Source organism: Leiobunum rupestre, chromosome 10, assembly GCF_980474605.1.
Source record: "Leiobunum rupestre chromosome 10, qqLeiRupe1.1.hap1, whole genome shotgun sequence".
NCBI classification, from domain to species: Eukaryota; Metazoa; Arthropoda; class Arachnida; order Opiliones; family Sclerosomatidae; genus Leiobunum; species Leiobunum rupestre.
The window spans coordinates 43,243,202-43,315,290 of NC_143393.1; the positions used below are offsets into that span (position 1 = coordinate 43,243,202).

At 37.5% G+C, this 72,089-nt stretch overlaps 3 protein-coding genes across 5 annotated transcripts; 2 read left to right on the forward strand and 1 right to left on the reverse strand.

Annotated features, from left to right (window-relative positions):
* Window positions 1-233: 233 nt before the first annotated feature.
* Window positions 234-20,274, reverse strand: LOC149925976 (uncharacterized). Of its 3 annotated transcripts, none has more exons than XM_090161003.1 (20): window positions 20,153-20,274; window positions 19,968-20,059; window positions 19,874-19,898; window positions 19,726-19,808; window positions 19,544-19,638; window positions 19,454-19,488; window positions 19,236-19,390; window positions 19,103-19,158; window positions 18,836-19,038; window positions 18,470-18,660; window positions 15,443-18,412; window positions 13,406-13,461; window positions 12,026-12,127; window positions 11,907-11,958; window positions 9,839-10,304; window positions 6,196-6,293; window positions 6,057-6,133; window positions 2,952-3,068; window positions 1,572-1,644; window positions 234-416 (listed from the first exon to the last, which is right to left on the reverse strand). In XM_090161003.1, the coding sequence occupies exons 1-20, from the start codon at window positions 20,223-20,225 to the stop codon at window positions 348-350; spliced, it is 5,088 nt and encodes a 1,695-aa protein (XP_090017129.1). In that variant the 5' UTR covers window positions 20,226-20,274; the 3' UTR covers window positions 234-347. The 3 variants fall into 3 exon arrangements, with proteins under 3 accessions (XP_090017129.1, XP_090017128.1, XP_090017127.1); XM_090161002.1 differs by having other exon boundaries at window positions 9,842-10,304; window positions 19,865-19,898; XM_090161001.1 differs by having other exon boundaries at window positions 19,865-19,898.
* Window positions 20,275-20,412: 138 nt separating this feature from the next.
* heix (UbiA prenyltransferase domain-containing heix) lies at window positions 20,413-22,942 on the forward strand. Its single transcript, XM_090161030.1, has 2 exons — window positions 20,413-20,643; window positions 20,718-22,942. Exon 2 carries the CDS (start codon window positions 20,766-20,768, stop codon window positions 21,789-21,791), a length of 1,026 nt encoding a protein of 341 aa, XP_090017156.1. The 5' UTR covers window positions 20,413-20,643; window positions 20,718-20,765; the 3' UTR covers window positions 21,792-22,942.
* A 1,114-nt stretch (window positions 22,943-24,056) lies between these two features.
* Window positions 24,057-25,452, forward strand: Tpi (triose phosphate isomerase). Its single transcript, XM_090160151.1, has 5 exons — window positions 24,057-24,361; window positions 24,430-24,638; window positions 24,693-24,825; window positions 24,888-25,061; window positions 25,129-25,452. The coding sequence occupies exons 1-5, from the start codon at window positions 24,250-24,252 to the stop codon at window positions 25,245-25,247; spliced, it is 747 nt and encodes a 248-aa protein (XP_090016277.1). The 5' UTR covers window positions 24,057-24,249; the 3' UTR covers window positions 25,248-25,452.
* The last annotated feature ends 46,637 nt before the right edge of the window (window positions 25,453-72,089 follow it).

Below are 72,089 nucleotides of genomic sequence, written 5' to 3' on the forward strand. Positions count from 1 at the left end.
CTCATGATATTCAGCCTTATGGATAATGCGGCACTGTCAATGATACTTCTATACACCTCGAAACCGGATGGAAAATTGGAATTTTCTACGACTTTCTAGACTATCGCGCCCCGAGTGGGTATTGACGGAATCTTAACCTTATCCCAGCTACGGTTATTATCCCTTTACCGAATAATGATGTTACAATATAGTTTAATAATATTTTATTTCGAAATGAAAATTCACACACACTCGTTGAATACATATTTTTATATAACTATTACTTTATAGTGTTGGAACTGTCGGAAATAAATTAAGGTAGTAAGAAATCACAACCAAAAGATCTCCGAGATACAAATGAACATCAGCTATGGTAGAATCTGGGAGAACAAATCTTTCTTGAACTCTTCAAAATCATGTTCCTGGTCGAATGCAATCTGTCAAATTATTAATTAAACTTAAAATGAATCAAATTTCTAAAATAAAAATTAATAAACATCGTCGGCTGAAAGCAAAAGTCCAAGTAATTCTTGCCACACTATTTACCGATTTCACTTCCCTGACCATTTTCCAATTTTAACCTAACCTTTTTAAGGCCTAAATTAGACCATTTGCAACTTCGTTTTACTTTTATCAGAAGTTAACAACTTTAATCAAATTTATTATAAAGGTCGGTCATGTTTTAAAATAAAATTTTCTTGCAACAAACACACACGTTAGTTAATTCAACTTTATGAAATATTTAATGTTATAGTCCTATTTTAAAATTTTCTGACTTTTTGATAACGTTTTAGGCCTATTTTTATATCCCCCGACCGTTTGATAACATTTACGGCATATTTTAAAATCCCCCGACCGTTTGATAACGTTTTAGGCATATTTTAAAATCCCCCGACCTTTTGATAACGTTTTGGGCATATTTTTATATCCCCGACCATTTGATAACGTTTTAGGCATATTTTTATATCCCCCGACCGTTTGATAACGTTTAAGGCATACAGTGGCGGCGGAATAGGGCGGTACAGGGGTACATTATAACCCCCAGATTTCACTAGGGGGGTACAATGTATGTATTTGTACCCCCCCAAATTGCAGAACAGTAATACTACCAATAGTTGATTTTATGAAATGTCTTTACGCTTGCCCAACTTGTTGAAATGTTGCCCTGGAATAGTTCAGCCAATGCCTAAGAATGAGTTCATAAACTCTTTAGTGGGAGAGAAAACGGATCCACAGCTGAAGCGGGGAGGCAACATTTCAACAAGATGGCCCATCTACATAACTTTCTTTTGTCCTCCCCCCCCCGCGTTACCAAGTTAGACGCGTTTGCTTGTTTGTACCCCCCCTAAAAATTAGCTTCCGCCGCCACTGAAGGCATATTTTAAAATCCCCCGACCATTTGATAACGTTTTAGGCAAATTTTTATATCCCCCGACCTTTTGATAACGTTTTGGGCATAGTTTTATATACCCCGACTTTTTGATAATTTTGAGGCCTATTTTTCAATTCCCTGAATTTGTAAGTCTATTTTTATGATAACCCTGTGTTACGCGATTGTTACTTTCAGACGACGAAATAAATTCGGTGTTCACCAGGGATTCGTTCAGGGCGGAGCTGTATTTCTCATATGACACTTTGGAAAAGGCTCTTTCAATGCGATCGACTCTGAAAAACACAATATCATATTTTGATGAAGTCATTACGCCTGTTTTACCACGAATAGCCTCATAAGTAACATAATAACATTAAGTATGACACTTCCTATGGTTTTAATGCTAATTTCTTGACGGAACCTTTTTCTGACATTAACATTCTCGCCAAGCTCCAACTGAGTAGCGTGTTATCGTCGTTGGTAGTAGTATATTTCGATAAAAAAAAAACACAAAGGTGTCGCGTGTTTAGTCAACTTGTCAGGTTGACTAAAATTGCTAAGTTAAAAGGAGTCACGGCTATGGATTGTATTGCAAAGGATGATAAAATACGCGAATAAGTAGATTAGTCCATAATTAAAAGAATAAGCAAAGGTCTAGACCAAATGTTTTACGATCACATCCTAGTGGCTACGTCCTCAATTATGCATTTTTTAAATAAATTTCGCGAAATGCATGATGAATGCGCGCAAGCCGTGCGCGAACGTTTTTAAAATAAAATTTATTTTTCAAATTTGAAATTTAGACGCGTTTTGCATGGCTGCTCTACCAATTAAGATAATATTTTAGATGTCGCTACTGGCTTATCGTCGTACGTTAATTTCCTTATAGCATGGACAACGCCGTATACATGGGGCTCTGTGCTAGACCTTTACTTATGGGGACTCTATGATAGGCTTATGTTAAAAGGGATAAAAAAGCTAAATCCTAAACAAATTTGAAGAAATTTAAAAACTTACAAATAGCTCGTACCGATGGGTCTTCGAGCAAACATAAAGACGCGAATCTCGGACCAAATAGATCTTCGAGTGAAAAACTAAATTTAATCAAATAAATTAAAATAGCAAGTTGACTAAACATGCGACCCCTGTGTGTTTTTTTTATCTCTCGGCGTTTTTTCGGACGCAGCCTATTTTAAAAGTTTGGGCTCATCAAATTGTTTTTGTCCCAGCACTCGTTAAAACGTTGGAACGCCCGTCTAAATTTCTGCTCGAAGACCTATTGGTACGAGCTATTTGTAAGTTTTAAATTTCTTCAAATTTGTTTAGGGTTTAGCTTTTTATCCCTTTTAATTATGGACTAATCTACTTATTCGCGTATTTAATCATCCTGACTAAAATTACGACAGTGGCAAATAAGTAAAACGAGTGAAATACAACTCTGCGGCAAGTATGCCCTGAGAAAAAGTAGAAGGGGCAGCGCCCCCGCGGTTAAATGAGATTTAAACCTAGATTGCGCAGTAGTTCTGAAAATGAGTTCCGTGATAATGTTTCTTATTCGACATACTTATTGTGATTATGTTACTTATGATAGTCTCTATACCCGTTCTTAAGCATCAGCAGGGATTGACTTGGCTTTTCTCGAGTATCGTCGATACACTTGTACGCGATGACTCGCGATTCCTCTACGGATTCGTTTATGCTCTTAAGTATCTGTTCGCTTAAAACGAAAAACATTTTGATTTTTAATAATACGAACCCACTTTGTCGGCCACAAGCGTGGCACCATCTCTAAATTAATTGCTGAACTATAAATAGGTCGGTGCAGAAAGTCACAGTGTGAAAATTTCGGGCTACCTAGGTGGGATTTCCGAGGGGTCGGACATTTGTACAAAATCCCGTACACTTCTCAAGAAATCTCCGACGAAATCGCCAAATCTCTGACCAAATTTCAAAATCTCTGACGAAATCGCCAAATCTCTGACCAAATTTCAAAATCTCTGACGAAATCGCGAAATCTCCGACGAAATCGCCAAATCTCTGACCAAATTTCAAAATCTCTGACGAAATCGCGAAATCTCCGACGAAACCGCGAAATCTCCGACGAAATCGCGAAATCTCCGACGAAACCGCCAAATCTCCGACGAAACCGCGAAATCTCCGACGAAACCGCGAAATCTCCGACGAAACCGCGAAATCTCCGACGAAACCGCGAAATCTCCGACGAAATCGCGAAATCTCCGACGAAACCGCGAAATCTCCGACGAAACCGCGAAATCTCCGACGAAACCGCGAAATCTCCGACGAAACCGCGAAATCTCCGACGAAACCGCGAAATCTCCGACGAAACCGCGAAATCTCCGACGAAACCGCGAAATCTCCGACGAAATCGCGAAATCTCCGACGAAATCGCGAAATCTCCGACGAAATCGCGAAATCTCCGACGAAATCGCCAAATCTTTGACGAAATCGCGAAATCACAGAGATTTCGAAATCCCGTACGCTTTTTTTGGGAATGTCCGACCGCTCGGGGATTTCGGAGTAGGGTAACCTTATACTCCGATTCTAATAATAATAATAATAATAATCAGCTAGGCTAATACCATATGTAACATAATTACTCATAAGTGTGCCAGAAATAACTTTTCTCAATGAGACCTTGTTGAAAGGATATGACGTAATTGACGTCACTTCCCAGTCGATGAAGGTTTTATCGTCATCAAAACTAGTTCTAGCGTTGAGGGAAGGAATTTAAAACCAGTTTTACGCGACGTTAGTGCTGTATTTTCTTTGGTGGCTGTGAAACAAGGTCTCATTTAAATTTTTAATACAGAGATGTTAAACAGATGCACACTTATGAGTAATTATGTTACATATGCTAATACCCAAGGCACCACCATAGGCCCAAGTCATCTAGCGACTTTTGAGGCCATTTATTCAGGTGGACGGGTTACAATGCGTAGGAGGGTGGTGGCAAGCCCTGCATGCCACGCGAGAAAACAGCTCCCTACACTAACTATTACCGTTAACCTCGACAAGTTCTTATGGAAGGGGAAGAGCTCGGGGGAAAACCCCTTCTGTGTTGGCGAATAGTTCGACTCTGGGTAAACTTGTTTTTCTAAAATGGTCATTTTAACAGATACATTCCGGATAAGTAGACGATTTTACTCTCTTTGCGCCTCCTTTTGAGGAGGACTAAAAAGTGTAGCCCCAAAAACCCGGAACAGACCAATAGTTTATAGTGTAGAGTAATTCTCAAGCCCCGAACTGGAAAATAACTCGTTACACGATTAAAAAAGGACACTCTTAGTCCGAGAACAGAAGAATTGTTTACGGTGTAGAGTAATTATCTTCACCAGAACAAGCGAAAGGTTCCATTTAGCCTAAAGAGGAATCCATACCTCTACTTGGAATGCCTATCGCGGCAGATTTTCGTCTCGATGTGGCTGAGGGTGTTTTAGACGTCACTATGTTCACTTAACAAACAACAACGTGAAAGGGGAGCGCGCGCAGAGGGGATTTTTTATCTCGTAGGCGGGGCCAAAGCCGTCAGAGTGATCTTACCATACGCGATACGCCAGGATAAGCATTCCAAGTAGAGGTATGGATTCCTGGACTAAAAGATGTACTCTTTTGGTTCCAGAACAAGCGAAAAATATCCGATGTCATAACGTCGTCTTTTCGTCGTCATCGTCTCCGGCATTCACCCAAGCTTAAGGGGGAAGACTACTGTGGCCATTGTCTACTTTCGCGCTATTTCAAGCTGACTCTTTTAATTTTGTATTTTAACTTATAAAATTAATATTTAAGTGTAGAACAGCCTCTTAGTAATTAAGTTATTACGTTTTAATTCGAACCCCCGGAGCTAAATAAGTTGGGCAAGCACCCAAACTACCCTTTAGTTAGGACCTTATATCTCGTTAACTACTAATATTAGAAATATCAAAATTATTATTTTAAGCACTAGAGTAAGGTTCAGCCTAATAACAAAAATATAATTCAATGATGTAATTGTTAAAACAGAAACGTTCAGCTTGAACGAAAAAGAGGCTTTTACTGTATTCTTCCCCCTTAAGGAAAGAAGGCGGAGCAGACGACGCTATGACTTAGGAGAATGGTCCAGACTTGGAATTAGCGGGAGTCTTGGGGCCAATGGCTCTTAATAAAAATCAGTGGGCTCTTAAAATAAATCATTCGAACGGGGGTTGCGGGCCACCGGGGCTCTCAATTAAATTAAAAAATATTTATTAAACATTTTACGGAAATTTCTGGAACATGATTTGTACGCCGTTTTTGAATCGGGATCTAGCATTACAAATGATTATGTGTGATATTATAATATACTTGCTTGTTTTAAAGTTAATAAATGTTATGTAAGTAACGTAACCAATTTTTATTTTCCTATTTTCCCTACCTAATTTTAATTCCCCCCCCCCAATCCCCCCCGCTTGGGCCAATGGCTCTCAATAAAAATAAACTTAAGGGGGGTCGGGGGCCCCCTTAAAAAATATCACTATTTCCAAGTCTGGAATGGTCTTCGTGAGATAGGGGGAACGGAATTTTCAACCTATTACTAGCGGAATCGAACTATTAGCAAAGGTCACGGGATTCTAGAAACTGTCTTCTGCTAAAATGGGGTTCAGCAACGAATTTAGAGCGGACATACTTTCGTCTATTATGATAACAATTTTTACAAAATGTAATTTACCAGAGTTGATTCTGAACAGTTTCCAAGCGTTTACGCGCTAGTCCCTCCATTTTATGCAGGAATTCTTCGAGACGTTTCTGTGTTGGAATATTCAATTTTATTCCGTCGTTCGTTGTGTAATTTATTTTACTTGAGTTACCTTTAGGGGCCCTTCGTGCGTAACGTTTCTCACAGCTTTGTTGTCGTCGAAGGATTTAGTATCACTCACTCGCTTTTTACCAAAGTCGGCGTGCAAAGCTACAAATTAATTAATTATAGTACCTTAAAGGCAGCATAACTAACACCAGGGCACCTAGGCTTGAGCTTTATTAGAACCCTCCTTGACCTTGTTCCAACCTCGTCTTGGACCCACCAAAGATATTATAGACCTCGTACCCTAGATTCTAAATCACTTCAGAGGTGACGGGCCGGAAGGGGGTAATGGCGCTCGGGTAATGGCTTCGTCAAACGAGATGTTACGGACATTTAAGTACACACAATCCCCCCTATATTTTAAATATTAAATTTAAACAAATTTACAATCCTCTTGTACATTAACTTAACAAACCCAAGAGGAATTTTATCGAAAAAGAATTTTTTGAACACTTTAATTTAAATTGATTTCCAAACAAACTGAGTTTTTCGAGTTACCTGGTTTTGGAAATAAGGTAGCGAAACGCGAAAAGAATTTTCGGAGATACCTGGTTTTGAAAATGAGGTAGCGACACGCGAACGAATTGTTTTTGGAGTTAGATGGCGCCTGTATCAATAGGCGAAACTATAAAGTCCAGGGGGGGGGGGGGGCTGAAAAGATGGTAGTCAGTCACGTGACTTTGTGGAGAACTGCAGCGCCACCTATCCTAAGAAATACGAATTATTATTCATTTACTTTTGCTAATTTCGGTTTAAATTTTGATCGATTCATCTAAATTATCTAATTATTATTATTATTTAAAACATCTGATAATAGAAAGGTAGAAGTTAGTTAGCTTTCTGCAGTATCTGGAAGGAATAATTTTTTTCTTTACCGTCGCACGGCCAACTATGAACAGGAGTAACCGATTCGAAGTTGGCTGTGATATGGTAGTCACGTGATTTTGTTTTCCCATTTTAACTAGTTGGTTAAGACCAAATTTACTTTATAGTTTTGCCTAATATGCGAAAATATAAAGTCCAGGGGGGCTGAAAAGATGGTAGTCACGTGACTTTATGGAGAACTGAAGCGCCATCTATCCTAAGAAATACGAACCATTATTCATTTTATTTTGCTAATGGTGGTTTAAATTTTGATTAATTTAAAACATCTGATAATAGAAAGGTGGAAGTTAGTTAGCTGTCTGCAGTATCTGGAAGGAATATTTTTTTTCCGTCGCACGGCCAACTACGAACAGGAGTTACCGAATCGAAGTTGGCTGTGATATGAAAGTCACGTGATTTTGTTTTCCCATTTTAACAAGTTGTGTATGACTAAATTTACTTTATAGTTTCGCCTATTACTAAAATGGGCCAATGTTAATAATGCCGGCGAGGGTATGATATTTGCAATTGATTGACGCATCATGTTTGTACCTCTAACGTACCGCGGGAAATCGTACGACCACCGGCGGCGGCGGCGGCGGACACCATACGTGAAACTAATACACACAAATCCCCTAGGGATATAAAATTTAAAATTAATGGAATATCATTAATTGATGGCGCTTGTACATTTCTAATATAAAATTTAAAATTAAAGAGACCACTGTCATCAGGGATTATGTATAAAAACCGTCAATCGGAAAGCTATCTGAATTAGAATATTTGGTGCGGTGTTCTATATTATCTTTGGACCCACCCTACCTTCTGTCACGTTCCTGGCCCCTAAGCTTAAATCTACTCAGCCAGTTGGTTAATAAGAGAAGAGTTTTCGGAGTGTGAAATGGGGATTTGAAGTGAAGTCAATGCCCACGAAATTACTACCCCCATTTTTCAAACACATAAATACCGTTTGTTAAGGATCGAATCGAATGTCAAATATTTGGGTTCTACAAAATCGAATATTTAAAGTCAGTGGCGACTCCAGCGAAAACCCTTTTCGAATTACAGGAAAAAGACCCCATAAATTATCGCTCCTATCGTTACCGCTAGGAGCAACAAACACAAGGAGAACGCAGCTAGCCTTTAAACGCGCTAACGCAGTGTTGTGTACAAATTTCATTGGACGAACCTTTACACTGCACGTTTTACGGAAAGGGGGAAGACAATTTTTGATTTTCCCATTCCGACGGCAGCAGGCGCTAAAGCGTCTAACCAATGAAAAATGTACGCAAGAAAATGCACTACTTTTGACGGGTTGCGTTCTGTTGCTCCTAGGTTGCAGCGATTCGAAATATTTTAATTACGTATTTCTTTTAAAAATAAGTTAATCATATACAATTTAAGTTGATAACGATAAAAAAGGAGTGTACATTTTCGTATTTCACCTTTATTTATTATCGATAAAATTATTATTATAATTGGATTAACCTGCCTACAACGACATCTATTGAGCCATCTAGATACTACACAAGAGCCGCTACTTTCTTTAAAACGTCGAATAGTGGTATTTGGGTTTTAGAGATTTAGTTAGCTTTTTTAAGAAATGCCAAGCGTAATCTTATCTAGTCCATAAAGGACCTAAGTGCTGACTGAACCAGTTTTCAAACAAACTTAAAATTTTTAAATATCTGATATTCGACTCTTTAAGCAGGAAACCAAAAATTCAAAAACGACAATTTTCAGGTCTTATTCGATCGAATTGTTCGGTAAAACCAAATAATACGCACACATTTAATTTTCTTTAAAGGGAGTATGAACGAAATAAAAAATTCATCTGCTAACCCACGCTACAGCTTATTTTTAAGTTAAACGTAACTAGCTTCTGTTTAAGCAGACGACTGAAATTCGTTGATCCATCATAAATATGGAAGTCCATTATCCCTTTAAGACTATTGAAGTTCATTATCCCTTTAAGACTATCGAAGTTCATTATCCCTTTAAGACTATCGAAGTTCATTATCCCTTTAAGACTATCGAAGTTCATTATCCCTTTAAGACTATTGAAGATCATTATCCCTTTAAGACTATCGAAGTTCATTATTCCTTGAAGACTATCGAAGTTCATTATTCCTTGAAGACTATCGAAGTTCATTATCCCTTTAAGACTATCGAAGTTCATTATCCCTTTAAGACTATCGAAGTTCATTATCCCTTTAAGACTATCGAAGTTCATTATTCCTTTTAGACTATCGAAGTTCATTATCATTTTAGACTATTGAAGTTCATTATCCCTTTAAAAATTATTGAAGTTCATTATCCCTTTAAAAATTAATGAAGTTCATTATTCCTTTTAGACTATTGAAGATCATTATCCCTTGAAAAGTTATTGAAGTGCATTATCCCTGGAAAAATTATTGAAGTTCATTATTCCTTTTAGACTATTGAAGATCATTATCCCTTTAAGACTATCGAAGTTCATTATTCCTTGAAGACTATTGAAGTTCATTATCCCTTTAAGACTATTGAAGTTCATTATCCCTTTAAGACTATTGAAGATCATTATCCCTTTAAGACTATCGAAGTTCATTATTCCTTGAAGACTATCGAAGTTCATTATTCCTTGAAGACTATCGAAGTTCATTATTCCTTGAAGACTATCGAAGTTCATTATCCCTTTAAGACTATTGAAGTTCATTATCCCTTTAAGACTATTGAAGTTCATTATCCCTTTAAGACTATTGAAGTTCATTATCCCTTTAAGACTATTGAAGTTAAAAAAATGTCACCTTCTTTCTTGATTCCAATCGTGCTTGAACTTTCGTTAAGGACGTTTGTTAAATTTTGACCGGGTAAAGGATTTCGGGGAATATCCGGAAGTGGAGATTCGTCGTCAGACAAATCTACAAATGCCACATCGTCACCGTCTTCGACAATGACGATTTGCTCCAGAGGGTCGTCTTCCACTCGGTACCAGGGAGGCGTACGAATTTCGTGTTCGAAGTTTTCGACTTCCGGTTTTTTAGATGACGCCTTCGATCTTTTCGGTTTTTTTGGCATCGGTATCTTGAACGTCGAATCTTCGTCGTCCGAGTTGAAGGTTAGTTTTCTTCCTTCGCAGCGCCTCGCAGCGGCGTTCTTAGTAGGTGTGGCTTCGCTCGATATGCATACGACCTGCGGTTTGTAAGCCGCCGCTTTTACGAGCTTGTGATAAATATTCTCTGTCCGGACGGAGCGTTTTTCGGTTACTAAAAGCTAAAATATTGAAAATGAATATTTTACGTTTCTTAAAAACATTACAATTCAGGGTTCGCACAAAATTTCCGGAATTAATTTCCCTGATCAATTTGCAAAATATTCCCGGAAAAATTTATATCCCTGATTTTTTTAACCATTTTCAAATTCACTGATTTTTTGGGGCCATTTTAAAATTAACTGACTTTTCCAGGTTGTGTACGAATCCTGCAATTGATCGATCGCGAGAAGATCCTTATTTTTTTTTTTTGCTCGTTATGAGCCATTGTGACGGGTGGGACAATACAGTCCGCTCGTCCACTTGATTAATCAGGTGCGAGATATGTGTTACGGCCACGCCAACGGGGGGATAATTGGGGATAGGGTTGGGACACCCGTGGCGGAAGTATGACAACCACCTGTTGGGGGATTAGTGGTCGTCCTCACACGGCCTTCCACAAACTCTGCCTCCCGGACGCCTGGGATTACAGGAGTGAGCCACTACTCCCGGCGAGAAGATCCTTTCACGGGTGTCACGCCATTAGAGGACGATTTTTAAACACTCGAAGACTTAACAGATGGCGCCAGCAGTGTGAAACGTAGACGTTTTCAATTTAAAAACCGCGAAAATATTTAATTTATTAGTGTTTTCCGTTACGTGACCTTTTACTTTAAATCTTTTAAAAATTTGATTTTTAATAAATAAATATTTATTCCGTTCTGGTCGAAAAAATTTAAATTTCCGCCATCTATTATAAATAAAAAGTCGAGGGGCAGGTCACTTCCTTGATTAACGACGCACCCCTCGAAAGATTAAATCCGATTTAATCGTGATTATTTTGATTAAATTCGATTTAATCACGATTATGTTGATAAAATCACGCTTAATCAATAATTATAATGTTTGAATCTGATTTAATCATGATTAAACGTTTAAATCTGATTACAATGATTAAATCCTTATTGAAACGTTTAAATCGTGATTAGTATGATTAAATTGCGATAAGAAATTAGAACGAGAATCAGAGTTATTACATTGGTGATTTAAATGATTATAATTGTGTGTGATTAGAATAATTTAATATGTGATTCAAATTAATATTTCGTATTTACTGCGCTCTGATAAAATCTCGATTTGACCGATTATATTGATTAAATCTTGATTAAAATGATTAAATCTTGATTAAAATGATTAAATCTTGATTAAAATGATTAAATCTTGATTAAAATGATTAAATCGTGATTAAAATGATTAAATCGTGATTAAAATGATTAAACATATTTAAAATGTTTAAATCTGATTAAAATGATTAAATCCTGATTAAAAAGATTAAATACTGATTAAAAAGATTAGATCATGATTAGAATAATTAAATCTCGTTTAAATCGTGATTAGAGTGATTAAATCTTGATTAGATTTTTTTAATCTTGATTATCGTGATTTAATCACGATTACCCTGATTTAATCATTTTACTATGATTATGACGCACCCAAAATGGAAGTGACCTGCCCCTCGGAAAAAGTATTAAAAATCGAACCTCTAAGGGCTTCGCTGTCAGCAATTTCTGAATCGGTCCATTCGAACCAAAAGTTTGAATCTCATTCGAGTAAATTGAACTCACCGCTTTATTAATCCCGCTTTTGTCGGTGGTCTTTGGCGCACCTTTCTTCCAACTATTCCGCCGTAGAAATATTCATTTTATTTTTAAAGTATCTCGTGGAAAGGTTAAAGATAATTTACCTTCTGAAACTGAGAGGCACGTTATTCTCGTCATTTTCATCGGGTGAGAAGTTGTACGGATCTCCGGGAATCTTCTTCTCGGGTCTTGCTCTATTCTCTTTGCTGACATAACAAATCACACTTTTTTAAATATATTTCAAATTAGGTGGACTATATCAACAATGTATTTATTTATACTTATACCAGTGGCGTAGCTAGCATGGGTGGAAACCGATGCGCCCCCCCCCCTTAGCTACGCTACTGACTTATACTCGAAATCAATGTTAGCTGAGACCACGTCATTTAACATTAATAAAATAATAACCATCCGAGTAACTTCATTATCTGACCAATAGATGGCCTTAGTCCTATTCCGGGCTTTGAAGGCGCCATTTTCAAATAAAAGCACCCACAGACAAAAATGTATCTCGCAACTGACGGACTTTTTACTCAAGCTCACGTGGAAAAATCATCGTGTCAATTTACGTAGAAAAATTACAGGTTTTCTGTCCAATCGTTAGTCCTTGGTTGTAAAATCTTTTAAAACAGGGTTGCCACGATCTTTTTACTGTAGAAGCGGATGTTATTACGAAAAGCGGTGGTTGAGGTACTTACCATGTTTCTTTAAATTCAATTTTGAAGTGGGAAATTATTTTTATGAAAATACTAATTTTTTACAAGCCCCTTACTTCGTATTAGTGGCAGACAATAAATATCACCTAACTCAAATCTAATAATATTTCACATAAATCACTTTATATTAGGGGACTATATTTCCGGCGGAGGCCGAAAAATCCCCGGCTTTGGTAGTGGTCGAAAGTAACAGTGACTTCGAGTATAGGGAAAATGACCAGTTAATACATGGAATGACTATGTCATCTAGGAGTAACAAACACAGCACCCCACACAAAGAGAACGCAGCTAGCCTTTAAACACGCGAACGCAGTGTTGTGTACAAATTTCATTGGACGAGCCTTTACGCTAAACGTTTTACGGGCGGGGGGGAGACAATTTCCGAATTTTCCCCTTCCGACGGCAGCAGGTGCTAAAGCGTCTAGCCAATAAAAAATGTACGCGAGAAAATGCACGACTTTTGACGGGTTGCATTCTCTTTGTGTGGGGTGCTATGTTTGTTGCTCCTAGATGTCATCATGGTCGAATTTTTCCCCAGTTCGAGAAGGGGGAAGGAACAACGTCAAGCGCGTGTGTTTCAAGGGCGTCGGTAGACGTCAGTTTTAGGGAACCAATGAGATAACGCGCTAATTGGTTTTGTTTATAGTGGGAGGAGCTTACTGCTAGAGCGTGAAGGGGATTGGGAAAAACGATAAAAATCGAATCAACAGAGTCCTTCCCCCAAAGAGTAAATAAATACATTCTTGAAGAACTCTTTAAGAAGCGTACATTTCCTTGTTTCGTTTCTTCTGCGCGGTCTTGTAATCAATGACCTCAACTCCAAACTATTGGGGAAACGCTATTATTAGAAGTAAACAGTATATTCTTTTACAAGAGAAGTTACCATTTATTAGAGCCCGACGCCGCCGCCGAAATATGTATTTTCGGCATGCCGCTTTCTAGAAAGCTGTTCCGTTTTCCCAATGAGTTCATAGTTTTAAAAATTTAAGTCTCAAACTTTATTTATAAGGTATGGAAACTGTAGCACTGATAACTTCTTTTAGAATAAGGAATGCACGCGTAAGTTACTAGTCCTTTTGTAATTCTTAACGTCACCACCGCTGATTAAATTACCCTAAAGCCGCCGCCGAAACAAAATTGTCGGTGCGCTGCCGCTAAGCGCTCTAAAAATAGGTAATTTTTCAACGGCGTCGGATTCTACCACCTATTCCATGAAAATGAGACATATACCTTGCGGGAGCGTCCATTAATTACGTGACGCGATTTTGGCAATTTTTCGACCCCCTTGGTGAGATGTCGTGAGATTTGGCTCGACTCCCTCCCTCCCCCCATAATATCACGTGAGATTTTTCAAAATGCGTATTTTTAGTGTAACTACATTAATCTGTGTTTGATTGCGTTGGATTTATTTAAAAAAACATAATTTGCTTAATTATTTATAATTAAGACTAGTTAAGATCGCAATTTCACACTGTTTCTTGCGGGAAAAAATTACATGATATTTGTCAGGTGATTTTCTCGAAAGGCACCGCCGATTCAAATCAAATCGGCGCTATGCTCTACAACGCATTACGACTGGTACATTTACAGATGAAAAGTTATACTGAGTACGGGTATTTATAGATTTATAAACCATATAACTTATAAGCGATGTATAAGCAAGAATATGTTTATTTATAGTAAGGGAAAATGCCTATATCGAGACGGGGAAGGGAAAACGACTGATTTCATCAGAGTTGTTCAAAATGCTTTTTTTAAAATGCAAAATACTTTCTCCATAACTCAAAATGCAAAATACTTCCTTCAGGACTCAAAATGCAAAATACAAAATGCATTTTGAAAATTGGTTTTTCTAAATGCATAATGTAAAATGGTTTTTGGACCTCAAAATAAAAATACAAAAGACATTTGAAAATGGTTTTTCAAAATGCAAAATGTTTTTACAAAGGCCCAGTTAGATTTTAATTATTAATAATTAAAATTAGTAATAAATTAATTGGAGGAAGCGTCAGGGGAGATTGGAGGAAGCGTGAGGGGAGATTGGAGGAAGCGTGAGGGGAGATTGGAGGAAGCGTGAGGGGAGATTGGAGGAAGCGTGAGGGGAGATTGGAGGAAGCGTGAGGGGAGATTGGAGGAAGCGTGAGGGGAGATTGGAGGAAGCGTGAGGGGAGATTGGAGGAAGCGTGAGGGGAGATTGGAGGAAGCGTGAGGGGAGATTGGAGGAAGCGTGAGGGGAGATTGGAGGAAGCGTGAGGGGAGATTGGAGGAAGCGTGAGGGGAGATTGGAGGAAGCGTGAGGGGAGATTGGAGGAAGCGTGAGGGGAGATTGGAGGAAGCGTGAGGGGAGATTGGAGGAAGCGTGAGGGGAGATTGGAGGAAGCGTGAGGGGAGATTGGAGGAAGCGTGAGGGGAGATTGGAGGAAGCGTGAGGGGAGATTGGAGGAAGCGTGAGGGGAGATTGGAGGAAGCGTGAGGGGAGATTGGAGGAAGCGTGAGGGGGGATTGGAGGAAGCGTGAGGGGGATTGGAGGAAGCGTGAGGGGAGATTGGAGGAAGCGTGAGGGGAGATTGGAGGAAGCGTGAGGGCGATTGGAAGCAACGTCAAAAATCGTCTCAACAGAGTCATTAACCTTCAGTATAAATAAACGCATTCTTGTAGAAAGTCAGTATTTTACTTTTAAGTCCCGCATAATTTTTTTTCTTCCGAAACATTTTGAAAGATCTAGCCCGCGAAGGTACATATTTGAATTTCAATCGTAAAACATTATAGCAAAATAATATAAGTCTAATTTATAAATTAATTTACCTTAATTCCCTTTCTGAAACTATAATCTTTATGTTGTTGTCCGGGGCTGATGTTCTTGAAGAACTTTTTGTTTGACATATCGCTTTCACGTAACAGATTATCAAATTTATCTCTGCATGGCTTATTCACTGGCAAATAATCCGGGCTACGCGACGACCAAGGTTCGCTAATCTTCGAAATTGACGATTTTTTGCGTCGCCCGACATTGCTTTTACCTTTGGTCACATTTCGCTCAGCGGGCGTTTTTCCCGATCGTTTGTTTTTTACGCCGCTAACGTCATCATCTCTCGTTCCAATCGGTAGAGTGGTTACTTTTCGTTTCCTGGTTTTAGTCACAACGTTTTGACTAGTTCCCGGAAGAGGTAGCTCTTCATCCGAATCGATGTAGCATATGCCTTTGTACCGAGAAGACCTGGCTTCAGTTTTCTTGGTTGATTTGACTGGAGCGGGGGTTTCTTTAGGTGATTTGACTAGCGTGGCCTCAGAACAGGGTTTCTGGGTTGATTTGACTGGAGCGGGGGTTTCTTTAGGTGATTTGACTAGCGTGGCCTCAGAACGGGGTTTCTGGGTTGATTTAACTGGAGCGGGGGTTTCTTTAGGTGATTTGACTAGCGTAGCTTCAGAACGGAGTTTCTGGGTTGATTTGACTGGAGCGGGGGTTTCTTTAGGTGATTTGACTAGCGTGGCCTCAGAACGGGGTTTCTGGGTGGATTTGACTGGAGCGGGGGTTTCTTTAGGTGATTTGACTAGCGTGGCCTTAGAACGGAGTTTCTGGGTTGATTTGACTGAAGCGGGGGTTTCTTTAGGTGATTTGACTAGTGTGGCCTTAGAACGGGGTTTCTTGGCTGATTTGACTGGAGAGGGGCTACCTAAGATTTTCTTAGTGGAACTTTTCTGGGGAGGACTGACGTGTAGGCCGAATGGTATGTCGTGTTTGACGATATTTGGTACGATATAGGAGATTGGGTTTTTGACCCTACATTTGGACGGTCCTTTCCCTTTATTAGGTGCCCTGGCTTTTTCGGGCGATGGCTCAACAGATTCTGGTACACTCGATGGCGACTTTTGAATACTGACCGACTCAGGTTGAGAAACCGCTAATACGTCTTTGCTAAAATCTAGTTCATCTTTTTGAGAGGGAAGATTTGGTTCCATCGTTGGCATTTCCGAAGTACTTTGAATTTCACCTACAATTGACTTTTGTTGGATAGTTTCTTCAATGACAGAAGCCTTTTGACATCCTAGTCCTAGATTAGTTTGTTCAAGAAGATCTCGTTCGTGGCGTGGCTCTCCAGGTTTAGTCGCGATGGACTCTTTTGATTTTTGCTGAGGTGACACGCCACTTTGATCACACTCTACGCCCGGTTGGGGTGCTTCGACGCACTCCTCAAAAGTTATCTTACTTTCTAGAGTTTTCCGTTGATGACCATTTCGCGCGTAATCATTGGAGTCTTCCAGAGGTTTCTCGGTTGGTTTGTCATCGCTAGATTCAGGATAAGCGAATCCGTCACTCGGGTATTGAACGGGAGATTTCGAGGAACTACGTAGTGACGAGGTGTTGTCTCGATGTGGATGGCAGATGACCTTTTCCGCGGAGTTTCGTGGAGGCGAGTAGAAACTGGTTTCCGGATAAATGCCCATCTCCGGGGCGCTACTTTGACGTGGAAATTTAGCGGAAGTGTCCTCATCCTGGACGTTTGGCCGCGGATATACTTTGGGTTGATCGGTCCGCGTGTCATCTGCCTCGCGAAAAAGTGGCGAATGTCCTGACTGAGTTAAACTGTAATTTTCATCTTCTCTGGGCAGTGGTAGAGTGGAAACTTGACTTTGATGTACTTGAGAATGTGTAACATTTCCCATAGAAGGTTGACTTCCGGCGTGTTGGGATCGCGAATGCTTTTTCGAGTCTAGAGTAGTCGTTGCTATTTTGAGTTTTATACTGGACTGAAGTGATACTGGAGTGACATCAGGCTCTTTACTCGTTATACGCGGCTTCCGTTGGCTAGTAGCCAAAGACTGTTGGGTAGCTACAATCTCTTCAGTCGATTTAACTAGAGTGGATCGCGTTATTCTTCTGGAAGGAGATACTTTGGTTCCTTTCCCCTTTTGAGACGCCGAATTAGCCTTTTTCTCTTTAGAGCTAAACTGAGTCTCCTCCGCAACAGGGACGGAAGAAGACGGTCGTTGATACGAAGTTTCGAGCTCTTCACCGTAAACTGTGGACGCCTTGTCGCTATCTCTCGAAGAAATTGGTGTTTCTGTTTGGAAAACGTCGGATGATTGGTCCGAATCGTCGTTCTCCTTGGAAGACACAATTCGGTTCGGTTCGCTATAAAACATAGGTAGCGCGCTTACGTCAACTTGAACTACGGACATCTTTTTCCGCGGAGCGCCACTTGCCACGTCGCTGAACCGCGATCTGCGAGATGAGGCAGAAACTGGCGGGCTCATACTTTCCTTCGGGCTTTGGTTTCCGGTCGAAGGAGACAGTTCTTCCCTTTGGGAGAGCGATTGCACGTACGCGTCCAGAGTGTCCGCGGTAGCCCGGGTGCTGCTATAGTGGTCGGAATCGTGGAACGGTCTGACGTCCTCGATTGGTTCGGAAATCTTTTTATGTAATAGGTCGAGGGCGACTCTCGATTTCTGTCTTTGAGAAGTAGCCTTAACTTCATCGATTGGCACGGAACATTTCTTCAAGGCTGGGCTACGGACGTTCTTCGCTTTCTGTCGGTGAGGGGTGAAGTTCACATCCTCGGAAGAAACGGAACATTTATTGAGCCGTCTAGAGAATTTCGTAGCCCGTACGTCATTGGCGCGATCTCCGCTCGTGGCCTCCGCTGGTCTTTGTCGTCCACCAGGTTGGGTGTCGATAGATTCGGAAGATTGGCCGTCGTCAGATGTCAGTTCCGGGACCTCACTCGACGAATGAAATTCTTGGGAGTTTTGCGTCGTGTTCACGGATCCGATTCCCTAAGACGACATTTAGTTGATAAATCCGTCTAAACTAACAAAATCGTAAGTAATTACCACATCGTCGTGTACGATCGCTTGTGGAAAAAAGGCGCTGATCGTTTCGGGAAGGTGGCGGTGTCTCCGGAACGTAATGACGATTTCGTTGCTGTTTTGACTCGGCAAGCCGCTGATGAGATCCGTCAGGGAATGGATCGACTTCATACGAAAGATGTAAAACGTTTTGTCGCATAGTTGGCTTTCTTCCTCTGCAAATAGTTGAGATTTGGTTGGGTCAAAGGAGGTTTTTTTTGGCATGTGGGCGTAATATATTGTCGTGGCCCCGTGAGATTCAGTCCGTCAGCTCACGTGGCCAGCCCGCCTCTGGGCGAGTTACGTGAGTATCGTTCTCGCGTCTACTAATTGAGTAATCGAATATTTTACCATAAAGGGAGCAATCACTGAACTGACAAGGGACCAGTGTCAATTTTTGAGGATCCGGGTTACAGGGAGTCTCGATTGATGGACACAGGACGCTAATATCACCGTTCTTCTTGTTGAAATCCACCCAGTTGCACAACTCTCTGGGCAAATAATCCAGCTTGTAATTTCCCATGTAAATCGATTTGGCGGCGTATGAAACGACCCTAAAAAGGGTGGAATTAAAGCCTTTATAATGCGTCAAATGGCTGGCTTCGAAGAAAATCTTACGTCGCCTTCTGGCCGTGCAGTTTATTGAAAATGTTCAGGAACAGTCGAACTCGAGCCTGTCATTAAAGTCGTCATTAGGAATATTTAAATTATCCGCGTTGCCGTTTTTTTTTCGTTCTTAAAAACAACTTACGGGAGAAGTGAACAGCTCCGCGCGAATTTTCTGGAATACATTTCTGATCGTTTCGGTTTGGAACCATACTTCGGAAAGAACTTGTTCCTGACTAGCTTCACTAGCGTTACAGAGCTTCATCAAGAGTCGCAACATCGAGCGTTGACAGGAAAAATCTAACATTTTGGGTTTATTTAGAAATTGAACATTTTTCTTCAATTTCACCATTTGAAACATACCCCCTTGGTTACGCAAATTCCGAGCGAGTAGTTTCCTGTATTAAATTAATTAGTTAGCCTAGTTCTAAATTTAGGAAATTTCATTCTTACATCTTCGAAAGTCTGTGTTCCGGTCCTTGAGAGCAGCTGTCAAACATTGCCAACAAAAGGTTATCTTGAGGAAAATTATAAAGAATATCGAACGCCTACGAGATAATTTTAAATTATTTTAAAACTTTCATTCCAAATGACCAAGCCCCCCCCCCCCCCCGCATGAGCGTTTAATATCTGACCAGTTCAACATTGTTGTTAGTGTTCCTGTGATTTAATCCAACATTAAGCACTCTAATTAATAGTTGAATGAGTGTTGGTTGTGCTATAAAATAATTGAAAACTTAATTTATACGATCCGATTGAGGGAATTTTTGTTACTTTTATTACCGAAATCGTGATTATCTAACCGGTTCTGAAAACATTTCGATAAAGGCATTAGATGTTGCTAGTAAGACAATACCGATTAGTACAATGCTCTAACCTTTAACTTAATTAATGTATCTTCCAGATTATTGGAGTAATAATTGTCAATAGTACTTTCCCCCTTACAGTTGTACGTTTCCAAACGATCAACTGAAAATGTAACGTTTTTAGTTAGCCAAGTCTTATTGGAGATACCAGAAAGCTTTAACGTTCGATAACTATTTACGACCGTTGAAATCTTACAATAAAATATTGCGGAATCTTGACTAAGATTTCTATTTTGATCACTAATTGATGTAATTCCACTTTCCTCCATTGTTATTTATTAACTTAGTTATTTGAGGAAGAGCTTTCGTATCTATCATGTATTTAGTTGGCTATGTCTCTATAATCTTGCTTTTGTAAAACTCCGCCTTTTTTGCCAATTACAAATGGCGCGGGCCGCGGGGTTGAAAATAAAAACAAGGGAGGTCAGGAAAGCTCATTATTTGCTGCCACCTATTGGTAGAAACATTTTCTTCTGGGCCAATCTCGGTGCCGAACGTGTCAACTTTGAGAGCCGATCAAAATATATTTCAATTTTTTTCTATCGATTTCCTAGTTATTTATTACGCGTGTTAATTACATTGTAACTTCTGGGTTTTCTTAACTTAACATGTATTACTAAAAATTTTAAATTATTTGGAAACTAAAATGGTGTAATCATGGAAAAATCTTAAGCCTTGGTATCTGCTGTAAGTTCCTATTCTTTTAATACCATTTAACCAAATGAATGTAGTTTTAATTGTCGAATTTTTTTACGATTCAGGTAAATAATACTTAAATTTTACGACAACGACGACGACGATAACAACAAATGGCAGCGGAGAACCACATCAACAGTGCGACTACAAAGTCTAAAGATGAGAAACCGCATTGTAGCGTAGCTAATACAAATGAAACTAAAATCACGAATGACAATTTAAGCGAACGCTTCCGAAAGAAACTGTCGGGATATGTACTCTCACTTCGGCCTTGGTCATTTAGTGCCTCACTAGCACCCACCGCGTTAGGAGCTGCGTTGGCTTATAAGTGCTCCAACCAATTCAGTATTGCATTATTTATCGTAACATGTCTAACTGTTTTATCTGTTCACGCGGCAGGGAATGTGGTTAACACTTATTTTGATTTCATGAAAGGGATTGATAATACGAGAAGTGACGATCGTACATTAGTTGATAGAATATTAACACCGGATGAACTGTCTCATTTGGGAGTTCTTCTTTATATTATTGGATGCCTGGGATTTATCGCTTTAGTAATGCTTTCACCTGCAAAAATGGAACATTTAGCTCTAGTGTATTTCGGAGGTCTCTCTAGCTCTTTTTTGTATACCGGAGGCATTGGCCTGAAATACATAGCCCTGGGAGATGTTATAATTCTAGTGACATTTGGCCCTGTGGCAGTTTTGTTTTCATTTATGTCTCAAACTGGCTACATGGATTTAATCACTTTATTCTATGCCATGCCACTGGCTCTGAATACGGAAGCAATTTTACACAGTAACAACACCCGAGATATAGTCTCTGACAGTAGAGCCGGGTTACTTACCGTAGCTATTTTAATTGGTCATACTGGTTCGCACATTTTGTACGCCCTCCTTTTGTTTGTTCCCTACATAATGTTTACCGTAATGGGTTTACATTTCTCAAAATGGTGGCTGCTACCTTTGATTACTCTACCGAAAGCTTTTGACTTGGAGAAAAAGTTTAGAGATGGCTGCTTACAAAGACTGCCTAAACAGACTGCCAAGTTAAATATATATTTTGGTCTCTTCTACATAATAGCCTGCCTTATGGCTGATCCTACTATGCTTCCTAGATTGAAAATAGGATTGTTGTGAAAATCATATGGGTAATATTTACAAAAAAACCTACAGCCTGATTTCGTTGTAATTTGTAAGAAATTATTATGTAGGCTTATACTTTATTCCCCAAATTTAATACCCGGTTTAAACTTTTGAGGTAATTATCTATCCTCTTCCTATCAAGTAAATTGTGAACATGGAACTTTTCCCAAGTGATTCTACAAGTGGTCTATGATGAACATTGTCACTATATATATATATATATATATATATATATATTGCCATTGTTAGTGGAATTGAAATCTCGCAGTTCAATAATCTATGACCCTCCCCCTCCGCATTCAAGTATTTTACACGATACTGGTAGAAATATCTTATTAAAAAGTAATTATTTTTACATTGAGCACATTTACGCATAGATAAAAAATTCAACATTACCAAAAAAAGAAATTTTTGCAAAACAGTGCCTCTTTGCATTTCGGGTTATTTTTGTAATTAATATAAAAGATACATGTCTTCCGTTTGCCGGGTTTCAGATGTTGCGTTTCAGTACTTTAAGCATCACAAAGTGCATTTACACTACAGTAATCCTCACCTATCCCTTTACAAACTACATTCTGTAAAATATATTTATTTAAAGTTGTGATTGGATGTTTTATTAACCTTTATTAAAAAAAATCTTAAAAGGTATAAAATTGGCACTTGTTAAATACACATTTCTTTGAAATAGAATGAAAAAATATACTTTTTTTTATAGAAATCAGTTCAACTGCTCAAAAGGTGTCAACAAAATTGTGCAAGTTTAAAACAATTAGGATATTTAATTTATATGAGCGTTTCACCTTTTTAGTAGTGTAGTTATATCATTTAGTCATTTTACCATAGCTGAGATTAAACATTTTCCAGTGTTGTTACACATAAATTGGTAATAATTTGGTAACTTTATAAAACTTAACTGAAAAAAAAACCACCCAATTACTTACGGAACAAGGTTTAATTCCAAGTGGGTTAGCAATGCTAATTTAGCATTTCTTCATTAAAATAGTTATAAAAAGCAAAATATCTCACTGATTTTTAAGCATTGTATTGTGGGAATCTTCCCACTTGGCTAAATCTAAAGTTGGATGCCATAAAATTAAGAATTTGAAGTAATTTTAAATTTAAACTTAGAATTTTTCATTATGTGGCAAAAATTGACCTTTATATTTTTATTAGAGCTGAAATAGCTAAGTATATGATTATAGGGTTTACCTGAATATTAAGAGAAATTCCTACATTAAATTTAAATACAAAGTGGAATTAACAAATTTTTATTACTTTTAACTCTCAAGTGTAATAATTTTCATTTGAGAAATTTCATATGATAATAAGATTATATTTATTTTATATTTGAATGGTTTTTACAATAACTGGAAACTTACTATCTTTGGCCATCACAACTGGTCGAATAAATCTAACCTTTATTATGTCCTGATATGCAGGGCGGTATTAAGGCGTGTGCCATGACTAAATGTTTTTTTTCCATTCTATTGGTAATTTATGTTTATAACCACATTGGCTTTAATAGAGTCAAAAAGTAAGATCTGATTTTTTTAGAGGCCCTAAATTTTACTTTGCACAGAGCTCCCAATAATGTTAATCCTTCCCTGCTGATGTGACAACAGCATATTCTTCAAGATATTAACTTCCAGTGACATGAACCAATTTCTATCAAGGGTTAAAAACTTTAGTTGGTCTGCAAAAGAATTTCGAAGAATGGGACAAAGTTTTCTTTAATTACCTACATCACTATTATGACCCTTGACTGTAAGTATATTTCTTTTAGAGTTTTGTTAGGGTTATATAACTATAAGTTGACTTTTAACATAGTTGTATTTAATATCTGATACGCAAGTAGCCAAAAAGATTACTTTTATAATTTATTTAATTTAAACTTTGAAATTATTAATATAAGTTATCTCTGAAATAAAGGCTCCTTATAATAATGTATTATAGTGATAAACTACAACAAAACATATTACTAAACAAAATTGGAAAAATTAATTTAAGCTCAAAATAAATTTTAATTTTCGCGCCAAAATTGTGTTTTTTTTTAAGTTTGTTAGCAGCAGCAATATAAAATGTTGCAATATTAAATGCCGGTTAGAAAATATATTTACGTACTTTTACTTTGAAATAATTACGTAGATAAATGCTAATCTTGTAACCCCACCCACATGTTTTTTTTCATCGGATAATGAAATTTCTTATATTCTTTCAATGATTGAATAGAAGAATTGCAACTTTCAAAGGTCAATTTTTTGAAGGGCGTCACGAAATCTTGAAACATCAGGCACAGTCAGAGATCGTTGCGGCATTCCCGGCTTCCTGCTTTCAGATCCAGAGTTTCTTATTACGTTATTTTTATTAGATTAAATATACAGTATTAAAGGTTAAGGACAAAGCAATTAAATTTTCCTATTTACCGCTGTAAATTAGATTTTAAACACAAAAAATGGCTGATCGTAAATTTTTTGTTGGTGGAAATTGGAAGCTGAATGGCACTAAAAGCTCCATTAATGAAATTATTGGAGTTTTGAAAGAAGGCCCCTTGGATGCTAATACCGGTTAAATTTATTTAACATTGATATTAATGATTATGTAGCAATTAAATTAATGGAATTTGTTTTTTTAGAGGTTGTTGTATCTTGCCCATCAATTTATTTAGATCATACCGTAAAACAAGTTCCTAGTAATATTCAAGTTGCTGCCCAAAATTGCTACAAAACTGCAAAAGGGGCATTTACTGGGGAAATTAGTCCTGCTATGATCAAGGATATTGGTGTTGGATGGGTTATTTTAGGACATTCCGAAAGAAGAAACGTTTTCAATGAATCTGATGAAGTATGTTATTAAATTTATAATACGACCTCTATAGTAATGGGATTATTTATATAGTTAATTGCTGATAAAGTAGCCCATGCTTTGGATGAAGGGTTGAGTGTCATTGCTTGTATCGGAGAACTTTTAACAGAACGTGAAGCTGGGCAAACCAATGACGTTGTTTCCCGGCAAACCAAAATCATTGCTGGTAAAAAATTGATATTAACTTTTCATTCTGCATGGCATATTCATTATTCTATGTTTATTCAGGCAAAGTTAGTGACTGGTCCAGGGTTGTGTTAGCTTATGAACCAGTTTGGGCCATTGGAACTGGTAAAACAGCGTCACCAGCCCAGGCACAAGAAGTACACGCTTTCTTGCGTGAATGGCTAACCACTAATGTCAGCGCTGATGTCTCTAGTAAAACTAGAATTATTTACGGAGGTTAGTTGTTTCTAGATTCTCCATTTATTGAAAGCGATAATGTTATTCCATAAATTTAATTATTTAGGCTCCGTAACTGGTGGAAATTGTAAGGAACTCGCCAAAGAAGGAGACGTTGATGGGTTTTTGGTTGGTGGAGCCTCCTTAAAACCCGAATTTGTACAAATCATCAATGCGAGGCAGTAAATACAGAACACTTCAAGCAGATAATTTAGATAATGTCAATTGATCTGTTAGTCACATTCTAATTAGTTAAAAGATTAAGGTATTCCAATTGTTCAACAAAACTGTCAAGAAATCCTTTTTAAAACTGTGTTTAGTCAAATAATCTTTATTAGGTTTGTTCTAGAGTTAATTAATTTTTTAATTGTGGTATGTTCAAAATTTATATAAATTAATCATATTGATAATCAATAAAATTGTCAAAAAACAGTATTTTAATTATTATATTTGTACTAACTAGCCAACTTGGGTGAAGTGAACTACATCAGATTGTTGTATTTATATACCCCGTGCACCGCCTAAGCATTACAGGGGTTACTCATCATCTGTCCCGGCCGAGCCGTCGACCTGTATACAAAGATAGGAAATGCTTCCTAAATCACATACACACAACGGTATACACCCGTATACCTGCATCTCCTACTCACGACTCACTCGTGAGTTCGTCAAAATTCACAACGATATAACGCATTACGCGTTCAAGATCGTTGATCGTTTCGTTATCCAGATTGTGGAGTCCATTCTCGCGGATTGGTCTCCTTAACAAATGGTTCGTTCTAGGACAATTACGAACATAGTGCTCTGAGTCTGCTTCCAGAGCACCGCATATGCATTTGGACGATGCAATATGACCCAAGTTGAACAGGTAGAGTGGGAACTTACCGTGTCCACTTAGGATTTGCGTCAAATAGTAATTCGTGTTGAAGCTACCATTGACCTTAGGAAAGTACCTCTTAGTTACCTTTCCCTTCTCACTCTCATCCCACGACTCCTGCCACCTTTGAGTCGTCACCTCATTGAGCCACCTTTTAATCACTAACTTAGTTGGCTTCATCTCCTTCTCCTCGGGAAGATCGGTTGCTGACTTTGCAAGAAAGTCAGCCCTTTCATTCCCTGCACACCCAGTGTGCGACTTTACCCAAGTAAAGTTGACTTGAGTCTCCATCCGTTTTAACACCTTACGGATATCATGGCATAAACCATGATTGTTTTTATGATTGCTTAATGCGTTAATAGCAAAAAGACAATCTGTAAAAACCGTTGCACCATCACCAGGACGTTGACCATGCGTCCTTAACCAGCAAATACCCTCATGTATTGCTAACAGCTCAAGAGAAAACGCATCCACCTTACCATTAATGCGAGTGACCTCATTGTACACTTCCACACCATCTCTGTACACAGCAAATGCCACTCCGGCACCCCGACCGGACAACGAACCGTCAGTAAACACCTCTATCCCATTGCCATTGGGTAGTTGCTCTGTGATGTTAATACTGCTACTGACCGCTGGGTGGTCCTCCCATGGGTCGCCTGGGTAGAGGTAGTTACCACCACGTAACTCCACCCCACAGTGCTTACTGTCTTCTCTAAAAGAAAAGGACCTGAACGCAGCAGCTTCCTGACTCACCACCAGGTCTAACGGTTGAATACCAGCAAGGATCCGCAGCGCATCGCTCGAGACAGTCCGGTAAGCACAAGTAATACGAAGGGCCGCAATTCTCTGAATTGAGCTCAACTTCCTCACCATCACACTATTTTGTGTGCTCTTCCACCAAGCACCGCAAGCGTAAGCCACTACTCTCACAATACACCCATTGTAGATAGTCCTTAACGCTTTATGGTCGAGGCCCCACTCAACCTTTGCAAAACAAGCAATGCTTTGCACCAGCTTCGTCACCCGGACACTTACTTCCTCGAGATGAGGAAGAAAGGAAAGCTTGCTGTCGATGGTGACACCGACAACTTTCAACTTGTCAACATTTGCAATGTTGACGGCTCCCATCTTATAGATTGGGAGCCTTTTCATTATGGATTTTGCGGCGAAAGTGATAGCCGCCGACTTTTTAATGGAAAAACTCAGCTTATAGACTTGGCTCCACTTAGTCAATTTATCCACGATCACCTTACCCGTGGTTTCGAGAGCACGCCTGGACGTGCCCCAAAATAATGACTGCAAGTCATCCGCGAAGGCTTGGATTAGAGAATCCTCTGGATACTCAATCCTCAGTGCGCTATCCATAACCACATTGAATAGCAGAGGTCCACTGCATGAACCCTGAGGGCAGCCGCGGGTCAGTACTCTCCGTACACAGGTACTACCTGCCCTCACCACTGCAACTCTATCCTTCAGATAGTTAACATATGTCTCATATATGTTCTTCGGACACTTAAAGTTCCTTAAACCGTGTAGGATTCCTGGAATCCACACATTGTCAAAAGCACCCTCGATATCTAGAGATATCAGACTGGTGTGACAATTATTTGCTTTGTTATCCCTGATTTGGTTCACCATATTGGTTAGACAGTGAGTCGTGGATCGACTATGTCTAAACCCAAATTGCTTATCGCTAAGCAATTTGTTGCTGTGGAGAAAGTAATACAACCTTCTTGACAACAGCTTATCAAGCACCTTCCCTACCACCGGAAGAAGCGAGATTGGCCTGTAGGCCTTAGCGTCCTGCCTGTCTCTGCCTTCTTTATAAAGAAAAACTAACTTAGCAACCTTCCAAAGTTTTGGGAAGTATCCCATACTGAGGCAAGTGTTGAAAAGCCTGACAAACAACGCTGGGCAAGCTAAGAAAAATATCTTGAAAAGCTCGATGGTGATACCATCCTCACCAGGAGCCTTGCCCTTCTTAAAAGAGTTGATAGTCTCCAAGACCTCATCACTCGTAAATGGCTCATCATTCTGACTCATGAAGTCTTCGTGCAATGACTCCCTTATTGTCGTATGAACCTCCTCATCATCATCCAAGGAGTCCTCTTTAAAAAGAGTATCCATCAGAGTAGACCACGTCTCCTCAATACCTGAGGTCAAAGAACCATTCGGTTTCTTGATGCAATTTAATGCATTCTTACACTTGACCTTCTTTGTGGCCAACTTATAGGGTAGGGAGAAAGGATCCTCCCTTGAAACCCTTGTGCAGAAATCCTGCCAGGACTTAAGCTTTGAGTCTGCTATAAGTGCTTTATAGCTTTTTGACTCACGACGGTACTCGACCTTTAGCGCCTCCCGGGCTGCATGGTCCCTGGTTCTTTGGAACCTCCTCCTGAGCGTTCGTAACTCCTTCCTCTTCTCACTGAGTTCGCTCGTCCACCAGGGAGTGGACTTGTACCCCTTATTCTTACGCAACCTTGAACATTCTTTCGAACGCTCAATAATGAGATTATTAATCTCCACCGCGCATGCCTCGACCTCAACCTCATTGTTGAGTGGAGACTCCATCAACCTCTCCAAGTCAGGCACGATAATATCTTGTAACCTTTCAAGATCAATATCCTTGACACGAATTGCATTCGAATCATTCTCCAGGACAAGATCACCAATTTCAAAGAAAATGTATTTGTGATCACTGCATGTTTCCTCGTTGCTGACACGCCATTCAATTACTCTACTCGCAATTGCCATACTGGATACCGTAAGATCCACCCAGCTCTTACCATTAACGGTCCAGAACATCGGGCCACTACCCGGATCGTTCTCGACATTCAAATCAAACGAGTTGAACAAGTCGATTAACAACCTACCCCTCTCATCGTGATGCTTTGATCCCCAAAGCGCGTGATGGGCGTTAAAGTCACCACACAAGATAACCTTTTTTCCACTCTGTACTTCCAATTGATTCGCAATATTATCGATATGGAATTCAATGTCATCATTTGGTGGTATGTAAATGGAGAACAGGCATAAGCTTAGATTCCCCAAAAGCACATCCACCACAACCATGTGAGAGTCTTCGTAGAGCACGATCACTTGTGCCTGAGGGTTGAAGACAGCTACAGCTGCCTTTGGATTGTCCTGGGAACAGACGATCCTTGTTCCCATGGGTAGACCTATTACCCGACCGTTAATTGCATATGGTTCCTGTAGTAAGGCAATGTCTATAGAGCCTTCCTGGCAAGACTGTCTAAGCGCAGAGGTTGCAGTTTTGCCCTTGCCTAAGTTGACGTGCAGACAGCTTAGCTTCCTACTCACCTCCATAGTTGGTTCTACTCTTTAGAAACTCCAACTCCTTCTTATACACAGGACACTTGCCATCCAGGGCTGAATGCGCAGTGTTGTGTTTGGTATTCTTGTCCCTATTACTCAGGGCACAGTTTCTGCAAGTTTTAAGATCACTCTTACAATCCTTGTAGCTGTGATCCTCTGAGCATAGGGAACAATACCTTCTATTTTCAATGCACCCACCTTCTATGTGTCCAATCTTCATGCACTTAAAGCATCTTGGAAGATACACATAACTTTTGACTCCAACCACAGAGTAGCCCAAATTGAGCTTCTTTTTCGCCTTCCACGAATTAAGCAGGGCTGGAGGCCCCTCCAGCACCCAGTTTACACCACCTTTTCTGTTCCTCAGCGAGAACTTAGGGACAATATCCGTCTCCTTGCAGGAGAGCTTATTGTTGCTTATAAGCTTAGCAACAATTTCTTCCTTTACGATGTCCTCATCAACACCGTAAAGGATAACCCTAGGGTTATTGAGCTTTGGAGCTCTAACACTAACTTTGTCTGCCAAGGCAGCACAATCGCTGATTCCCCTCTTCAGCTTCTCCATATCCTCAGCGGTTTTAACCTGTACCACCAGACCCTCGTTCCTACAGGACCGGACACTCTGAACACTTATTTGCAGTTTGGAGGGATCAACCTCCTTCTCTAGTCTCTTCTTGAGAGAATTAGAAGTCTCACCTTGCTCTGTGGGATAGAGCAGTACCACATTTTTTCCCCTTGGCGGAACCTTCAGTCCCCCTTTCTTAACGGTGGACTTTTTCCTGACCTTGGTAATTTCAGGAACCTTTGAACTTACATTACTGGCTGCAACTGTAGCGAAGCTCATTTTCTGCTTTCTGAGATCTTTCACAGTCTCATTAAGTTGTTCAAAAGCACCCTGCACCCTAGCAAGTTCCAGGTGACTGGTGTATACCATGGTCTCCACCGCTTTGAAGACCGTCCTGATCTTCTGTGCAACTGCCATTTGCACTTTATTGTCCTTGTTGCAAAGGACTCTATCTAGGGCGAGGAATTCCCTAGCGAGTGTAGCTTCGACACTCTCTTTAACCGCCTCTTCTACCTCTGGAAAGTCATTTGGAGGTCGCTTGGACCTCTGGAAGACAGTGTCTTCCGAATCGGAAATTTCTTGAAACTCGAGGAATCCAGTTTCAAGGTAGTTGTTTTCGGTAGCCATAAAGAAAAACAAAACATTTCATCAACCCCACTCACCACCCACCACGGAGCCCAACATGGGTATCTTGCAAGCAAGATAAGTGATATGAGAGAGATATACCCAGGCACGGATAACTAGCAGTATCACGATGCCCAGTTAGTCCTCCCTACCGGGGACTACAATCCCCGTATAGGAGCCGATTGATCTACGTCGGACTAGCGTAGACCTCCTGTCTAACTACACTCAAGGACCGAAGAGGCGTGTTGTCTGAAAACTAACCGCAGTATGTCAACAAACTCAACCTCCAGGACTCCCATCGCATGGCTTACAGGTCGCCGTCCACGGCAAACAGATGGGACTAGTTTTAAACAGGCCATAGTCAGGACCTGAAACCTCGACAGAGGGTGGTTACTATCGGTTAGGAATCTAAGCACGACCAATCTGGTATAGGAGACCTTAACCCAGCATAGCCCGCACGTCAAACAATTCCCTTAAGTCCCCCACCATCAAGGTGTAACCGTTAGGGGATCAGTCACTTCGGTCGGGGTCTCTCCGCCGGGACGAGCTGGTCACAGGATAAATCAACTGCGCCAACGGCCCTTTGTGTCAACAACCACCTTAAGCTCCCCACCATGCAAGGCGTGACCATTTGGGAAAACTGGGTCGCGTTTAGTCTGGAGTTGGGGAAACACATCCGGTTTCTGGCGTTCGAAGACCCACCAGTCCCCGTCAGCTTAGCCCCAACCCGCGCTAGCCCCCTTACCACGGCAAGGAACGACCCTCAAGGGGGTGAAGTGAACTACAGCGGCCTCATTGAATTTTATATTAATTTTGGTTGCGCCGGATAGACCTTGTCACGTAGATGCCGAGGTTATTTTTTATTTGGCCACAAATGATTATTTAATTTTTTAATGTAATTTTAAAAATTTATCATTTTTGGGCATTTTCACGTGTTTCGTTGCAGACTTGGAATTAGCGGGAGTCTTGGGGCCAATGGCTCTTAATAAAAATCAGTGGGCTCTTAAAATAAATCATTCGAACGGGGGTTGCGGGCCACCGGGGCTCTCAATTTAATTAAAAAATATGTATTAAACATTTTACGGAAATTTCTGGAACATGATTTGTACGCCGTTTTTGAAACTCTGTTTTCCTACCCTATACGAGAGCGGGATCTAAAGTTACAAATGATTGTGTGATATTATAATATACTTGCTTGTTTAAAGTTAATAAATGTTATGTAAGTAACGTAACCAATTTTTATTTTCCTATTTTCCCTACCTAATTTTAAAATTTTTCCCCCAAGTCCCCCCCCCGCTTGGGCCAGTGGCTCTCAATAAAAATAAACTTAATGGGGGTCTGGGGCCCGCAGGGCCCCCTTAAAAAATATCACTATTTCCAAGTCTGTAAATTCGTTGTACTTATTTCCGTTCCCACTGTCCCTATCTTTCCCACTGTCATTATCTAGTGGTGTGATGGGGTCACTGGAACCTCATGGGTGTTCCACACTCGTCATTCTGTGACCTACTAAGGAGGGTAGTTTGCAGTGGAAGAGGAAGCCACTCTAGTCCTCAGCTGTGCGAGGGTGGGTCTCGGGCAGCCCATGGTGTCGCCTTTTGTTGGGCCGTGATGAGGGCGTTTGTTTGCTATATGTGAGGTGGTCAAAATGGCTGTCTCACTGGCCGAACGTTGTTTCGCAAAGCGCACTTTTGTCCAGGGCTGGTTGTTTTAGGTGGCCGCTGTAGTGCTTAAGGCGGAGCAGCGGGGTACAAATACATATACTTATGTACTTATTTCCGTCGTGTGTTCGCCGACACCACAGTTTCGGTGTCCTATTAATTTCCACGTGATATTCCCGTACTTTATAAAATCAATTACAGTTTTTGTTCATTTTCTAGGTGTTTTGTATTTTTGGGCCACAAAGTGATATTCCCGTACTTTATAAAATCCTAGGAGCAACAAACACAACACCCCACACAAGGAAAACGCAACCCGTCAAAAGTCGTGGATTTTCTTGTGTACGTTTTTCATTGGCTAGACGCTTTAGCGCCTGCTGCCGTTGGAAGGGGAAAATTCCGAAATTGTCTTCCCCCCCGCCCGTAAAACGTTCAGCGTAAAGGCTCGTGACGCTCGTCCAATGATATTCGTACACAACCCTTCGTTAGCGTGTTTAAAGGCTAGCTGCATTCTCCTTGTGTTTGTTGCTCCTAGATAAAATCAATTACAGGTTTTGTTCATTTTCTAGGTGTTTTGTATTTTTGGGCCACCATGGAGGAATAGTAGAGGAGGGGAAAGGAAAGAAGGCGCTAAATCCAACAGCGTAGTGCCAGTTCGAGGCGGGGAGAAAAAAAAGGGGGAAAGTCGAGGTAGACTTTTTAAAGAATTCAAACCCTAACCGGTAGATGATCGCGCTGCCTTTGTTGGAATGTATGAACAGAGAGTGTAAAGTCGCTTCGCTAAGCGACTTTACACTCTCTGGTATGAATAGATAAAAGTCTACCTCGACATACCCCCGTTTCTACACCCCCCTTTACGTGATTTCTGAAGAGGAATGTCAGTGCTTAGCCCAATCAGAACTATCAATACCACTCCAGGGCTATTCCTCTATGGGGCCACAAATGCTTTTTTCTGGTTGATATTAAAAGTATATACCTGATGCGTAAGGCTTGGTACTGTCCTCTAGGCAGGGCCGTGCTTAAGGGGTGGCGGCCGGGCGCTCGCCCAGGGCCGCTAAAATTTTACCATAGGGATGTATATACCGGAGGGCCGCTACAGTCACATTGTGTCAGTTTCGCCCATGCATTTCGCCCGGGGCCGCGAGACACCTCTAAGCACGGCCCTGCCTCTAGGTCGCGTTATAGATAGTCCATCGCCTTTTTTAGTATGGGGTTGGGGAGGCGCCGCACGCCCCCAGCGCTTGAGCGAAGTGAGTGCGCGGCGCCAATACGGGGAATTTAGTAACGTCTTTTACGTGTTTTGGAAGCAAACCTGTTCTCATTTTTGTTACTATTTAAGTTGATACGATTTTACTAATTACAATGCCACTAGGTACGATTACAGAAGGCCCACCGTCAATGCTCGGAATGGGGCTGGGGCGCGTCAAAAAAGTGGTGTCGACGGATACACGACGGAACTATTTTTCAGAAAAACGTTACTAATCCCCTAAAATGACTACTTTTTTTAAGATTAAGTTAATTAAAAAAATTATCATTTTCGGCCCAAAAAAATAACTTCATAATCTACGCGTCAAGCGCTACATTATCCGCCAAAAAAAAACCAAAAAACGGTAATTCCCTAAAATTACAACTTTTTTAAAATTAAATTAATTAAAAAAATTACCATTTAAAAGTCAATTAGCTTGGCCACCAAACATGTCCAACTAATTAGCAGTGTGAACATCAAACGTTTTTAGTTCGTACATATTGTTTGTGGACTGACGCTCAACATTTTTTTGGCGTAGGTTACCAGTTACCACAGGCCCGTAGCTAGTGCCCGTACTTAGATTTTTTCCACGCGACCTGGCATTTTGCTTTATAGAAGAAATTTTTATTAATATTTCATGCACCTGAAGTTTCTCAACTTTAAATGCTAAAATGTATTTCAATTTACCTTTTTTTTATTTAAAAAGCGCTGATCCTTGAACCCTGACAATTATTTTTAAATGCTTTCTTTGCATCATGAGTGCTCTGACTTTTTACCTCTCCGAGGGGACAAAGTCCCCTAGGAGGGGTTATACAACGACCGTGTCTGTCTGTGGGTTGGTCTGTGGGTCTGTGGGTCTGTCAGGCCTGCGAACGCGTTCGCATTTTCGGTGCAAAGTGTAATCACTGCGTACGCAGTTTCTCAAAGGGTTGGCAAAACCACCGTGTGACGGTGAGCGTTAACGGATGCATTTGCGGTTTGGTTTGGATGGTGTTTTTTCGCTCACCGTCGTGACGGTTTGGTGTATTACGTTTTTGTAATGTTTATGTGTAGGTTGTGAGTGTTGAATTTGTTGTGTTTGTGTTCTGATGGTTGTGCATGTTGAGTCTGTTGTGTTTATATGGGCGTTTTCTCTCCAACTTCTTCTTAATGACTTTGGGACGGACCGAGTGCTGAGTGTAATGCTACCTCTCAACGTCCAATGGCAGGGTTTCCACCAGTTGTCGTCTTAGTATCAATTTGCGATCGCATCGGGCGGGATTTGAACCCGAGACCTCCTGATTGACAGGCGGACGTTCTACCACAGAACCACCGACACTTGTTACGCCTTATTGAAAATTAGACCTTCAGCTTTATCGGAAGCGTATTTAATAGAGTACGAAATTTTGGTTTAATTGAAATAGAATTGAAATTGAAATTATTGCATCGAAGAAATTCTAATTTAGCGTTTCTCTATTGATTAAAAACAAATGCGCCACCCAGGTTTCGAACCCAGACCATTCGGCTTGGCAGTCGAGCGCTCTACCACAGAACCACCGATAGCTGCTTAAATTCACTGAAATTAAGACAGGCATCGTAAGCATAATAGGTAATAAAGTCTTTTTTTATTAATGAATTTATGAAGGCCTAATCTGGTATTTTTTAAAGGTTAAATCTTGTTTTAGCGCAGTCAGCCGAGATTAGAGGGTTAAAGGGTAGACCCGGTGGGTGGTCCACTTTCTTAACGACCTATATATAGTTCTGTTAATTCAAAGGAGATAATTTAACGTTAATTTCTTTAAGAGCTGGCGGTTAGTCAAGTGGCTCTCTGTGCTTTGTTGATGGTAAGGTTTTTGCTTCTTGTAAATACATTTGGTGTGGATATTTGGATATCTACGATTTCTAACGCAGTCAATGATTTCTTGGGTGTGCGAGTCATTATATGATATTGGAAATTGGACGGCATTGGTCTTTTTCATGTGGTATGTGTCACAACGTCAACAGGAAGTGAACGAGTCGTCCACTACCAGATATCTACGGTATCTTCATCAAGGGCGAGTGTTGAAATAAAATGAGCGTTAAAGACGCGGCAAGTATTTCGTAAGCGAGTAATTCCAAAAAGCCTCTGAAGATATTTCTTTCATTAAAATTTGCTTCGTATTATATTTAACTGATAAACTTGTTCTGTAAAAGGGTTTAATTCAATTGTGCATTGTTATAGTACGTCTAACTTACTGTTGTAACTACTTAACTTATGATATTCTGAATAAATTAAAATTGGTCGTTTCGTCTCAATTATTTTAATTATAATTAAAATTTTATACCGGGCGGGATAGAAATGGGTTAATATTTTTAACAAATAACTCTAAATTGCGGAGATATATCTTTAAGGGTTATCTCGAGAAATTAATACCACTAGGGACAATTCTTCCGAGGAGAGGTATATTTTGGCTTGCCAACTTGTTATTTTTAAATTTATATTTATTTATTTTTAAATTTATATTTATTTTTAAACTTATATTTATTTTTAAATTTATATTTATTTTTAAACTTATATTTATTTTTAAACTTATATTTATTTTTAAATTTATATTTATATTTATTTTTAAATTTATATTTATTTTTAAATTTATATTTATTTTTTAAATTTATATATTTTTTTTAAATTTATATTTATATTTATTTTTAAATTTATATTTATTTTTAAATTTATATTTATTTTTAAATTTATATTTATTTTTAAATTTATATTTATTTTTAAATTTATATTTATTTTTAAATTTATATTTATTTATAAATTTATATTTATTTTTAAATTTATATTTATTTTTAAATTTATATTTATTTTTAAATTTATATTTATTTTTAAATTTATATTTATTTTTAAATTTATATTTATTTTTAAATTTATATTTATTTTTAAATTTATATTTATTTTTAAATTTATATTTATTTTTAAATTTATATTTATTTTTAAATTTATATTTATTTTTAAATTTATATTTATTTTTAAATTTATATTTATTTTTAAATTTATATTTATTTTTAAATTTATATTTATTTTTAAATTTATATTTATTTTTAAATTTATATTTATTTTTAAATTTATATTTATTTTTAAATTTATATTTATTTTTAAATTTATATATATTTTTAAATTTATATATATTTTTAAATTTATATATATTTTTAAATTTATATTTATTTTTAAATTTATATTTATTTTTAAATTTATATTTATTATTCAATTTATATTTATTTATTATTCAATTTATATTTATTTATTATTCAATTTATATTTATTTATTATTCAATTTATATTTATTTATTATTCAATTTATATTTATTTATTATTCAATTTATATTTATTTATTATTCAATTTATATTTATTTATTATTCAATTTATATTTATTTATTATTCAATTTATATTTATTTATTATTCAATTTATATTTATTTATTATTCAATTTATATTTATTTATTATTCAATTTATATTTATTTATTTATTATTCAATTTATATTTATTTATTTATTATTCAATTTATATTTATTTATTTATTATTCAATTTATATTTATTTATTTATTATTCAATTTATATTTATTTATTTATTATTCAATTTATATTTATTTATTTATTATTCAATTTATATTTATTTATTTATTATTCAATTTATATTTATTTATTTATTATTCAATTTATATTTATTTATTTATTATTCAATTTATATTTATTTATTTATTATTCAATTTATATTTATTTATTTATTATTCAATTTATATTTATTTATTATTCAATTTATATTTATTTATTTATTATTCAATTTATATTTATTTATTTATTATTCAATTTATATTTATTTATTTATTATTCAATTTATATTTATTTATTTATTATTCAATTTATATTTATTTATTTATTATTCAATTTATATTTATTTATTTATTATTCAATTTATATTTATTTATTTATTATTCAATTTATATTTATTTATTTATTATTCAATTTATATTTATTTATTTATTATTCAATTTATATTTATTTATTATTCAATTTATATTTATTTATTTATTATTCAATTTATATTTATTTATTTATTATTCAATTTATATTTATTTATTTATTATTCAATTTATATTTATTTATTTATTATTCAATTTATATTTATTTATTTTTTATTCAATTTATATTTATTGAATCATCTAAAGTTTTAAGTTTCTTAAACCTGTCAAAAGAAATTCTTATTACACTAGTGTGGGAAATTGGATGAATTTAGAGCAGTTCCGGAGAGGTCCAGCAAAGTGTTTCAAACAAAGAATAGAACCGAAGTTTTTTTTCGAAGATGGGTCCACATGAAGGGAAGGACCAAAGACATATACAGGGTGCTAAGCAAAAAACGAGTTCAATAACTCCAAATGTATTTAAGCTAGGGATTTGAAAATTTCAGGACACTTGACATTTCAACGGACATGTCTTCAATGTCATTTAAAATTTATCTGGAGAACCATTAGAGATACAAAGTTGGTTTCAATTAGAAAAGTGTTCCCATTCGCATTTTAGGTGTAAATAACTCTGATCCTTCCTTATTTGACTAATAACAAGTCGAAATAATTTAGACTAAACCCTGAAGGTCGTGATGAAAAAATTGTACCAGAGACCAGGTTGAAGGGCTAATAACTCGAACAATACCCATGCTGGATTATAAAAATTTGCTAGACATACTCATCGGGTATGACGTATTTAGAATTTGTAAAAGCGGAATGCGTGGTTCAAGGCCAATCAAAGTTTTATCTCGAGAGCCAATGGATTTAGAGAAATGGTTCCAATTTGAAAGGTTTTCATCATGCTGTTTTACATCGGGTTAAAGACATTTAGACTTAAAATTTCAATTTACACACTTTTTAAATTGGGAACATTTTTCTAAATCCATTGGTTCTTGAGATAAAATTTGAATGACCTTGAACCATTAGTTGAATGTCATCCGAGTTTGCAAATTGTAAAGATTTCCTATTAGATGAGTATGCCTAGGAAATTTCGATACTTTAGCCAGGGCCTGGCGCTAGGATTTTCGAGCCCCTGGTAATTTTTACTCCAAAATTTGTTTTTTTGTAAATAGTCAGAAAATTTTAGTTAGGCACCCGTTCCGGCGGGCCCCTTTCGGAGGCCCGGCCCGGGGTACTTTTGCCCCGCTTACCCCCCCCCTAACGCCGGCCCTGACTTTAGCATGAGTTCTTTTCGAGTTAAAAGCCCTTCAACCTGGTCTCTGGTACATTATTTTCATCGCGACCTTCCTGTTTTGTTCGATTATCTACATGGCACGTTAAAAATATTATTTTAGAATGTTATAAAGCGCTAAACGATTTTTAAGACCATTTAAGTTCATATAAACGGGGAAAATTGTCAGTGGGATATTTCTTATATCATTTGGTAGGTTAATTAAAGCAACTCTCGGCTCTATCATGGCCACCTGTATTATAATAAGTGCATAAGGCCATATTTATTAGAGATGGCAATTAATATAGCCGACTCTTCGAAAAAACGACTTTACTGGAGAGCGTGGTGCCATCTATTTATGGCACAGGAAGCTTAAATTTAAAATAATGAAACGATAACGTCTTCAGAGAAACATTGTGGAGAGTATTATAATTAGACAACTTAAACTCTACTTACAAGTTAGTGGACTTTAACGTAAATTATAAATCCCATACAAAATAAATTGTTAAAAGTTACAATAATATAAGTTATTGTCAAATTTACAAACGAGCCAATCGACGTGAGGGGTACTTTTATGTCCCGCCTTTTGGGTCAAAATGTAGCTTAAGCATCCTTTTTTTTATGTCGTCGCTAGCGACATCTGTTGAAAAACGAGCTAGTACACGTCGAGCCGACTTTTGCTTTAACGTTTAATTATCACCAACTTTACATTTATTTCAATGGGGCGGGAAAAAACTTTTAAATCAAGTTACGCGAGAGGCACTACGCGTCATTTTCGTTTGAAACCAACAAAGCCTATAGGCGGCTTTAGGCGCTCGTTGTTTATAAGACTGAGACAGTGAGGCGTCATTATTCTCATTAAAGTTGTTATTTAAATTATGGAAGTTCTTGGCTTCTGGCCTCATAATAATATTGTATGTAGTAGGATACACGAAGACAAAAAAATTGTCTAGACAATACTACATTTTAATTTTAAGCGGATTTTTATTACCCCCTTACCTTCCGCATTCCAGCTAATCACGGTGAAATTTTTTATATGGTACATAGTGAAATGGTATAGATGGTGTTAGCTAAAACATTATACAAGGCCAATAATTCCCAATGTATTTTATCTAGGAATTTGAAATTTTCACGACACTGAACGTGCAGGGGATCACTTGACAACGGAAATTTCCATGACCTTGAAACATGTCTTCATTAGAGATCGTTAGAGATACAAAGTTGGTTTCAATTAGAAAAGTGTTAAAGAGATAGTGACAGAATTTTTTCCCATATTTAATTTTTACATAAAATTTACGAATATGCGTTGATACTGATTGTGGAAATAATGATTTTATTTAAATATTACGCATTCACTATTATATTTTAGTTCTTAAATGGATGGGTAGGCTTTCTCTGACGTCACAAATGGGTTTTGACTTTTGAAATCTTTTTTCTTAGCTCGCACGCGAGTAGGACGCTTGAGCCGGCTTGAATTCTCGTGAAAGTATGACGTAGGGACTGGGTAGAGTTTCAATGAAGCCAGCATAACCCAAAATTTTAAATTAAATTTTCATACTTAAATATTTTTTAAAGTACTATAACATATATATATTTTCGGAATCAGGACCTAAAACGCTATCTTATGAAGAACACTAAATTAAAAAAATAAATTGTTTCCCTAGCTGACACTATCTCTTTAAATAAAGCCGTAACTATATTGTAGATAACTATACATTTTATTGGAGAAGTATACCTCGTTGGCCCCGAATCGAGCCCCCGAGGCTGCACGGGCCCAGGCTCTGGAAAATATTAATTTGGGACACCCATAGAGCCCTAACTATTGGAGATAACTATACATTTTAAGGGCGAAGCATACCTACTTTGTTCCGATTCGGGCCCGGCCGAGGCTGCACGGGCCCCGGTAAATTGTACCGGCTCCCCCCCCCTCTCTTGTCACATCCAAAATTATATTGAACGATTTTATTGGGGCCCGGCCAGAACAGTTTCACGCTACGGCCCTTGGGTGGTTAAAAGCCCTTCACGATACGCGAGCCAAAAGCTACCTACACTCACTATTACCGTTAAGTTCAGTGCCTAGTAGAATAATTTGTGTAATAAACAGAGGTTGCGAACTTTATGCCGAGTAGATACAAATTGGAAGTGGTAGAATGATTCTGAATTTTAGTGACACCTCTCAATTTCATTGGTCAAAACTGGCATTCAAACCGACTTAAACTGGCTTGACTGTCCCATTGGAAAGGCCAGAAATTTACCATTAATCATTTTGGTGACACCAGAGGTCTATAATGTATATCTTATGAGAGAAGTATCCATCTAGATCATTAAAATGATAAACTGACCATTGCAAGCTCAAGGCAGTTTGCAGTCGTCATACCGTTTTGAAAAATCAACGGGAGCCTACAAAGAATAGTGAAAAATAGATCGGGAATAATTACAAAGATCACGAAAAATAAGAAAGATCAGAAACAATAACAAAGATCAGGAATAATAACAATGATCAGGAATAATTACAAAGATCAGGAATAATAATAAAGATCAGGAATAATAAAAAAAAGATCAGGAATAATTATAAAGATCAGAAAATAATAACAAAGATCAGGAATAATAAAAAAGATCAGGAATAATTACAAAGATCAGGGAATAATAACAAACATCAGGAGTAATAACAAAGATCAGGAATAAAAATAAAGATCAGGAATAATAACAAAGATCAGGAATAATAACAAAGATCAGGTATAATAACAAAGATCATAAACAATAACAAAGATCAGGAATAATAACAATGATCAGGAATAATTACAAAGATCAGGAATAATAATAAAGATCAGGAATAATAAAAAAAAAGATCAGGAATAATTACAAAGATCAGAAAATAATAACAAAGATCAGGAATAATAAAAAAGATCAGGAATAATTACAAAGATCAGGGAATAATAAGAAAGATCAGGAATAAAAATAAAGATCAGGAAAAATAACAAAGATCAGGAATAATAACAAAGATCAGGAATAATAACAAAGATCAGGAATAATAACAATGATCAGGAATAATTACAATGATCAGGAATAATTACAAAGATCAGGAATTATAATAAAGATCAGGAATATTAAAAAAAGATCAGGAATAATTACAAAGATCAGAAAATAATAACAAAGATCAGGAATAATAATAAAGATCAGAAAATAATAAAAAAGATCAGGAATAATTACAAAGATCAGGAGTAATAACAAAGATCAGGAATAAAAATAAAGATCAGGAATAATAACAAAGATCAGGAATAATAACAAAGATTATAAATAATAACAAAGATCAAGAATAATAACAATGATCAGGAATAATAACAAAGATCAGAAATAATAAAAAGAAGATCAGTAAATTCAGCGGTACAAACATTATATTTGGCATTGGACCAGTTGATTAAATTTGTGCGAAATGAAATCTTCGTTTAGCAGCTCTAAAAGTCTTGCAGCAAAGCGTTCCAATCCGCGAAAGAGCAGCCGGTTTTGTCTCACGGAGGAAAAATGTGAAAAAGGTGCGAAATTTTTCGTTAGCAATAACGCATATTTAAAGTACTGGCTAGACTCGGGACGAGTGACAATGACATTTCCGCACGTGTATCAAACGAAGTTTTTTAATACATTTGCGAGAAATTGATAATATAACAAAGAACAAAATTGATATTGTTTTGCAAAATTTTATATTTTTATTGGAAAAGGATGATGTTAAAGTAGTAATTATTAAAATATGCAATTCTAGTATTTTAGCACATTATGTGTAAAGCTAAAGTTTAATTCGTAGTATTGAATTTACCTTCAGATTAATATTCCCAACTCAATGCTTCTACCTAATTACGGTTATTAGTACCACCGTGGTTACACGAAGATACCGCTGGACTCATGCATAATATTTTTGTATAGACTAGTATAATATGTTTGTTTTAAATTCTAAAGTTTTGGCTTTGCTGGAAATTTTCTGCTCTAGGCGCAGGGCGGCGGGGGGCCCCACTCTTACTATGCTGCGTTGCGGATATTTCAATTAATTTTTACGTCTTACTGTTTATTTCAAGTCCTAAGGGGGGGGGTTTGAACCCCCTAACCCCCCTTTTATACGTCTTTGGCCACGGCCTATGCGGAAATACGGCACTGGGAAGAAACCAAATAACTGATCCGTAGTCGAAGTCGACGGATGGAAGGATAAGGGTCTTGTATATTATACGCATGAAGGACTTGGAATTGAAAATAAAATTTCGGTGGGTTAGCCACACCCACGAGCAAGCTACGAATCGTGTCGGTTGCCAATTAGTGAACTTCGGTGGTTATAAATAGAACTTCATTAGTTCCTGGGCTGTGTTCAGTAATGATCAGCATGTGGCTTTTGGGCGAGCCATGATCTGTGACGTGAAATTATGTCATGAACGCTACGAGAAATCAGCCAATCGTTTTCTGGGCCAGCTGACCACTGTGACCGTAAAAGGTCTGTGCAAAGACAATCGGCAATTTGGTGAAATCTTACAAGCTGATGTAAAATTCTAGCGGCGGTGGTGTAGACCTGGAATCTTGGTATTTTGAAAGTAGTAGCACGTTTTCCATGGCAGGGCCCATAGACTTAGAGCTTCTTTGGGCCCCTCTACATCCACCTCCCCGTTGTGACGCGTGGGTCCGTGCCTGGCTCCTGCTCTTGGTTGGTCCCTAGGCTTCAGCTTAGTCAGCCTTATGAATAAGGCGGCACTGTCCAAAGCCTGTTTTTCGGCTAACCCAATGAAGTCTCGGGCAAAGATAGCAATGTCCAGATCATAGTGGTCATTCTGAAGCATTTTAGTGGCGTTAGATAAGTTCCATTCCAGTTAATCCAATAGCGTTATTTGGGGCGATCCCGAAAAGTCGAAGTAGCTACCAAAATTCTGACAGATAATATTAAATTTTTCCGATTATCTCTTAACATACTTTCCCCTAGTTTTCTTAGTTCGTCGAAGTACTAACGATACCGCCGGTAACGTACTAATGTAGCTTCGCCCGATCCCCCAATACTTCTTTATAATGTTCGCTAATTGGTGGGACTATTTCCTTGAGTCAGTTAGAACACTTCCTTCTAAACAATTGTTTCAGCCTCTTGTCAGAATTTTAACTTTGCCTTAAGCCCGCGTTTAATTACAAACGGGAAAAGTAGGAAACACGTGGAAATTATTTGTCGTCTTGAAAAAATGCCCTCATCTTAAGCGAAATTCTACAAATTTCTTACCATCGCTGGACTATAAAACTACTTCCATTGACGTACACCAAAATTCCAACATACTGTGAAAATTCAATCAGAAAGGAGACAATGGTCTTCGAAAAGCTTTTGATTTTGGACCTACTCCAAAAGATCAAAGGTTAATCGTGAGGAACCTTGTACATTCGTACAGAAACTCGATAAAATACTTCCGGGCATAGCCATCGTTTGACGAGAACCTTTGCCACTAAGATACGGGGACCTAAAGGAATACTTCGCCAACCACCAAGACTATATAACCCAAATGGAACAGGCGAAATCAAATGGAACATTGGACAACATGTGACTGAAAGAACAGACATTCCTCAGGGTTTTCGACCGACTTGGCAGCCAAAGATAACACACCTCATTTTCTATTTGGGGCTCGTGAACCTAGAAGAAGCGCTAACATATAGGCCAATTGCTCAACCAACCCAATCGGAGACGAACTAAACGTGGATGAAGTTATTAAAATTGTACCGTTTAAATCGTGTTGTTTAAAATAAATGTCAACACGTTATCAAAGAAGCGCGTTTAATTGAGAACGCGTATTAGTTGCGAAGAAATTAGGTAAATAAACAATATTCGGGAAAATACAATAATTACACAATGGCTCGCTTGGTACAATAATAAATCAGTTGCTCTTTCAACCATTTGACCCACTTCAAAGCACTCGTGAGGGCAATTCTGTCAGGATGACCAACATTGGTTGAACTTCTAAGTTTTCGGATCAGTTTAGCAAGATGTAAGACACTTTTCACAGGATATTCGTGAATCCGGATGACGTTCGTTATAGTGGTTTTCTTTAAAACTTTCCTTCTCAAATCCACTTCTTTCTTGGAAGACTTATCTCGGTGAAAATGGGAATCACTGGATATCATCTTTAGACCTTCCCTAGCAGAACGGAAGTCTTTGGCGTAGTCGTTGAAACATCGCGTCAGGTCTTTATCCGCCAAATATTCCAGCAAGATATCACCGACATTTTCTTGACCATTACCGCCTCGGAGACGCGTACGAAGACGACACATCAGTTTGAAAATCTTCTCGGCCATTATTGGGAAGGAATCGAAGGCTTTGGTCACCAGCGATTTAGAGAAAACACGCCGAAAACGGTCATCGTTTCTAGCTAGTTCACGCAGTGGCTTAGAGTAATTGCCCACCGCTGAATCCAACACGTAACTGTCCCGATTCGAATTATCCAACAAGGATTTCAATAAAGACATTCGTTTGTCTTCAAGACTTCTCATTCTACTTAAACCACAAGGATAAGGATGGTTATGGTTCTCAAGATTTATCGGAGTTAACATTTTGGTTATTTTTGATCTACCAAGGCCCATTTCAAATTAGATATAAACCGAAACGCGTGACACGAGAATGAGAATGCCATATCACTAGAAATTGAACTCATTTATTGGTTAATAAAATATGGAAATTTTCTATTATTCATATTGGCCGCGTTCAGTAACAGCAAACGGTTTAACCGTTGAATGGGCATTCGCTACTGTACGACTTTTTTCACTTACGGGATTGACGTCACGTTTGCAATCGAATAGCAATCGAAATAAGCGGCTGTTGATTAACGCAATCGTGACGTTGCAAGCATGGCGACTTCTAATCTGCCTAGTAGTTTTAAACAAATTGATTTGTCCGATAATGAAGGAAATATTTATAGCATAGCAGCGCCATCGGACGATTATGACAGAATACGGATTGGTAAGTGTTGTTTCATTAATTTTTCAGCTATTAAGTTACCAAATTTATTCAAAATACTTAAATTAGCATAATAACTTATTTGAGCTTTTAAGATGCAGAAAAAAATAGCAGACGACTCAACGTAAAATTCAGTCAATTTGCCTAGAGCCGTTCAGTAGAATACTACGTCACGTTAGCAATCGCAACTCAACGGTTGATAACTGTTTACTCTCCGTTTACGGTTACTGAACGCGGCCACTGTTTACTCTCCGATTACAGTTACTGAACGCGGCCAATATTAAGAATTTTGAAAGCTGGCATAAATGTAATTTATGTCTTGTTCAACTTGGTAAAACGTTCCACGCGATCCTTGTTTTTTTAACGTAAAAGACTCGCTCACTTTTTTGATTTTAGGTAGCTCGAGCGAAATTGCCCGAGCCCATTTACGCTAAAATATTAAGGAGAGCGTGATTCTTTTAAACAAGTTGAACGAGACATAAATAGAATTAATTATATAAATATTCACAATATTTTATAATTTTAAGAGTTTAATGAAATCTGCTAAAAGATAAAATTCCCGCGGGTCGGTACACGAGGGATTTGCCACCGGACCACGTAAGAGATCGTTGGCTCCGTTAAGTTGGCGCCCCCTTGTGTTGTTTTTCAGAAATTAACCGACTAAATAAAAGGCACCCATTATGCACCATTATGCACCACCAATATTTTATTACGCACCACTTCCGTTTAGTAGAAAATTAAAACTTAAAAGGGGGTGCTAACTTAACCATAGCGCCCCCATATCGCCTATCACCTTAAAAATGGGTGCCAATCAAACGCACTCATTACGCACCATTACGCACCACAGAGTTTTTATTTCGCACCATAATAATTAAAAAGTTATTCCATTTTCAAAGTGAGGCCGCTAGGTTTACCTCAGCACCCCTTATCGTCTACCGCCTTAAAAATGGGTGCCAATCAAACGCACTCATTACGCACCACAGAGTTTTTATTTCGCACCATACTAGTTACGGGGGAAATTTAATTTTTAAAATTTTGGACGCCCGAAAATTTAGTTTTCCCTCAGCGCCCCCTATCAACAATTGCCTTAAAAATGGGTGCCAATCAAACACACTCATTACGCACCATTACGCACCACAGAGGTTTTATTTCGCACCATTATAATTAAAAAGTTATTCAATGTTCAAAATGGGGGCGCCAGGTTTACCTCAGCGCCCCCTATCGCATATCGCCTAAAAATGGTGCCAATCAAACACACTCATTACGCACCATTATGCACCACAGTTGATTTATTATGCACCATACTAGTTAGCGGAAAAAAAATTAAGTTTGAAATTTGGGGTCTCATTTTTCACTTTTTCACGGGGACAGAGTTAAGTCACCAACCACTTACAACAATCACACTAAAAATAGTGCCATTCAATTGCACCCATTACGCACAATTATGCACCACAGTCCATTTATTATGCACCATGTGCACCATAATGCACTCTTCATGCACCAACTTGCACCACCAATTGAAAAACAAAAAGGGGTGCTAAGTTAACATTAAGTTATCACCCCCCTCCCAAAATGAAAAATTGATACTTGGAACATAATGCACCCGTCATGCACCATCGTGCACCACAGAGATCTTTCATTGCACCATTTTCCTTCAAAAGATATAGGAACTCGTCATAACCATACGTGGGTGCTAAGTTAACGGTAGCACCCCACTCTCGATATCGATATTTTTAACGTGCCTAATCGAATGCACCAACGACGCACTACCATGCACCACAGAGATTTCTCATTGCACCATACCCCTTTAGGAGATATAATTTAATTTGCTCTTTCCAAGCTTTTAAAAAAAAAAAATATTTGCTTTTAACGACAGCCCCCCCCTCACTTTCGATTTGGATAATTAACGATTTTAACGCACCTAATCGATTGCACCCTCAATATAGTGCTATGCACCGCAGTTAGTTTTCATTGCACCGCACTCCTTTTGGAGATATGGCGTTTATTCAGTATCAAGCGTTCGGGGCGCTCAATATAAAAATATTAACGTTAGGGCTAGGTTTACGACAGCCCCAACTAATGATCTTATTTCAAAAATGACTTCTCAACTGTAAGATAGCCGACATTTTTAGCAGCTTATAAAACATGCGTAAACGCGAACGACTATGGTTTTTCCTAACGTTGGAACAAGAAAGTCGTAGATGATAGGGATTACGCAGTGGCGTAAATAGCGCCCCGAGAGCTAGGGGGCAGTGTGTCAGAATTTATAGCCCGGTGTACCTAGTAACAGAGACCATACCACCGGAGGCCTATCATCATAGTGCCCTACGCCATCGTCCACCTAGCCCGGACAGGTGACAAATCCAGCATGGGTAGCGGAACCCTACTACTGATGGTTGCACCTTTGACGCAAGCCACTCAACCCAGCAGAAGGTGCAGCAATGGGTGGACCAATCCCCACTTCGCACACAGCAATGGGATTTAGAATGGATGCTATAGCAACTCCAGCCGACACCCCACCTACGTAGGTAAGGAGCCAAACCCTTTGGAGAGAGCTCCTAAAGGGGAACGACGAGCACACAGCAGCCCAAGTAACCCGGCACAGCTGGCACCGGAGATCCCGGTGGGCCCCAAAAGGCCGGGAAACAGGACCGCCGTGCCCGCATATGGAGGCCCGCCGCCCCACAGCAGGCTACCCAATCCGCCGAGGCGGCCAGTTTGCCTGGACCCTCTCCGTTAGCCTGAACCGAAGTTCAGTATCCAGCCCAAACCTGACCGAAGTCGGAGGTGGAGATAGGACCATTTGACCAGAGCTAACATCTCCCAGTGCGCCACCGCCCTAATGGGTTACAAGAGCCGGACCCCGACTCCCCGGTAAAGCCACCAGTTATTGCACACTCTGACCCATTAAGGGCCAGATCTAGGGGGCCCCCAAACGTTTATGATTAAAATCGGTGCTATTTAAAAGGCCCCGAGTCGTTTTTCGCGGTGGGCTCCCGGAGTGTTTAGTCTTATTAGCACCGGTATATAAATTCTTATTAGCTGCTGAAACTGTGTAATCAGAGATAGGCAAAAACTAAATTTCCGAGCTCGCGCTCTTCTCTTTCCCAGTGAGTAGTTCGAGCCCGCGCTCGTGCTCTTCTCTTTTAATACAAGAGGGGGAGCTCGCGCTCGCGTTCTTCTCTTTTCTCCGGAAGAGTCGAGCTCTGTGTGTAATAGAAAAATGAAGATCAAGCTTAGCTTCTAAAGCCCCGTTTTCAATGACGATAAATTTCAGGCTTTTCGCTTTTGCTTTTTTGACGCGCTTTTATTTCAAAATAAGCATATATCAAATCCATTTAGATATCTGCTTCTCGTGACAAAAAAGCCGATAGAGAAGCTTCTCGCGGTTGCTTTTGACGCAAAATCGTGATTTTTGTTCGGAAAAATCGTGATCGAAAACGAGGCTTTAGTCGTGCATGACATCAAGATGCTTAATCTGAAGTCAAAGTAAAGTATAGGGCCAATAATAAAGTTGCGTATTCTAGACTTACAGCGTGTTACGGTTAAGAGTACCGAAACGTTAATAATTTATTCAATCGGTCCCTAAAGAGTATGCACCGCTAGTTTTTGAAATTAATAATTAGTCAATTTTTCCAGCTTAAATTTAGTAAATCTTTCAAGTAAAATCAGCTAAACCCTTGTAGTGAGTCTGTGAGTGATACGCAAAAACCCAGCACACATAATTAAATTGTTATCATTTTTTTAAATAAAAAAATTTACAACCATTATTCTAAATGCCCACCTTGGGCTCTAATACACAAACGTCAACGGCGTAAAAATGATTGACCAACGTTTGCAAAGATAAAAACCGCATGGGTTCCAATTGGGAGGCCGGTGGAGCTCCATCGTGCAAGAACCACATTCGCTGTCTAGTCGCTAATGGGACGTCATCCAGTAGCTCTGGTAAGGCTCGTTGAAGAAATTCATTTATTCTAGGCGGTAGGAAGTAGGGTTCCACTAAACTGTCTCTAACAATGCTATACCAGATGTTGATACTGAATTTCTCTTGGCGCGATGCAACAACAGCTCTGTGTGGGCTGTTTTGGTTATACTGGTTGTTTTTGTGCAAATTGAGAATACAATCTCGGGAGAAATTGACCACATCCCGTGCTAGGATGACACTTGGCAACTGCGGATCATCCTGCGCACTGTCCACAAACCACTGGCAGAAGTTGATACAGTGAGCTGTTGTCGCATCGCACCAAGAAAAATTCAGGTGGGTAGGACGAGGAGGAGCCATTCCATGGCCGGCACGATCTCCCGATTTGAACCCACACGATTTTTATTTTGGGGCCATCTCAAAGACTTTACAAAACCGAAGTCCGAGATGTCGACGACTTACGGCAGCGCGTAATTGATGAATGTGAGACTGTTCGTAACACACCGGAAATCTTGCAAATGTTGGTCTACTATTTTTAGAGCCCAAGGTGGGCATTCAGAATAGTGGTTGTAAAAGTTATTTTTTTATATTAAAAAAAATGATAACAATTTCATTATGAGTGCTGGGTTTTTGCGTATCACTCACAGACTCACTACAAGGGTTTAGCTGATTTTACTTGAAAGATTTACTAAATTTAAGCTGGAAAAATTGACTAATTATTAATTTCAAAAACTAGCGGTGCATACTCCTGAACGATCTCTTGATGATATTTTGATATTCGACGATCTGTTTATCACTCTATCGCTAAAAAACAACCAATAAAATGAAAACCATTGGGGTCAAGGAAGAATAAAGATTTCACATTAGCGTTGATTTCGATGTTTTTAAGGCCGATTTTTGGGAGCTCGTACCTCTGAAACGGGACTTTTTTGGACCAAGGTTCATTTGACATTTTAAACTCGTAGGGACCGATAGAATAAATTATAAACGTTTCGGTACTCTTATCCGTAACACGCTGTAAATCAACACTGTTAAAAATAAAGGTTTTAATTTAGACCTCTAAAGTGGTTAAAACCTTTTCCAATATTTAAGAACATTCAGGGCTTATTCATAAAACATCTTGAAACCCCAAATTCAGTCCTTTCGTGGAGTGTTTAAGTACTTATTTTACACTCTTTTATCCATTTTACTTCATAAACAGTAAGAAGTTAATCCTTTTTAACTTTATTTTCAGTCCTTTATAGGCCCTTATTTTTTTTATTCAATATTTTAACCATTAACATAGCCAGTTTAGGCTGGTTTTCGCTCGGGGGAAATAGCCGAATGAGCGTCCCTGAAGTCGTTGAACGAAGGGAGTTGATCACGTAGAGTATCATTTAATACTTTCAGTTTTTGATATACACATAGCAAAAATGCTTTAGTGCCGATATTTGGGTTATCATAGTTTGACGCCGTTATCAATATCGCCTATATTTAAAATCGGTTCTCAAATTTTTAAAGACTTAACCTTAGTTAAATATTCCTCGTGATTGGAATTTCTTCGCATTTTGTTATTGTAAAGAAAATATTAAAAAAATAAATAACGTAGTATTCAAATACTAGTCTCGAAATGGTCCATTTCATTTTTTTCTTCGTTTAAGGGAATTAAATGGGTATTCAAAAGTGCTTAATATTAGAACATAACTTTTTTATACCTTTACCACCAGGAATGGAAAAGGTTTATTCTTAGGGCTCGTTCCTTTTTAATACCCCAAAAGGTATTGTATTAAACATGAAAGAGTAAAATGGGTCTAAAATAATTGATTAGACCCTTTTTAGTAACCGAATGGTTTGAAATAAATTAAAAGTCCAATTTTGGTCGTTTTATAAACCTTAATTTTTTCTATTACACGTACAGTTTCAGAAGCTAATAAGACCTGTATTCAGAATTTATATACCGGTGCTAATAAGACAACCATACTCCTTATCATCTACGACTTTCTTGTTCCAACGTTAGGAAAAACCGTATACATTCGCGTTTACGCATGTTTTATAAGCTGCTAAAAATGTCGGCTATCTTACAGTTGAAAAGGCATTTTTGAAATAAGATCATTAGTTGGGGCTGTCGGAAACCTAGCCCTAACGTTAATATTTTTATATTGAGCGCCCCGAACGCTTGATACTGAATATACTCCATATCTCCAAAAGGAGTGCGGTGCAATGAAAACTAACTGCGGTGCATAGCACTATATTGAGGGTGCAATCGATTAGGCGCGTTAAAATGTTAACTTAGCACCCCTTTTTGCTTTTCAATTTTTGGTGCAAATTGGTGCATTAAGAGTGCATTATGGTGCACATGGTGCGTAATAAATCGACTGTGGTGCATAATGGTGCGTAATGAGTGCATTTGAATGGTACCATTTGTATGGCGATTAGTAAAAGTTTCGCGTCATTTTGTTTGTCTCGAAGACCTATCGGTACGAGCTGTTTGTAAGTTTTTAAATTTTCTTCAAAGTTGTTTAGGGTTTAGCTTTATTATCCCTTTTCATAATGGACTAATCTATTTATTCACCAATTTTATCATCCTTTGCATTGCAGTCCATAGGTGGTTCCTTTTAACGTAGCAGAACTCTAAACAGACGTCGATAATGCCGTAATCATTGTTAAGAATAGCTTCATACGCTACGCATTTTCCAAATGATTTTAGCGATACGAAAACACTTAGGGGAACTTGAATAACGCGATAAACGAAATTTTGCGAAACCTTTGAACTGTATTTTGAAATTTGTTTTCTTTAAAGGGAGAAGAAACTAAAAAAGAATATCTGTTAACTCCCTTTAAAAGCGCTAAAAATATCGCTAACATACGAAAAAATTATCAACGCAATTATGAAGGTCCTATATGTGGGCTCCTGTAAAGACGGTGATGAATCTACTTCGACAGATTAAATTGTGCTTGAGGCCAAGGCTTAGGGGAATTTAAAACGCCTTCAAAGTTACAATAACTTACATAATACTGACCAATTATTGAATAGGAACATAAAATTGACTATTAAGAACACTAAATTCCTTTGTTAAGATATGAGATGAAAAACGCGTTTGCACACATATTTATCGTCTTCAACGTAACCCATGTTATCGGTTTGCCTATCTTCTTAATGTGATTCTAAGTAATTATTAATCGAACTTTTACGATTACGAAGCAATCATTTCTTTTGGGCAATTCGTAAATCCCTTCATTTTAAAAGCTCCGTCAAACTGCGGATCCGCCAAGAAAAAAAATAATATTCGTATTTGTTTTGGTAGTACAGTGCGATGGCTGGTAGATGGCGCTAGTGTACCCATCTTCCAAATTTCCTTTTAAGTTGTCAATCCTTATGACTGTATGTAAACTATGTATTACAGCCCCTGTTGCTGATGAGCTATAAATAGGAAAAAACCGGTCTACCATTGGAATTTCTGGCTATTTTTATTCCATTTTAATTCGTTTTAGCAAGGATCCTATATCCTCGGTTTTAGACTCGAAGATCTATTTGGAAATTTTTCTGAAAGAAACACTGGATAGCCGTCACTGCCGGTAAGGGGGCCCCTCTTAAGTCTCTAGCCGAGGGCCCCCAAAAGAGCCAGTCCGGGCCTGGACTCGTGGTTCCATTTTTAAGGGCCCAGTTTCAATCTCATTTTTCGTCTAAAATTTGAGACGATCCCTTTTAGGTATACTTTAATAGAGACTCGAACAAATTGACTGCGATGTTCAGAAATTTATTTAATTGATGCGCGCATTGATGTTGACGGCAGAGAGAAAATTCTAAATCAAAAAATCGTCTGCTAACATACGTTACGACTTGTTTTTAATGAAACTAGAGCCAATATCCCGAGGGGCGGGTCACTTCCATTTTGGGTGAGTCTTATTCATAGTAAAATGATTAAATCAGGGTAATCGTGATTAAATCAGGGTAATCAAGATTAAAAAATCTAATCACGATTTAAACGAGATTTAATCATTCTAATCATGATCTAATCTTTTTAATCAGGATTTAATCATTTTAACGAGATTTAATCATTCTAATCATGATCTAATCTTTTTAATAGAATTTAATCATTTTAAATTTAATTTAATCAAAATAATCACGATTAAATCGGATTTAATCTTTTGAGGGGTGCGTCATTTATCAAGGAAGTGACCTGTCCCTCGCAATAACCCTAGTTTCTGATAAATCTAGTGGAATAAATATGATATTAGATGATCCACCTTAAATATGGTTCTTTAAGACCTGGTTTACAGTCGATACAGAATTTTTCTCATTTGAATAAAATGCGATAAGTTTATATTTTAGTACATTTTTATTGATTAAATAACACGATATTAATCAGAGTCAATTTAACCAAGAAATAGCATAATTACGCAAAGAGATGGCGCTAGATAATTTTATCAGTATAGTTTAAGAAATTCTGTATAGATGGCAGCGTTATCTAAACTTTCATATAGACAGAAGCTTACAATGTTTGTACGTAGATGGCAGTAGCGATTCAAATTAAATCTAAGAACGCTAATACAATTTGCGTTTACTATTTTATAAAACAATATATTTATTATAATACAATTAATAGTTATATAAAATAATTTTAAAATGGTAATTCAGACTATAAAATGCCATTTTGGCCATTTCACTTTCACACAGCGAGACAACTACTAAGCTTATTTTGAAGCCACCTGCCGGTAGAAACTCTTATTTGAAGAGCCGCCTTTAAGACGAGTTGAAAAAACATCCTTCATGGTTTATGGTTACCCCTCGAGTTTCTTTGAAAGGGTGAAAGGTTAGCGTGCTTCGGAGGGCTGGGGGGGGGGGGGGTAACCCTTCCACTTTAATCAGAACCTTTTCACTCTTACTCGTACCCCCCCCCCTCTAGAGAATGTTGACCGTTACTTTCTCCATGGACGAATTACTGCTTTCTCCGATTTTTGAAGTATAGAAACACTCCTTTCGGAGAGTCTTATCCGCCCAGTCTATTTTTAGAAAATTACTTCCAACAGTTTGCCTGTTATTAAGTTCAATTCAAGCTGCAAATGATGTTTATCGAGAGAAAATTGAGGAGGGAAGGCCGTGAGAATCACGGCTAATGTTACAATATATACTTTAGAAAAACTCTGTTGGGTGAAATAATGCTAGTAAAATTAAAGTGAATATACACTGTTTTGAAATGTTTTGGAGGTTATTAGATTTTTCGATTTGTATAGAGGCACGTAGCAGACGATGCTGGATTTTCGTCGGTTTAGTAAACGCATTGCTGAAAAGGCAAATATTTCAGTAATTTAATTTCAGATTCGTTCATTTCGCACTCAACTTTGCTAAACTTTAAAAGTTACTCTAACAATGCAGCGCGATACTGTGGGAACCCTTACCCCATCTGCTGGCAGAAAACGTTACTTAAAACAAAACCGACCATTGATTAAAAATAGAATGACCATAATTGGTAAGTACGTGGTACAAAGATAAACCAGATTAATATCAAACTGATTTTTTGTATTGTTATAAAATATAGGAATTTAACGTCACTAGAGGTCACTTTTTAAATATTTAATAAGAAAAAACCGTAAAGACGTACTAAAAATTCCTCAATTTCTTAATTTAGTTAGCATTAGCCCAAAGTAATGGTTTAATATCATACTGGAGACCCACCATAACCTTCGTTTGTGGATACCTTTTATAAACTTTACCTCCCAAGTATCGATTTCGTAAGCCTAATGCGTAAATAAGAGCCCCGCAAACCCCGCAAAGCAGGAGGGCCACTAAATTCCTATCAAATAATATGCTAGCTACCGACTAAAACCCCGAAAAGAGTTTCGCGGGGGGGGGGGGGGCTAGGGTGTCTTAGCTACGCCACTGGCTCAGCCTAACGACATCGTATAGAATTTTCCTCTAGATTTTACCAAGAACTTCCTCGTGAATTGACTCGTGCAGCATTTCAAAACCTGGGGCGCGTCAAAATTCTAAGAAGGAATTCTTCGTGAGAATTTTCCCCCGTGATAACTCGCTAAAAAGCGTCAAATGTAAAAGATTTTTCTAAAGATGGCGGCTTACGACTTTTATATGATTTCACCATAGAAACTACCACAGAATAGAAGGTCCTGCATTTGTACGTGCTCTACTAAGATGACACGAGCAAAAGGTTCTCCCTTCATTTCCGGTTATCTCTGGTCCAATAACAAAAAAGCTTTGGAAATGATGGCCAATTAGATTCAAGCGGAAATGAACGGATAACTTTTTGCCCGTACCGATCCCGTAACACTTTTCATCGACTCTTTCTATTCCTCTTGTAGTTTCTTTGATTTCACGAAAATATCTCATTAAAGAAAACATTTTATTTGTAATTTAAAACGAAATATTTGATCGAAAAATAAACTCACCATTCTGTATTCTCCGAAATTCATTTTCGTCCACAAAAATATCATATTTATTTTCTTCAGCATCAAGTTAACTGATTAGATTATTAGCTTCCATTTTTATTTATAATTACCACCCCTTTTTGACCAAGTGAGAATGCTCGGAGGCATTCTCATTCTTCTCAAGGGAACTCGTGAGAAGAGATTACGTCACTTCCTGTTAGAAGGACCGTCAAAATTTTGAGAAGTTAGAATTCACACTAACAAGGGAAGAATTCTTAGAATTTTGACGTGCCCCAGAATTAAACGATCTTAAGCCTACCTATGGCTCTTCAACCAATTGACCGATATAAAAATTGCGTTTTTGCGCGTTACAACTTTACATCATGAGGTATAGCAAAGATAATTTAAACTCGTACCCTAGATTCGAAATCACTCTCTCGCGCGTTTACCCACTTCCCGCTGGAACTCAGAAAAAATTCGCTCCATTGTTTGCGCCTTACCGCAACCGATGGAGCCCGATTTTTCTGAGATCACGTGCCGGAAAAGGGTAAACGCTTCGCAACAAAACCGTCAATGGGAAAGCTCTCAGTATTCGAATCTAGGGTACGAGTTTAAATTATCTTTGGGTATAGCAAGCTTATTTACTTGCATTTATACTCTAACATGGCGGCGTATTTTCATGCGCAAAATAAATTTTAAGATACAGTTCCGCCATTCTTTATATAATAAAATAGAGACGATATCACATCCTTGTGGGAAAAATGGCTAAAACCATTTAACACTTTCCTCGTAGCGTAGGCTATCATTGATCCTGCCAGCTAGGAGCAACAAACACAAGGAGAAACTCAGCTAGCCCTTAAACATGCTACCGCAGTGTTGTGTACGAATTTCATTGGACGAGCGTCACGAGCCTTTACGCTGAACGTTTTACGGACAGGGGGGAGACAATTTCCGTATTTTCCCCTTCCGACGGCAGCAGGCGCTAAAGCGTCTAGCCAATGAAAAACGTACTCAAGAAAATCCACGACTTTTGACGGGTTGCGTTCTCCTTGTGTGGGCAGTGCTGTGTTTGTTGCTCCTAGCCAGGAAGAAGTATCTTCTCCTTTTACACAGTGGTGAAGAAGTGCAGGACATATATGACACTTTACCAGTTCGACAACAACGCCAACAGTAACCGAACCCTAATGCCACTGCACCTCACATATAATATTGCTATATAAGTGTGACACTTCCTATTTGTGGAAGTTTACAATATGCACGCAGGGCATAGCCGCTTGAGGGTTTAGGAGTAAACAAACTGAACGACGTTATATATAACGAACTAGTAATTTATTAATAATGGCATTAAAAGAATATTTACAAACTATACACAATTAACGAATATTACTAGATTAGTACTAGAGCGACATTACTGCAAGAACTGCAGAAGCTATATGACACACCTTGGTCAAATGACAGGCGGTTTCATATACGGTCGTAATTTTATATCTAAATGAGATAACGGAAAGATAAGATTTCGTTGATTGCTCTTTTTCTTCAACACTATTCTTCACGCAAAAGATTTACTGAGAGCTATTCACAAGACAGAGAGTATTACGGGCTTCGTCGCCGTTTTGCGTCCGCTTGCTAACGCGTCACACCTAGCTTTTGACAGCGCCTCGCTAGGGGCAGATTTTCTTCTTGCGATGACGTCACTCCGTTACTAGCTCTCAGTAAAATATTCCCCAAAGTGACAAACTTATGGAACTATATTATAGACTTATGTTATTTCTTACCACGACGTAACACCACCTACGAGGATTTTCAAATTCCGTGTAGATCTACCAGGTCACCATCGTGAGTCTGAATCTAAGACTTGCGGATTTGCGGATCCTGGGGCGTGATTCTACTCTTATCGTTAGCTACTTAACGAAAATAATTTTTCGTTAGCTAATATAATTTCCATGGAGCCAACGAAAATTTTCTTTCGTTAACTCCTAACGATAAGAGTAGAATCACGCCCCGGATCCGGAAATTCTCCGATACATTATTCGAACTTGAACATCACGCCATTTGCGACGCATTGCCCTCCGAGACCCACCCATGAACTTGGATCAACTCTTAGTCACCGCCAGAGCGTATGACTAGAAAATGAAGATAAATCTAGGACAACTAATAATAATAATAATAATAATAATCAGCTAGGCTAATACCCAAGGCACCCCCTTAGGCCTAAGTCATCAAGCGACTTTTGAAGCCTTTAATTCAGGTGGCCGGGTTACAATGCGTAGGAGGAGTAACCAGTGGGGAGAGAACTTGCAAACTCAACGCGGAAGGAGTTGTTCCGAGTTTTCACCCAGCGCTACAACCTGGGATCGAACTCAGCTCCTCTTGCTGCGAGGCGAAAGTGCTAACCACTCCGCCACCCCACCTATATACTAATACAACAGTCAACGCCAAATAAAATGTTTCTTCCCCTGAATTTCGTGATCTTTGATATTATTCCTGGTCTTTGTTATTATTCCTGATCTTTGTTATTATTCCTGATCTTTGTAATTATTCCTATTTTTGTTATTATTCCTGATCTTTGTTATTATTTCTGATCTTTGTTATTATTTCTGATCTTTGTTATTATTCCTGATCTTTGTTATTATTTCTGATCTTTGTTATTATTCCTGATCTTTGTTATTATTTCTGATCTTTGTTATTATTCCTGATCTTTGTTATTATTCCTGATCTTTGTAATTATTCCTATTTTTGTTATTATTCCTGATCTTTGTTATTATTTCTGATCTTTGTTATTATTCCTGATCTTTGTTATTGTTCCTGATCTTTGTTATTGTTCCTGATCTTTGTTATTATTCCTGATCTTTGTTATTGTTCCTGATCTTTGTTATTGTTCCTGATCTTTGTTACTGTTCCTGATCTTTGTTATTGTTCCTGATCTTTGTTATTGTTCCTGATCTTTGTTATTGTTCCTGATCTTTGTTATTGTTCCTGATCTTTGTTATTGTTCCTGATCTTTGTTATTGTTCCTGATCTTTTTTATTGTTCCTGATCTTTGTTACTGTTCCTGATCTTTGTTATTGTTCCTGATCTTTTTACTGTTCCTGATCTTTGTTATTGTTCCTGATCTTTGTTATTGTTCCTGATCTTTGTTACTGTTCCTGATCTTTGTTATTGTTCCTGATCTTTGTTATTGTTCCTGATCTTTGTTATTGTTCCTGATCTTTGTTATTGTTCCTGATCTTTGTTATTGTTCCTGATCTTTGTTACTGTTCCTGATCTTTGTTATTGTTCCTGATCTTTGTTATTGTTCCTGATATTTGTTATTGTTCCTGATTTTTGTTATTGTTCCTGATCTTTGTTACTGTTCCTGATCTTTGTTTTTGTTCCTGATCTTTGTTATTGTTCCTGATCTTTGTTTTTGTTCCTGATCTTTGTTATTGTTCCTGATCTTTGTTATTGTTCCTGATCTTTGTTACTGTTCCTGATCTTTGTTATTGTTCCTGATTTTTGTTACTGTTCCTGATCTTTGTTATTGTTCCTGATCTTTGTTATTGTTCCTGATCTTTGTTACTGTTCCTGATCTTTGTTACTGTTCCTGATCTTTGTTACTGTTCCTGATCTTTGTTACTGTTCCTGATCTTTGTTATTATTTCTGATCTTTGTTATTGTTCCTGATCTTTGTTATTGTTCCTGATCTTTGTTATTGTTACTGATCTTTGTTACTGTTCCTGATCTTTGTTATTGTTCCTGATCTTTGTTACTGTTCCTGATCTTTGTTATTGTTCCTGATTTTTGTTACTGTTCCTGATCTTTGTTATTGTTCCTGATCTTTGTTATTGTTCCTGATCTTTGTTATTGTTCCTGATCTTTGTTATTGTTCCTGATCTTTGTTATTGTTCCTGATCTTTGTTATTGTTCCTGATCTTTGTTACTGTTCCTGATCTTTGTTATTGTTCCTGATCTTTTTTATTGTTCCTGATCTTTGTTATTGTTCCTGATCTTTGTTATTGTTCCTGATCTTCGTTACTGTTCCTGATCTTTGTTATTGTTCCTGATCTTTGTTATTGTTCCTGATCTTTGTTATTGTTACTGATCTTTGTTACTGTTCCTGATCTTTGTTACTGTTCCTGATCTTTGTTATATTCCTGATCTTTGTTATTGTTCCTGATCTTTGTTATTGTTCCTGATCTTTGTTATTGTTCCTGATCTTTGTTACTGTTCCTGATCTTTGTTATTGTTCCTGATCTTTGTTATTGTTCCTGATCTTTGTTATTGTTCCTGATCTTTGTTACTGTTCCTGATCTTTGTTATTGTTCCTGATCTTTGTTATTGTTCCTGATCTTTGTTACTGTTCCCGATCTTTGTTACTGTTCCTGATCTTTGTTATTGTTCCTGATTTTTGTTACTGTTCCTGATCTTTGTTATTGTTCCTGATCTTTGTTATTGTTCCTGATCTTTGTTATTGTTCCTGATCTTTGTTACTGTTCCTGATCTTTGTTATTGTTCCTGATCTTTGTTACTGTTCCTGATCTTTGTTATTATTTCTGATCTTTGTTATTGTTCCTGATCTTCGTTACTGTTCCTGATCTTTGTTATTGTTCCTGATCTTTGTTATTGTTCCTGATCTTTGTTATTGTTACTGATCTTTGTTACTGTTCCTGATCTTTGTTACTGTTCCTGATCTTTGTTATATTCCTGATCTTTGTTATTGTTCCTGATCTTTGTTATTGTTCCTGATCTTTGTTATTATTCCTGATCTTTGTTATTATTCCTGATCTTTGTTATTGTTCCTGATCTTTGTTATTGTTCCTGATCTTTGTTACTGTTCCTGATCTTTGTTATTGTTCCTGATTTTTGTTACTGTTCCTGATCTTTGTTACTGTTCCTGATCTTTGTTATTGTTCCTGATCTTTGTTATTGTTCCTGATCTTTGTTACTGTTCCTGATCTTTGTTACTGTTCCTGATCTTTGTTATTGTTCCTGATCTTTGTTACTGTTCCTGATCTTTGTTATTGTTCCTGATCTTTGTTATTGTTCCTGATCTTTGTTACTGTTCCTGATCTTTGTTATTGTTCCTGATCTTTGTTATTGTTCCTGATCTTTGTTATTGTTCCTGATCTTTGTTATTGTTCCTGATCTTTGTTATTGTTCCTGATCTTTGTTACTGTTCCTGATCTTTGTTATTGTTCCTGATCTTTGTTATTGTTCCTGATCTTTGTTATTGTTCCTGATCTATGTTACTGTTCCTGATATTTGTTATTGTTCCTGATTTTTGTTATTGTTCCTGATCTTTGTTACTGTTCCTGATCTTTGTTTTTGTTCCTGATCTTTGTTATTGTTCCTGATCTTTGTTATTGTTCCTGATCTTTGTTATTGTTCCTGATCTTTGTTATTGTTCCTGATCTTTGTTACTGTTCCTGATCTTTGTTATTGTTCCTGATTTTTATTACTGTTCCTGATCTTTGTTATTGTTCCTGATCTTTGTTATTGTTCCTGATCTTTGTTACTGTTCCTGATCTTTGTTACTGTTCCTGATCTTTGTTATTATTTCTGATCTTTGTTACTGTTCCTGATCTTTGTTATTATTTCTGATCTTTGTTATTGTTCCTGATCTTTGTTATTGTTCCTGATCTTTGTTATTGTTCCTGATCTTTGTTATTGTTACTGATCTTTGTTACTGTTCCTGATCTTTGTTATTGTTCCTGATCTTTGTTACTGTTCCTGATCTTTGTTATTGTTCCTGATTTTTGTTACTGTTCCTGATCTTTGTTATTGTTCCTGATCTTTGTTATTGTTCCTGATCTTTGTTATTGTTCCTGATCTTTGTTATTGTTCCTGATCTTTGTTACTGTTCCTGATCTTTGTTATTGTTCCTGATCTTTGTTATTGTTCCTGATCTTTGTTATTGTTCCTGATCTTTGTTATTGTTCCTGATCTTTGTTATTGTTCCTGATCTATGTTACTGTTCCTGATATTTGTTATTGTTCCTGATTTTTGTTATTGTTCCTGATCTTTGTTACTGTTCCTGATCTTTGTTTTTGTTCCTGATCTTTGTTATTGTTCCTGATCTTTGTTATTGTTCCTGATCTTTGTTATTGTTCCTGATCTTTGTTACTGTTCCTGATCTTTGTTACTGTTCCTGATCTTTGTTATTGTTCCTGATCTTTTTTATTGTTCCTGATCTTTGTTATTGTTCCTGATCTTTGTTACTGTTCCTGATCTTTGTTATTGTTCCTGATCTTTGTTATTGTTCCTGATCTTTTTTATTGTTCCTGATCTTTGTTATTGTTCCTGATCTTTGTTACTGTTCCTGATCTTTGTTATTGTTCCTGATCTTTGTTATTGTTCCTGATCTTTGTTATTGTTCCTGATCTTTGTTACTGTTCCTGATCTTTGTTATTGTTCCTGATTTTTGTTACTGTTCCTGATCTTTGTTATTGTTCCTGATCTTTGTTATTGTTCCTGATCTTTGTTATTGTTCCTGATCTTTGTTACTGTTCCTGATCTTTGTTACTGTTCCTGATCTTTGTTATTGTTCCTGATCTTTGTTATTGTTCCTGATCTTTGTTACTGTTCCTGATCTTTGTTATTGTTCCTGATCTTTGTTACTGTTCCTGATCTTTGTTATTGTTCCTGATCTTTGTTATTGTTCCTGATCTTTGTTATTGTTCCTGATCTTTGTTATTGTTCCTGATCTTTGTTATTGTTCCTGATCTTTGTTATTGTTCCTGATCTTTGTTACTGTTCCTGATCTTTGTTATTGTTCCTGATCTTTGTTATTGTTCCTGATCTTTGTTATTTTTCCTGATCTTTGTTACTGTTCCTGATCTTTGTTATTGTTCCTGATTTTTGTTACTGTTCCTGATCTTTGTTATTGTTCCTGATCTTTGTTATTGTTCCTGATCTTTGTTATTGTTCCTGATCTTTGTTACTGTTCCTGATCTTTGTTACTGTTCCTGATCTTTGTTATTGTTCCTGATCTTTGTTATTGTTCCTGATCTTTGTTATTGTTCCTGATCTTTGTTATTGTTCCTGATCTTTGTTACTGTTCCTGATCTTTGTTATTGTTCCTGATCTTTTTTATTGTTCCTGATCTTTGTTATTGTTCCTGATCTTTGTTATTGTTCCTGATCTTCGTTACTGTTCCTGATCTTTGTTATTGTTCCTGATCTTTGTTATTGTTCCTGATCTTTGTTATTGTTACTGATTTTTGTTACTGTTCCTGATCTTTGTTACTGTTCCTGATCTTTGTTATATTCCTGATCTTTGTTATTGTTCCTGATCTTTGTTATTGTTCCTGATCTTTGTTATTATTCCTGATCTTTGTTATTATTCCTGATCTTTGTTATTGTTCCTGATCTTTGTTATTGTTCCTGATCTTTGTTATTATTCCTGATCTTTGTTATTGTTCCTGATCTTTGTTATTGTTCCTGATCTTTGTTATTGTTCCTGATCTTTGTTATTGTTCCTGATCTTTGTTATTGTTCCTGATCTTTGTTATTGTTCCTGATCTTTGTTATTGTTCCTGATCTTTGTTATTATTCCTGATCTTTGTTTTTGTTCCTGATTGATGTTTCGTTTATTACTTTTCACCTTACATGATTCTTATGATATGAATTGCTTTGTGTGTGTGTGTGTGTGTGGGGTTTTTTTTGAGGGCGCCACATAAGTCTCAATATGGCTGAGGCGTGTTATGTATAACTAAAATACGTTAAAGCAAACTAATTGCTTCATTTCAACTAGTCAACAAAATACTCTCCCGGACCACAAGATAATCATTATCCAATATCCATACAATAATCAGTAGCACTTTGACTGTGGTGGACCATTTCGACAGCCAAAAGGCAGATTCAGTTGCGCTGCTAGGAGTGTAAATGGCTGTAGCTGGTGCGGAAGACCAGGCCATTTCGAAAGTTTCTGTAGAACAAAAGAATTTGAAACGAAAAATCTAATAACCCATCATACAGCAACTGCTATCAACTATTTTAACCACGTAAATGGAGATGAAGATCAGACATCTCCCCAGCAGTGAATTCAAAAGAAGAGGAAATAGCCACTTTTAAAATTAACCTTCAGGATTTTACTACTAAAGTTCATACCGGAAAGATTGAATAACGAATTGATCAAGAGCATTTCTTTTACTATGAAACCTACACTAAGACAATATCAAAATCTACATTCCGCGAATAGCGATCAAAGTGTAACGTGGGAAGAAAATGAAAATAGTTTAAATGAAAGGTTAACATCGGGTCAAACCAAACTAGCTATAATTAATGAAATAATGTGGAGTAAGAACCAAGTTGATCTAAGATGATATTATCTATTCTAGAATTGAGGATCAATTAGCAACTCTCTTCAAAACTTTATCAGTTAAAAGGATAGGGAAATGGTAAAATAACATACTTACAATCTATTCCGCTTCTAAAATTAAGTATAATTCCGATTTTATTTCGTTGGAATTATTTAATTTCCATTTTTAAAAAAAATAAAAATTTCGGTGAAATCGCGTCTCGGAAATTCCTTGTATTTTGAGTTTCCCGCAAGTTGGTCTAACTTCCAATCAGATGGCGACTTAGACTTTCTCTCTATCAGCCAATAAACGCCGAGTTGATTTCGCGCAAGCTCGGAAGTCGGGAAATTATCAGCTGCGCTTCGCTATTTTTCGGGCGGTTCAACAAATGTGTTTGTATTAGAAATAATCTATTATTTCTTGGTTTATTTCTACGTTTTGAGTCCTAAATTATTCTCAAAATATTCATATCGTATAAATACGTCGACCACAGCCTAACAAACACATTTTTATCAGCTAAAATTAATGGTTTTCGCTTTTGTTTACTGGTATACGACCGAGGCTTATCGTTTTGTCATTATAGAGTAGTAGCACTATTTCTTGGTTTATTTCTACGTTTTGAGTCCTAAATTATTCTCAAAATATTCATATCGTATAAATACATCGACCACAGCCTAACAAACACATTTTTATCAGCTAAAATTAATGGTTTTCGCTTTTGTTTACTGGTATACGACCGAGGCTTATCGTTTTGTCATTATAGAGTAGTAGCACTTCGTAGCTTTGGACATAGCCGCCATTGTGGGCGCGAATTTTTTATGAATAGGAAAAAGCATGGGTGACGTAGTGCGACGTCGCACTGCCATTACTCTATAGTTTTTAGATGTTTTCAGTTTTCTTGGTTTCGGAATCAGCCTGTGCTATAAATCTCGGAAGAGATGGCAAGCGGAAAAGTTTGCGCCGTACCACTCTGTGAAAATTCATACGATAATTGCCGCGGGCTAGATGTATCATTCCATTCATTTCCAAGAGATAAAGAGTTGCTGTTATTATGGATTAAAGCACTGGTCAAACCAGATGACTGGAATCCTCCATCCAATTTAAAAGTGTGCTCTGCCCATTTTACACCCGATAACTATAATAAACAAAAATTGGGAATGCAGTCAAAGAAACGCTATCTAAAGAAAAACTCTGTTCCGACTGTTCTAGATCCTATTGTTTTTAAAGGAGCTCCTCCAATTCCTAAGATAGTTCCAGCAGATGATATAGCTGAACCCGCAGCGGCTATAGATATGCCCCATCTAGTTGTTAGAAGGGATCCTGCACAATTTCATACATACGCTTCAAAAGTATGTGGTCATTATTTTCATTTATGACTAACAAGGAGACTACCCGAGGTGGTTATCACCGATTTTGTTGAAACTCGGAGGTTGGGTAGACCTTATGGTAGTATGAAAATTGCCAAAGGGAAAAATTGCAATGGGCTTTAGTTTTCCCATGGCAACCGAAAATGATTTTGACCTCTCAAAACGAAAAATTCTCCGTTTAAAAAAGCATGGGATTTTCGCGGTTTCACAGGGTACTTACTTACTTACTTAAAAAATTTTAAAAACTTACCCAAAAAGATGAATTTGACATATTTTGGGTAAAATTCATCAAGGATTTTGAGTAAAATTTATCAATTTTGGTTAAATTTTTACAAAATTTGGGTAACCATGCTTTTTTAAATGGAGAGGTAAAAACATTTTCGTTTGCCATAGGAAAAATAAAGCCCATTGCAACTTTTCCCTTTGGGAATTTTCATACTAGCATAAGGTCAACCTAACCCCCGAGTTTCAACAAAATCGGGGATAACCACCTCGTGTAGTCCCCTTGTAAGTGTAGAATTTACTCCATTAATGTTTGAAACTTTTTGTAGAAAACCACAGCTTCAACAGCATCACAGGCTAAACCAACTTATAAAAGTGTAGGCGTGCAAGTTAATGCAATAGGTAAGACATAAAAATTTAAAATATACTTACTACTACGTAAAATTTTGCTTGGATTGGATTGCTAATAATATCTCTTATTTTCATCAGATCTAGCAACGTCTAAAGAAGTTCAATGCGATATTTTGGATGTTAAGACGTTTTCTCCTATTTTATCCACACGTTCAGAAGACATTATTCATGACTCTGATGACAAAGAAATGGAAACTATTTCCCCCGAACCAGTACAATCATTTTCTAGTTTTGTTGAATCTGATCGTGATTTGGACTCATCATATTATCCAGCGCTTAACCAAGAAAGTGAGGAACTAGAAACTAAAGAGTTGAGTATAAAAATTTAAAGATTAATTTTGAAAATAAACAGAATTAAATATATTTCTACTTACCTAGGGATCAGTTTAACTTGGACGAAGAAGCGCCTCATCGGGAAGATAAATATATAGTTTTTGCATCTTGTCTGCTACTTATTTTCAAAACTTGCCATGTCTGCCACTCAAAGTCCGTTATCAACATACAGCGCAGAGTTGTAGGATCGATGCTTCATGTCACAACAGAATGCTTAGACGGTCACATTTTTAAGTGGCAGAGCCGCACTGGTGTTTGAATTTCACGTGTTTCACACGCTAGTTTCCAGAATGGGATTGGTTGTATTTGCTACTACGTACTAAATTCAGGCTAGTGTGGCCCTTTAAAGGCCGACTACATAAATCTTCGGTTTACTCTGCAATTCACTGGAAGTAGGCTGACTGCGTGGCACATGTGTATTGCAGTAAGCCTACTTTCAGTGAAAAACAGAGTAAACCGAAGATTTATGTAGTCAGCCTTTAAGGAAGGAATGTAATAGTATCGGGAGATTTGACGAAGTGTGAGTGCGTGTTTTAAAATCAGGTAAAAGGAGTTTTGTTATTTCAATTTCAATTTATTGTTTGTTTTCACTGGTTTTACAATTTCGAAGGGATTAGAGGGCTAAGTCAACCGGCGACTTGTAAGCCCTCTGTTGGAAGGTGTTTAAAATTTTTCATTATGAGGTTGAATAAAATATAAAAAGAAAATAAATTATAATTATATAAAATTAAACTGGTCAACATAGAACAACTGTACACAAAAATTAAATACACTTATAAGATAACTAAACAAGTTATTGTTAATAATTTTTAGTTTAACAATTCTTTTAAATTTGTTATTCGCGTTTACCATTTGAAATTCTGGGCTCAATGAATTAAACAATTTTGATCCTCTATAAAAGACCGATTTAAATTTTTTCGAAATTCTGCAATTAGGGATTTTTAATAAGTTTAATGACCGCGTATATGCATTCCGAAAATGTTTATAGTTAATTTAAAACCTGCTTTTATATCGTTGTACAAAAATACTAGAAATATCAAACCTAACGGATTAATCAATTTTATATCAGAAAAAATCTAAGCCTATCATCTTAAAAACATTACAAGTGGTACAAAGATGTACCAGATTAATACTAAATTGGTTTTATTGTATTATTATAGAATATAGTAATTTAACCAAGAGTCGCTTTTTAAATATTTAAAATAAAATATTTGTTTGTTTATTTTTATCCTGAAATTTGTGTGGATATTTTCACACGATTCAAACCATTCAATGTATATAAAGGTCTAGATAAATTTCGTGGCGTCTAAGCCTAACATAAAATACGGAATTGACACCTAGCAGACACCGAGGAAGGCACGTGACCAAGAGCGCGAGCTCTCTTAGCATTTTATTACTAAGTGCTTCTATGATTCAAACACATGTTTAGAATTTTTTTTATATAATACATGGCAACCTGCTAAAATGTTTAATTTGTCGCCATCTAGTTATTAATAAAAGCATTAAAATCTAACCTTTAAAAGTTCGCTCTAAATGTTGGTTTTCGTGTAAGCATATTGTGAATCTTGGGTGTAGATTTTATTTTTAATTTCACTAAAAACAAAGAAATGTTTTTCTACCCGAGAGCAAAATTCCAACAAATCGAGTTACGTGACTTATGAAACAAATTCGAAAAAAGAATCCTCGAGTGTTTTTACATTAGGCTGACTCCATATTTAATTTTTCTAATTATTTGTAAGCTACTTTAAATTTTAGTTTATTATGGTCATAATTGTAAAGTTAAAAGAAAAATATAATTTCCTAAAATAGCGTTTTTGTAGACTCGCTCGACTTTTGCTCTTAGGCAGCGTTTATTGTAGAAAAGGCGATTTACTTATTTGGGAATCACCGTAAGCCTATTTATTCTATTAGCGATCCCTTTTTATCATCTAGATGTGTCCATTGAAAGCGTAGACTTACACCTTTAACGTACGATTCGCAGCTGGTTTCTTGAAATGAATTCGGCCATAAAAATCGGCACCCGAAATCCTCGGAAATGGGCACATTTTATCGCCTACATTCTGCGGAAGATTTTTACGATATTTCGAGCCTACCTCGCTCCCTCCAGACGTCTTTCAGTTCAGATACCAAAAGGAGACCGCGTGATACCGATCACCCATCGGTAATCCCACCCAAATTTCCAACATTAACCGAAAACCTATAGTGACCAATATCGTAAAAAATGGCTCTTTTTACCGCGAAAAACCTCCCTTTTCGACTTCTTTTTTTCCGTTACGTGATTTATATCTATCTCGGTGTTACCCTTTGTAAGAGATGTTTCGAGTTCCCATTTCGTTCTATTTCCCGTCCCAATGAAAATTGGTTTTATTCATTTTTCTGTATTGAAATTTCCCGATACTTACGATAACTTATTTTTGAGTTTACTGAGAAATCTGACTAACTTGGATTTAATAATAATATAACTGTATATATTTAAATTTTTGGTATCTTACTGCCTAGCGTTGTTTACTTTTATATCAGCTATATTTTTCAACCAGGCAGCTTTGAAATATTGGTTTTCCAGCCATTCCATTCCCGCTCAATCTCGAAATTGCCATTCCCGATGCCAAGAATCGCGACCAAATTAATATTTCATTTCCTATGAAAAGTATCGCGACCAATTTTAATTTCCATTCCCCAATTCTCGAAATTGTCATTCCGTTTATCATATGTAACATAATTACTCATAAGTATGCTACTATAGCTCTATTTCTTCACTAACGTTTTGTTTCACAGATATTGCGTCATCCGTACCTTACGTAATATTTGATGTCATATTTGACGTTATTAAACAAACCGGTTTGAACAGCCAAGGCTTAGGAGCTATACAATATAGTCTCAAGTGCTGTTAATGCAATTAATATGCAAATTAATGAAGTTTTCGGAGACTCAGGTTCTAAAATAAATTTGCGTTGTCAAATAAAAGAAGCGGGTTTATTGGAAAAAATAGTTGAAATTCAGGTTGAGCTTTTCAGGCGCATCTACAAGGTTGGATTCTTTGCAGATTCTTTTGAGCCTAGGCCTAACTCTTCTAGGCTTGATATGGGTTTTAATAACGCTGGTGGAATATCCCACTTCGACGACTTGTTCCATTTTCGGAAAGCGATCACTTATTGGTCATTTTCCGCAACCTTTTCTTTTTCTAAATTACTCATAATTTAACTTTATCCGCACAAACCGAGCGAGTGCCGAGTTTATAAATTTCAATAAAGCTACATTGGGCTGACTAAAATTCCGCGCCAAAAATTCCTTCTCAATTTCGAGGTTTTCCATTGGCTTAAATACATACGTTAGTAGCCAATAGTGTGACTCCCAAAATTACTAGGATGAATAAAAAGGGTAAAATCTAACGTAGTCCACCTTTTTACTGGTTCGTGGTGAAACAAACCGTTAGTAAAGATATTTGAATGGAATAAAGGTACAGTGGCATACTTATGGCTAATTATGTTACATATGCTTTAACCAATATCGCGATCAACTTTAATTTCCATTCCCAACCATTCTCGAAATTGCCATTCCGTATGCCAAGTATCGCGACCAAATTAAAATTCCATTCCCTATGAAAAGTATCGCGATCAACTTTAATTTCCATTCCCGATTCCAAGTATTTCGGAGAAATTAAAATTCTATTCCGTATGCCAAATATCGCGCATAAAGCAAAGAACATTAGATACTTATCTGAAATATATATTATAAACTTATGACTATACTTAAACGTTTTCGTCATTAAAGCTATGTTTTTAACCTATATTTTGTAAAATAATATCGTTTCATAATTTTCCGAGGGCTATTACAGTACTCAAATATCCCAGATTTTACCATAAAATGTATTTGATACGACTACGCCCTTATTTTGGGAGTTGAAAAAATCGGTAGGACAGTAGCGAGCAGTAGCCAACAAAATCGCAAATTAGATTTAAATACGAAAAACATTTTGATGAATCGCGGGCAGAGGAGGTATGCCAATGTTAGCTAGGAGCAACAAACACAGCAACCCACACAAGAAGAACGCAACCCGTCAAAAGTCGTGGATTTTCGCGCGTACAATTTTCATTGGCTAGACGCTTTAGCGCCTGCTGCCGTCGGAAGGGCAAAATTCGGAAATTGTCTTCCCCCTTTCCGTAAAACCTGCAGCGTAAAGGCTCGTCGATTGAAATTTGTACACAACACTGCGTTAGCGTGTTTAAAGGCTAGCTGCGTTCTCCTTGTGTTTGTTGCTCCTAGATGTTAGTGAGTAAAATTGCGAATTTATTCATTTATATCATTGGTTCCCTAAAACTGACGCGATTAAAGCACGAGCTAATGACGTTATTGCTTCGTAAGATAGGCATTCTGCCCAAAGCATAAATGAATACATCTTTGGTCAAATATACTTCCCGAGGGCTTTCGTCAAACAGTAATTTACTATTGAACTTATGATTATAAATAGGCCTTCTAAATCGTCTCGACCTGAAGGGAAGAAATGATTTCAGATGCGAGGGGGGGTTACGAAATTGGCTAGACACGAGGTGGAAAGATGGGAGTCTTTGGCGCGGGGAAAGAACATGAGTATTCGAGACACGCGGACCAATTTCTGCGTGTGGGCGCCAAAATATTCGCGTGCGGCCGCTGCCGATAATGTATTTCGTCGACATCACTTTCCCTCTACTGCAAATCTTTTTCTCGATGATGACTTTACATGGGAGGGGGGGGGGGGGGGGCGAAGCGAGACAGAGGGGGGGGGGGGGATTTTACGAAAGCGCAGTTTTCAGAATTTTTGTCATTGGCGATTTCTGAAGGTATACTCGGTCCTTCTAAGGGCTTCTGCAGGTAAATAAAGTTGGTGGGGCTCCATGCACTTGGACTACCTTCCCAAAACATCCTGGCGTTTTGAGGTTTGATTCTGAAAATCGCTCGGCAAGTCGAGGGCTAGTCATTTGGAAAATTAATTGTAACCATATTTCTTTATACTTTTCTAATATTTATCAAATATTGCTTAAATATTTATCAAATGTTGCTCAAATATTTCTCAAATATTGCTCAAATGTTGCTCAAATATTTCTCAAATATTGCTCAAATGTTTTCAAATATTGCTCAAATATTGCTCAAGTATTTTTCCAATATATTTCTCAAATATTTCTCAATTATTTTTCCAATATATTTCTCAAATATTTTAGACATTTTTCTAATTTCTTCAATTCTTCTTTATTTCTAGATGTTTAAAAATTTTCTTCGATTCTTCTTAATTTCTAAATATATCCAAAATTTCTTAAATTCTTCTTAATTTCTGGTATATTCCCATTCGATCGAAATCCCATTCGACCGAATTCAATATGTTTCCGAAATATAGCCCAAAAGGCGGATTCGGTTCATTGGGACCTTTTGTTTTGTTTTTTACTTCTGCCCCGAGATATAGCAGGGTACGCAAAAAACGTTATACCTAAACAAAATTGCTACAGGTGTACTAACGGTAAGGTTAGGTTAGGTTAGTCTCTCACTTCCTTAGGGTGGCGCGCTTTTATAAATATATTTATGCTTTGAACTTTTTATTTATATCAAGAATACAATAATTCGAACAATTTCATTTTTTAATGTGAATGGTTAAGTTTGTAGCAATTGCGTCCTCCTTTGTGAGCTATTTTCTCCATTTTAGCTA

Excerpts from the sequence above, each read along its gene's own strand:
- LOC149925976 (XM_090161001.1), bottom strand. The coding sequence starts at position 20,225 with ATGGAGGAAAGTGGAATTACATCAATTAGTGATCAAAATAGAAATCTT. Across the intron at positions 12,128-13,405 it reads AAGAAACGAAACAAGGAAAT|CAAAGAGAATAGAGCAAGAC; the intron begins GTACGCTTCTTA and ends TTGTTATGTCAG. Across the intron at positions 10,305-11,906 it reads AAAGCGGGATTAATAAAGCG|CTTTTAGTAACCGAAAAACG; the intron begins GTGAGTTCAATT and ends TCAATATTTTAG.
- Tpi (XM_090160151.1), top strand. The coding sequence starts at position 24,250 with ATGGCTGATCGTAAATTTTTTGTTGGTGGAAATTGGAAGCTGAATGGC. Across the intron at positions 24,362-24,429 it reads CCCCTTGGATGCTAATACCG|AGGTTGTTGTATCTTGCCCA; the intron begins GTTAAATTTATT and ends TTGTTTTTTTAG. Across the intron at positions 25,062-25,128 it reads AACTAGAATTATTTACGGAG|GCTCCGTAACTGGTGGAAAT; the intron begins GTTAGTTGTTTC and ends TTAATTATTTAG.
- heix (XM_090161030.1), top strand. The coding sequence starts at position 20,766 with ATGGCAGCGGAGAACCACATCAACAGTGCGACTACAAAGTCTAAAGAT.